General features: G+C 33.7%; 4 protein-coding genes across 8 annotated transcripts; 3 read left to right on the forward strand and 1 right to left on the reverse strand.

The window, feature by feature from the left end:
• Positions 1-14,540: 14,540 nt before the first annotated feature.
• Positions 14,541-18,823, forward strand: LOC115719091 (calreticulin-3). Of its 2 annotated transcripts, XM_030648002.2 has the most exons (14): positions 14,541-15,070; positions 15,506-15,613; positions 16,167-16,359; positions 16,481-16,739; positions 17,022-17,078; positions 17,180-17,227; positions 17,401-17,487; positions 17,600-17,657; positions 17,738-17,805; positions 17,891-17,983; positions 18,072-18,128; positions 18,220-18,318; positions 18,417-18,446; positions 18,533-18,823. In XM_030648002.2, exons 1-14 carry the CDS (start codon positions 14,962-14,964, stop codon positions 18,542-18,544), a joined length of 1,278 nt encoding a protein of 425 aa, XP_030503862.2. In that variant the 5' UTR covers positions 14,541-14,961; the 3' UTR covers positions 18,545-18,823. The 2 variants fall into 2 exon arrangements, with proteins under 2 accessions (XP_030503862.2, XP_060966502.1); XM_061110519.1 differs by having other exon boundaries at positions 14,858-15,070; positions 18,417-18,823.
• Positions 18,824-18,845: 22 nt separating this feature from the next.
• On the reverse strand, positions 18,846-21,690 carry LOC115719093 (uncharacterized). The gene is made up of 8 exons (XM_030648007.2): positions 21,277-21,690; positions 20,626-20,688; positions 20,446-20,541; positions 20,226-20,273; positions 19,838-19,909; positions 19,583-19,641; positions 19,297-19,387; positions 18,846-19,214 (listed from the first exon to the last, which is right to left on the reverse strand). Exons 1-8 carry the CDS (start codon positions 21,673-21,675, stop codon positions 19,068-19,070), a joined length of 975 nt encoding a protein of 324 aa, XP_030503867.2. The 5' UTR covers positions 21,676-21,690; the 3' UTR covers positions 18,846-19,067.
• A 1,996-nt stretch (positions 21,691-23,686) lies between these two features.
• Positions 23,687-38,027, forward strand: LOC133034301 (uncharacterized). Its single transcript, XM_061109358.1, has 6 exons — positions 23,687-23,868; positions 23,967-24,180; positions 24,250-24,954; positions 35,214-35,298; positions 35,355-35,843; positions 36,004-38,027. The coding sequence occupies exons 1-6, from the start codon at positions 23,687-23,689 to the stop codon at positions 38,025-38,027; spliced, it is 3,699 nt and encodes a 1,232-aa protein (XP_060965341.1).
• Positions 38,028-38,126: 99 nt separating this feature from the next.
• On the forward strand, positions 38,127-43,329 carry LOC115719092 (uncharacterized). Of its 4 annotated transcripts, none has more exons than XM_030648004.2 (13): positions 38,127-38,586; positions 38,742-38,794; positions 38,967-39,135; positions 39,221-39,284; positions 39,558-39,637; positions 39,741-39,894; positions 40,271-40,332; positions 40,492-40,554; positions 40,758-40,816; positions 41,136-41,217; positions 42,243-42,289; positions 42,426-42,665; positions 42,758-43,329. In XM_030648004.2, the coding sequence occupies exons 1-13, from the start codon at positions 38,440-38,442 to the stop codon at positions 42,777-42,779; spliced, it is 1,242 nt and encodes a 413-aa protein (XP_030503864.1). In that variant the 5' UTR covers positions 38,127-38,439; the 3' UTR covers positions 42,780-43,329. The 4 variants fall into 4 exon arrangements, with proteins under 4 accessions (XP_030503864.1, XP_030503863.1, XP_030503865.1 ...); XM_030648003.2 differs by having other exon boundaries at positions 38,149-38,586; positions 39,218-39,284; XM_030648005.2 differs by having other exon boundaries at positions 38,189-38,586; positions 39,218-39,284; positions 42,761-43,329.
• The last annotated feature ends 28,760 nt before the right edge of the window (positions 43,330-72,089 follow it).

The following is a 72,089-nucleotide window of genomic DNA, read 5'->3' on the forward strand; positions in this document are numbered from 1 at the left end:
GTTGATTTTTTAATCATGATACTTAAATATTTGAAATTTTTCTACCATTGCAGGGAGTCCTTCCTCCGGATGTTGCTGAGGCTAAAGCCATTTTGACTGCGGTGCAATGGTTACAGGCTACTAAACTGCCAGTCTCTCTCCTTTTATCGGACTTTAAAGTAGTGGTGGATAAAATTAATAATGGCTTTTGTAATAATTCTATTTTAAGTGATGTAATTAACTGTATCTCAGCCTCGCTAACTCAAAGTCCTGGCCTTGTTGTAAAGCATGTTTGTAGGGGTCATAATGTGTTGGCTCATGAGCATGCAAAAATTGGTCTCAGGCTTATTAGCGAGTGCGTCTGGAATGGTTGTTTGCCTTCCAGTTACACCTGTTGACTTTGCTCTTTCTTTGATCTATTGAAAGCATCAGGTTTATCAAAAACAAAAATATTTGAAATTTTTCTTAGATATTTAATTAAATAGGGAAATTATATTTTTTGTTGAAAATTAATTTTTATTAATTTTGGGCCAACATAAAATTAGAGTAATTTTCCGGGATTTATTTTTATTTTATTTTAAAGCATTTTCGAAAATGCAATATATATTTATAGAAAATTAAATTTGAGTTGTAAATTAATTTAAATTAATTTTGAAACAACTTAAATTGAATAATTTTCTAAATATGTATGGAAATTATTACTCAGATGGAAATAATTCATATTATTTTCATATCCATCTAAGTATAATTTATAAATATTACATTAAAATTTATATTTAGAATATTTTATTCTAAATTGGAAATTTTAATTAAATAAATATATATTTAAAATAAATAGATTAAAATAAATATTAGAAGAAAATACAACCTTTCATTAAATAATGAGCTTTTTTTATTATAAGGATATTCGATCTCCATTGTTGGTTTTACATAGCTATTGTTTTAGTGAGTAATCCTCCCTAATGGAGGAACGTTCATTAGCAAGTTAGCACCGTTTAATCTCGAAAGATAAGTAATCTTGTAAGTTTTCTATATAGTTTATGCTCACCCTAATGGTGGCGACTGTATAAGACTTGCAAGAATATGAAACAATGGTGGAAGCTCATAAGATAGAATAGCCTTGACTCTCGCCTAAACGGGACAACGCGGATTCACATCTTGATCGAATAAAAGGTTGCTAGAATGTTTGACATTTTAGATGAGCTGACAACTCTATTCAATGAATGGTAGCTTTGACTCTCGCCTAAACGGGACACTGATATCAGTTTGTTGAAAACCTTGGAAATTATTTAGGATTGTATGTTTTAGTATTTTCACTTGTCATTCCTACTTGCTATGTGCTTCATAATTTTTGAATTGTGTATGAATTTGTATTGAACCATGTTATTTTCTGTTATTAAATTGTAGTTTAATTTCGAATCTTCATTGTTGGTCTAACTTGATTTGTTTTTCTAATGAGATAAATCCCTAATGGATTTTCACCATTAGACTAACATAATAGTGTTAGATCTCGAAAGATAAATATTGTATATGCAACATCTAACTGTTCATCAATTGATGACACCTTAGACTAGTGTTTTACAATATGAAACAAGAAGATTGTATAAATAAGGTTACTTTGACTCTCGCTAATTGGAGCATCGTTGGATTCTTATTTAAAACGAAATTATCCTAATTCCTCTTAGCTTATTCATTTCGAATCAGCTTAAAGACATATCATTGGATGAATGGTCTATAAATCATATAAAGTCTTATTTTCTCTTAAGAAATTAGATGACGCATATGATTATATTCCCAAAATTCTATCCCAAAATGATATATATCCTCAATCTTAGATATCTCCTACTTGTATAGGAAAATCATAGAGTTAGATTAGTAATGGTGGTCCAAGAAAGAGTTACTAATTATACAGTTACACTTTCACAAGTGTTTCATGACCATTTTCTTTCAATGGATTTAAACTGTATGAGTTTAGTATTCTGTGACCAGAATCCACTTGCACTATTCTAAGAACTCTTTGATGTAACTTAAGTCATCAAAAGATACAACCACATATTTTATCTAAGGCATTTGTATCTTGATCATAGTGGTTTTGACAAGATCATTCTCTGCAAAGAGTTAATATGCCTATATCCACTGAAAGTAATTTCATCTCATTCGCAGATGGATGTACGTTCAGGGGTGGATATGAGTTTTTCGTTGTATTCTTAAAACAATCACTCTAGATTTTACCTTATGCAAAAGAAATTTGAAATGTTTGAAAATTTTTCATGAATTTCTAGCAATGGTAAGTGGTTAAAGATATTGCGAACTGATAGGGGTGGAGAAAAAGTTAGTTGATATGTAGTTCAAAGATCATTAATTTGACTTTGAATTATATCCAAACTTACCTCCCCAGAAATTCGAGTTGCATATTGATGATTAGTTACTAGTCGTTGCCTAAATCCTTATATGGTAATTTCAGAATGATGTAATGGTTGTATACTGAATGTAAATCAATACTAGATTCATGGATGACCTAATCGAAATCTTAAGAAAAACTAGAACTGCTAACCTTGGTTTGCATGTTTGTTAGCTATTCTAAGTGATTAGGGGTGGACCATCCCGTAGTCATTAGATAAGAAAGTGTTTGTTTAAACAAATACTACTTTTCTAAGAAAATGACTAAGTCTAAAAATAAGTAGCAAATAAAGGAGATAATTTTTTCTTGATTCCATAAGTGTTCTATCATCTTATTCGTTACAAGATGATCCCACTGCCTCTGTTGTCTTAACACAACCGAAGAGGTCAATACCATTTAGTTTTCTTAGACATAATTCACGGTACCTTGTTGTAGTGGGAGAGTTTCAAGGAACTCACTCTCCTTATGACTTGTAAGACACTAGTGATTGAAATCCATTGTGAGTTTAAACAAGTAATGGATTGTCAAGATAAGAAACTAAGAAGAAAGTCAAGAGAACTATGGTTTGATCCATTCACATGGAGTAACCTAAAGTTTTCTGTTACAAGGACATGAAAGGAAATTTTCATTCATAAGTCTATTCAATGGACTTAACAAAACTTCCTGTTCCTAGTATTGTAGGTTTGAGTTTATCTAAACCTATGGCTTGTGGTATACCTGGTAATTACTTACTCTAATGCAAGCAACTTACTTTTGTAAGATGCTGAACCATTTTCCTTTTAATGGCAATCTATAGAAGCTTCACAACTTCTTAGATATAGATTTTATTTATCTAAGGAAAAGTTTCAACTATTCCAGAAAAGATAAAGCCATGAAAGAATTTCTTGAATCAACAGTGAGAGGTCTCAAATATGCTTCAGTATGCCTTAGACCAGACACCTGCTGTTGAGTGGGAGTAATGAGTAAGTATCAGATTAATCCAGGAGAGGAACATTGGAAGAAAATCAAGTAAATTTTAAGATTAAGAAGAGGAACTATATGTTTGTCAATAAGGGTGGTTTTGAAACTCTTAGACTACACCACATCAGATTTTGAGACTTGCCTGTGTGCTAGAAAGTCAGCTGATGAGATGGTGATTACTTTGGTGGGTGGAGTAGTGATTTTGGAGAAGTGTAAAAACCTATCTGAAATCACTTGGTCTACCAGAGAGAGACTGAATGTTAAAAGTTGCAGGAAAGATACTTATTCAGTCTAAGGAAAGTTCTATACATTTGTGGCATTGTTCCAACTTGCCTTAACTACTAGGGTTACTTATTGAATAACCAAAGAGTAGTTGCCCAAAAGTATAGAATCCAGTATCCCAAGAGAGTATACATATAGAGAGGAATTTCACATTATCAAGGATTTCGTGATTAAGGAAGAGTAATAGTGGAGAAGAGGTTGTGTTTAATTCAACCTGTCAGATCCTATTACGAGGAGTTTACTACTATTACACTTGATTGGTATATCAAGGTGTTAATGATTATTTGAAATGCACTTTTTGTTTTATATTAGTGCAAGTAGGAGTTTGTTGGGTTTTATGCCCTAGATAAAACTCATTTCATATAATCAGATTTACTTATTAATAAAGATCAGAAATAACATTTTATGTTGCATGGTTCACATGATTTATTTCATGATTATATGTATATAATGTATGAATTCTTTTTAAGTCCAGAACATATGAGTTTGTTAAAGATTATAGTGTTGTCAACACAGTGGAATATAATCTTTATTATATGTTCAAAAGTTTATTCCCTGATTTGTCAGAACACTGGATTTAGACTAACATGGTATAATCAGCGATAGGTATTCTTACACCTTGGAAAAGTGTTATGTCCTTTCCAGGACATTGGCAAAGTTTACCAGTATCGGATGTATGGAGTATACATCGGAAGGGACCGATATTGAACTTTGATTAGATATGTTAAAATTTACCGTAATATCTATTCAATTCAATATCACCTGTTGATCCTAGATCAAATGATCTTAATCCTGATATGGTTAGGTTCAATCTCAAGAGTGTTATCCGTGTTCTTTGAGTTGTTAGTTAAGCCTAATTTTGTGTCAGGGTGATACGTACATTTTGGGAACACGGTAGTGCAATTGAGTGGGAGCGCTAACATAAATATGGAATCTATAGCTTCTATTTGGCAAATAGAAGTAAAGGATGATTTCCTTCGAGCTTAACCAAACGAAGATAAATGGTGGAGATCTCATTTCACTTAGCTGAAATATCATTTATACAGGGTTAAATGTTTTAAGGATAAAATACATTGAAGGTGTAGCGGTAACAGTAGTGCCTTTTCAATGTAGATCATCTATATAGAGGATCATTGATCACATTAGGGTTATAACAATGGATAACTAATGACGTGTCTATATCATGGAACATATAGAGCGTTCTATATGACTGAGAGTGCAATTCTAAGTTCTAAGTGTGGATTCAATGAGGAATTAATAAGTTAGGGAATTTACTTGGTAAATTCGGTTCGACTTATTGGAAGCTCGGTTATATAGACCCATGGTCCCCATACTAGTTGAGACCATACTGCTTGTAAGACTCAGTTAATTGATTTTAATTAATCAATTATAATTCTAAAAGTTAGACTATGTCTACTCTATGAATTCTCACAGTTTAAGGATGAAATCGTAAAGAAAAGGGTTTCTAGGTTTAATTATTAATTAAGATACTTTGTATGTCTAATTAATAATTATTTTAAATGACAATATTATTTAATAATCTACTTTAGTTATTAAATAATTAGTTTTGGCATTTAAATGATTAGAATTGGAAAAATGGCATTTTTGGAGAAATAGAAATAAAATTGAGGAAACTGCAAAATCCAAGTGAGGCCCATTTCCCTCTATGGCCGGCCACTCCCTTTGCTTGTTTCCTAATTATTATTTTCAATTTTAATTGCCATGTAATTGCTAATCAAAGCCTAGCAAAAATAGGAAAGTGGTGGATCACACTAAATAAGGCAGTTAATCAATTACACAGTAAAAGAGGAAACTGTTTTATTTGGAAAGTTGTGCTCTCCCTTCTCCCTATATAAAGCAACCCTTGTTCTCTTCTCTTGTATGCTATAAGCCACGAAATTAAGAGAGAAAAATAGAGAGAAAATTTCGAAATCCTTGTGAGATGAGTAGTGCCCACACACATCAAGTGGTATCTCAATCATAGTATGTAAGACTATGGAAATTATGCATCAAAGAAGGAGAAAAGAAGATCCAGGTTCAGATCTTGGTGATGCTCTGCTACAGAAAGGAATCAAGGGCTAGAGATCTGAACGGAAGGAGTCATATTATTCCGCTGCACCCACTGTAAGGTTTTCTAACTTTATATGTGTTTATTTTCATTGTTTTAGAATTCATATTAGGTTGTTAATCCAACATACTTGTTAGTAAATCTAGATCCTGGTAAAATAATTTCCAACAGTATCCTGCTAAAAGTCTTAGGAGGGAGGACAGAGGCATGAGAGACCCATCTGTCTCCCTTCGATCTGGCATCTAAAATCACGGGCTCAAAAGACTAAATTAAAACATGATCCAAGCCCAACATTGAAGGCCGATCGAGCCTATTCAAAGGTTCCTCATTGTCGTCATAGCTACCCAAAGAGTCGGTTAGAGAGGACATACAAGTTTTGTATCTCATTCTCCTGATCGGTGCAGCCTCCTCAACTTTAGACTCAGTATCAGGACTTTGAGCCCCTTGGTCAACCTCAGGCACTTCTGCCTAGTCAACCTCTAGATTTACATCAACATTGGGCTGAGTAGCCTCCTCTACAACTCTGACACAACCCCTTGTTGCCACGCTGACGATATGGAGATCACATGGCAGTGTTCTACGACATGTCTATTTCGTTCTGGCCATGATCACACGGGATAACAAGAGGACCTATGCGGCTGTCACCTCCTTAATCCAACACTCACAATCACCTGCATAGAAGAGACAAGAGGAGGTGAACAACCTGACAAAGCTACGAACACATTCTAGTCAACAGTACTCAAGGGTACCTTCCAGGTAAATCATAATGTGAAAGGCTAATTATTAGCCAAGTACCGTCTTAAGTATATTTACTTAGGCAATTAGTGAGTCCTCCTAAGCTGTGCACGCAACTATAATGGACTCACTACCAAGTCTCATACAGAGTTCCCAAGGGGAACCACGTATAAGACTACAGTTTTATATGCCTTCAAGGCCATCACAAGACCTTAGCCGAGGTCAATAGAGGATAAAAAACTAGCTGCCCGCTTGGAACCTTGGCCTTGGTAGGCTAGGGTTCCCAAGCCTTAGAGACTGATCAGGTCCCATGACCAAAACAAGGGCCGACCAAGAACCCTATCTCTAGGCATAGGCCGGTCAGCCTATAGGGTATACCCCTTGGCCGGCCATACCCCATGGTGGCCACCCTTGACCGACCAAGTCTTAAACAAGACCTCCTTAGCTGGCCAGGAGGTGTACGAATCGAAGAATGTGATTTTTCAAGAACTCAAACACGTTCTTCGTGTTCTTCACAACTCAAAGAGCCAAGAGTCACAACGAAAGTCAGATTCATATCTTTTTTGTCTAGAAATCACATATTACATATCCTAAGACTACCATGCAGATTAAAATACCAAAAAGATTACAATCTAATATGGGAATCAAAAGACATTCAAAGCAAAGAACAATGTTCATGCATTCATGGTAAAATCAACTAAATCAATTTAATGGCGGGAATAAGAAAGCTTACCCACAACTAGAAACCATTGATGAAGAATATGGGAAGCTTGGATCGTCAAAACGGTGCAAAAATCTTGGGAGAATGATGCTATGTGGGTTTGACCCTTTAGAGAGAAGGAGGAGCTTCTTCAAAAGTTACTTTCTAGTTAGAGAGTGAAAAGTGAAAAGTGAAGAGAGTTTTCCCCCAAAAGCACTTAAATAGTATCTGTAGGACCACTTTTTCACTTGCCACACATACTCAATAAAGAGACATGGAAAAGCAGTTAGTTTACTGCAACAAGTGAGATCAGACACTCTAGAGCAAAGCATTTCAAAAGGCTAAAAATGTAGCAACTTCTATTTGGCAAAGGCTACATCAGTTCTAACTTAAACTGGTAAGTCCATATCCATGCAAACGTTTGCACAAGGACTTAGGGGCAAATGCTATCCTAATTTTTGCTCACATGATGTGGCATGCTTATGTGGAAAAAATTAGTGCCATGTGGCAATATAACTCACCAACAAGAAGGTCAAGTCACTGCCTTAGCCAACGGGGAACCCGACACTTAAATGGGACGATAAGTGACAAACCACCCACCTCAAGAGGGCTAGTTGACCACCCTTGCCCAGCCCTATGGCCGACCAGCCTCTGGACAACACAAGGCTGGCCAGCTTGCTCCCTCCAAGTACCTGATCGGCTAGGACTAGACCTGGGAGGATCTTGTGCACAGTTTTACACATGGACTGCGAGTTGGGCTACGAATTGGTCCTTAACAGCCTAATAAAGTAGCTGAAAAATATCTATGTTTAAGATAATTTTAGTCTTTTGTATTTAAGCAATATAATATGTAAATATTTACTTATTTTATTGGTAAATTAGGGTTTAAGCTCTCCTATATAAAGAGCTTTAATACAACTCTAGAAAACCTAAGTTCTAAGTGATAAGTCTCATTCAAGCCGTCAAGCTCTAAGTCTGATAATACTCTCTCTCTACCATTCACATGCCCACTATAACATCTCTCAAAACTTGAAATTTGCTTTCTTTTGATTCCTACTTTGTAACCTTAAGAGAGTTATATCAAATCTCACATATAGTGATCTGAATAGTATTATCTCTTGGTATCAATACAACTAAAAGGGGAGTAGGTCATTACCTACCAACTAAGGGGGCTGAACCTCTATAAAAGTCTTTGTGTTCCTTACTTTCAAGTTCTAATTGTGTAACACATGGCAAACATATGATTCATACGATCCTGCTATCGGTTGGCCTTTTTTTGAGGTCAACACTCTTTAACACCACTTGTTTGGGGGCCAGAGGCGAGGGAATCGACCTCCTCCATAACATTATCTAATGTAGTTTTCTTGCTTGTATTCTTTTGGGTATTCACCATGGTCGAAGTGATGCAACAACTAGCAAACTTTTCTTAGCTCTCAATGAAAGCACCAAAATATTTACTGAGATTTTTGAAAATTAATTAATTAGAGCTTAAGAAAAATATAAAAAATAAATAATAGACAAATAATTTTTTACGTGGGTCGGGTGATGACAATCCCTAGTCCACGACTCTGTTGTATTGGCCTTACTAGCCAATGTTAAGTGTTACAAATGTTTATAGAATGAATATGAACTCTGTATTGCTCTCGTTCCTTTTGAAGAAGAAGAAGCTTATAGGAGTTTTGGTAGAGGTTCTGTAAGTAAGAATTATTCACCCTTTGTATATAAAAAATGAGGGTATTTATAGGCATACATGTGGGTAAGGGCATACCCTTTACCCACCTAGGGTTTCATACTCTACACCCTGCAAGGGTTGGTACTACAACAGGACGATCTGGCCATTAGTTGGTAAAAAGCTTCGCCATCGTGTGGCGTACAGTTGCAGTGAAGGATTTTATGCAAACCGGGACACGTGTCTCTCAAAGGTTTCTCCTTTGCAAAACTCTCTAAACAGGCCGTTGGGCAAAAGGCATGTCCAGAGGTGCGTACGGGCACTACCATGGCCTGACATGGGGGACAAGATCTGATCTTGTGTCAGAAAAAGGTGTAACCGTCTATAGGTCGATTTCCATATGAAGCTAACCTGGCCATTCGCCTTGAGGTAGCAGTTAAGATCTAGGATCAGTCCGTGGATGTCTTTGTTGGAAATATTTTACCAGGATCTAGATTTATTACCAAGTAAGTTTTATTAACATCCTAATATGAATTCTAAAACAATGAAAATAAACACATAAGAGTTTAAGAAAACCTTACATTGGGTGCAGCGGAATATAATGACTCATTCCATTCAGATCTCTAGCCCTTGATTCCTTTATGTAGCAGAGCATTATCAAGATCTGAATCTGGATCTCTTTCTCTCCTTCTTTGATGCTGATTTTCCATAGTCTTACATACTATGATTGAGGTACCACTTGATGTGTGTGGGCACTACTCTATCACTCAAGGGAATTTCGAAATTAGAAGAGAAGAAAAGAGAGAGAAGGGGCGGGTTCGCTTTTCTCTGAAGGAAACAATGTGCAAAGTTATGAGTTTCCTGAAGCCAACACTTTCTATATATAGAATGCCTTCTAGGTTTAGGTTAGAATTGTATGGCATTAAAATAATGAAAAAATAAATGGTAAAAACCTATGCATAGTGGGCGCCCAGAATAGGAAATTGGGCCTCACTTTGCAACTTTCCATTTTGTTATTTTTCATTCCCATTTTCTAAAAAATGCCAATTTTCCAATTTAACCTTTAAATGCCAATTCTAATTATTTAATAACTTAAAAATAATTATTAAATAATATTATCATTTAATATATTTATTAATTTAGACATATAAAGTATCTTAATTAATAAATAAACCTAGAATCTCTTTTCTTTACAATTTCGCCCTTGCTTAGTGAAAATTCATAAAGTAGACATAGTCTAACTTAAGAATTATAATTGATTAATTAAAATCAATTAACTGAGTCTTACAAGTAGTATGGTCTCAACTAGTATGGGGACCACGAGTCTATATAACCGAGCTTCCAATAAGTCGAACCGAATTTACCAAGTAAATTCCTGTTGGAAATTATTTTACCAGGATCTTAGATCTACTCACAAGTATGTTGATTAACACCCTAAATATGAACTTTCTAAAACGATGAAATAAACACATATAAAGTTTAGGAAACCTTACATTGGGTGCAGCGGAATATAATGACTCCTTCCGTTCAGATATCTAGCCCTTGATTCCTTTTTGTAGCAGAGCATTATCAATATCTGAACCTGGATCTCTTTCTCTGATTCTTTAGTGCTGAAACTCCTTCTTGCTGAAAGTCTTTCTTCACGATCTTCCTCACTATGATTGAGGTATCACTTGCTGTGTGTGGGCACTATTCTTACACTAAGAATTTTGAAATTTCAATGAAGAAGAAAGAGGAGAAGAGGTCGGCCAAAGATAGGGAGAGAGAGAGGCTCAGTTTTTTTTGAATCAGAAGTGTAATTTTCCTAAAGTCTTCACTATCTATTTATAGCATTCCACTAGGGTTAGGTTTGAATTATTTGGCATTAAAATAATGAAAATATCAGTTTAAATTCCCTACAAAAGTGGCCGGCCATACATAGTGGATTTGGGCCTCACTTTTTACAATTTTGCAGTTTTATCTTTTCTGCATCTGATTTTCTCAAAAATGCCAATTTTCTAATTCAACCATTTAAATGCCAATTCTAACTATTTAATAACTATAAATAAGTATTAAATAATATTGTCATTTATCATATTTATTAATTGAACCATACAAAGTATCATAATTAACAAATATGCCCCTAAAACTCTTTCTTTACAATTTCGCCCTTACTTAGTGAAAAATTCACAAATAGACATAGTCTAATTTGAGAATTATAATTGATTAATCAAAACCAATTATATGAGTCTTACAAGCAATATTATCTCAACTAGTGCCCGGACCATGGGTCTATATAACCGAGCTTCCAATAAGTAGATCAAGAATTTATTACTAAAATTCACTAACTTATTAATTCTTCGTTGAATCCACGCATAGAACTTAGAATTGCACTCTCAGTTATATAGAATGCTCTATATGTTCCACCATATAGACACATCATTAGTTATCCATTGTTATAATCCTAATTTGATAAATGATCCTCTATATGAATGATCTACACTGTAAAGGGATTAGATTACCGTTACACCCTACAATGTATTTAATCCTTAAAACACTTAACCCCATATAAATGATATTTCAGCTTCTGTGAAATGAGATCTCCGCCATTTATTTTCATTTGGTCAAGCTCGAAGGAGATCATCCTTTACTTACTATTCGCCAGATAAAAGCTATAGATTCCATGTTTATGTTAGCGCTCCCACTCAATTGCACTACCGTGTTCCCAAAATGTACGTATCACCCTGACCTAAAAGTAGACTTAACTAACAAATCAAAGAACACGAATAGCCTCTTGAGATCGAGCCTAATCATAACAAGATTAAGATCATTTGATCTAGGATCAACTAGGCGATATTGACTTGAATAGATATTACGGTAAGTTTAATAAATCTAAGTCAAAGTTCAATATCAGTCCCTTCCGATGCATACTCTATGCATCCAACCCGAGCTTTACTTTAACCAATGCTATGGAAAGAACATAGCATTTCTCCAAATGCAAGTAAACTCTGTTGTAGATTATCATATCAGTAAAACCCTATGTTTGATAAATCTAGGAAACTTTATTCACATAGTCATGTTTACTTTCCAATGTGTTGACGACACAATAAACAGGATCAAGTATGTGAAAAGGGTTTCAGATGAATTCATACATTATGTAGATATAATCATGAAATAAATCATGTGAACCATGCAACATTAAATGTTATTTCTGATCTATATTAATAAGTAAATCTGATTATATTGAAATGAGTTTTATTTAGGGCATAAAACCCAACAATTCCCTAACTTATTAATTCCTTATTGAATCCACTCTTAGAACTTGGAATCGCACTCTCAGTCATATAGAACGCTCTATATGTTCCACGATATCGATACGTCATTAATTATCCATTGTTATAATCCTAATTTGATCAATGATCCTCTATATAGATGATTTACACTGTAAAGGGATTAAATTACCGTAACACCCTACAATGTATTTCATCCTTAAAACACTTAACCCTGTATAAATGATATTTCAGCTAAGTGAAATGAGTACTCCACCATTTATTTTCGTTTGGTTAAGCTCCAAGGAAATCATCCTTTACTTTCTATTCGCCAGATAGAAGCTATAGATTCCATATTTATGTTAGCGCTTCCACTCAATTGCACTACCGTGTTTCCAAAATGTACGTATCACCCTGACCCAAAAGTAGGCTTAACTAACAAATCAAAGAACACGAATAACACTCTTGAGATTGAACCTAATCATATCAGGATTAAGATCATTTGATCTAGGATCAACAGGTGATATTGAATTGAATAGATATTACGATAAATTCTAATATATCTAATCAAAGTTCAATATCGGTCCCTTCCGATGTATACTCCATACATCCGATACTGGTAAACTTTGCCAATGTCCTGGAAAGGACATAACACTTTTCCAAGGTGTAAGAATACCTATCGCTGATTATACCATGTCAGTCTAAATCAAGTGTTCTGAGAAATTAGGGAATAAACTTTCGAACATATAATTAAGATTATATTCCACTGTGCTGACAACACTATAATCATTAACAAATTCATATGTTCTGGACTTAAATAGAATTCATACATTATATATAATCATGAAATAAATCATGTGAACCATGCATCATAAAATGTTATTTATGATCTTTATTAATAAGTAAATTTGATTATATTGAAATGAGTTTTATTTAGGGCACAAAACCCAACAGTCTTCACTCGTAAGCTACTTACTCTAATTGTGCTCCAGGACTTCTCGGAGCTGGGGATGATTGTGGCTCTATTGTGTTCTGGAGATGCTTCTTGTGTTGTGGATGCTCTCCCCATCGGGTATCCATTAAACTCCTCCCGGATTACGAAGATGCCTCTGCGAGGAACTTTGGGAGTTATCTCTACTAATCCAAAAAGTTAGTAAATCTTTTTCTCTAATCATGCCACCTGCATCAACCTTGAAAACATGGATAACAAGCACTTTACTACATATGTAAAGTTTAGAAGATAGCGAGACTTAGCTAACTAACTGTCATAGCCTATATATAGACCTCAACATACTAAGCTCAAAATTAAGACAGCACCTAGACAGGACCTAAACCCTAAACTAAGACAGTATCTAGATGAATCTAAGTCTAGACTAGTCTAAACTGTCTTTTGTATAATCAGTCCAAGTATTTAGAGTGAATTGAGAGTTGTAAGCAGAATACATGTGTATTTGATCATGTGATTCTTATTGTGAGGTTTGATTGTAATTGGTGTTTAACATCATAGTATTCAAGAGTGTGTTGTAATTTCAAATTGTATTAGTGTTGATTCAACTCAATAAGAGTTCATTCATTTTTATAAGTCTCGAGCTAAGGGTTTGTTTTTCTTTTTCAAGTCTCATAACAGTAGAGTATTAGAGTGAAGTAATTTCACTATACTATACCATCCTTTCCTTTCCTATATAGTATATATACTTTTTGAAATATACTAATTAGGATTTTTACCCCTAAACTTTAACATGTACTAAATCATGCCCCGTGAACTTTTCTAGTCGTTAAAATTCCCCTGAACTATTTATATTGTTAGATTTAAGGACTTTCGTTTAATTTCATTCAATTTTACTATTTCAGTGATTGTTTATGTACTAAACCATGCTCTCCAGACTTTGATATTTACCAAATCATGCTCCTCAAATTTTAACATATATTAAATCATGTCTCCTGAACTTTCATCCATGTTAGACTTTTTTTACTAAAATTAGACAAAAGTCCTTAAATTTAACAATATCAATAGTTCGGGGATATTTTTAACGACTTTAAAAGTTTAAAAAACATGATTTAATACATATTAAAGTTCGAGGGATAAAATTTCTAATTAGCCTTCAAAATATTAAAGTCCTTGTTATTAAAAAGAAAAGTACCTTAGACAATTTTTTGTTGTTGATGTTGTCATTTTCTATGATGAAGTGAAAATTTCCAAAAAGTCAAAACAAACAAGATTAATTCTATGCAGCTGTCTAGAATGCCAAAATAAACAAATGGAGCTCAATTTCAAACTCTACAATACACTCATTTTTTTGGGACATGAATAATTATGGCACAGCCATCTTCCTAGTTTTATGCTCTAATACTTTTCAAGCTTCTAAAGGGAGAGACTTTGAAAGTTTCCAAACATAGTTGGGTCAACTACCGGTAGAAGACCCAAGTCTTCTTGCAAAATACCCATTTTGCCCAACAAACTTACATGTCTACCACCTTTATTTTTGCGTATTGTAAAGGGCGAAGACTATGAAATACACAGTACACACACCATTTTAAAGACTAGTTTTTCTTTTATATGAAATGAAAATAGGGTCACTTTTGTGTTATTGTAAGAAGCAATATGATTGGCCAATGAAACGTTTCAGTGGTTCCTGATTGGTCCAAACATAGAGGGAGACAAAAATGTATTTCTTTCATTGGCTTAAACACTTTTAATGGCACTAAGGGAATGTAGTCTTCATCATTAGTCATTACAAATCCAAGTTGACTACTTGACTTGGATAATCAACAACACGTAGCTATATATTCCACGAAGGGCAATACTGCAATTAAGCCAAAGAAGTACGGGCTTTCTCTTGATCCTATTTCTATAATTAGGAACCTTTCTTTATAGTCTTCACTCTTTACTCTTTAGCACCATTCCATTGCTCTCTGCCAATGGCGGACCGCTTTTGTAATATGCAATATTTGGCATTAACTCTCTCACTGCTCTTCTCTCTCTTTCAGTCTTCACTTGCGGAAATCTTTTTTGAAGAGCGATTTGATGGTACCCGTCTTCTCTTTCTTCTTTCTTTCCTTTTCTTTTTTTACTTGGATTGGTTTACTCCTTTTTTTTTTTTTGTTCTCTTCTTTTATCTTGTTGGGATAGTCAGAAAAGAAAGAACTAAAAAAAACACTATTTTTAATTTTTAACTACCTCTTTTATGATCAATTAGTAAATTTTTTCCCCCTACTTTCCTTTTAGATAATAGGTTTTTTTTTTTTTTTTTTTTTTTCACTGTCGTCTGTTTTGGCTCTTTCTATATAAGTTATTTGGTTTGTTTGGCAGTTGGTTGAAGTTCTTTTGACTTGAAAGTACTTAGATTTAACTGGGCAAGTGTTGTGTTCCTTTGTTTATCACTAAAATGTACGAAACTGTATGAAAGAGCTGAGATTTTATCACTAAGATCTTATGATTTTACTTTGTTTTGGGTTACAAAAGATGACTGGCAATCTCGCTGGGTTGAATCTGACTGGAAAAGGACAGAGGGAAAAGCTGGTTCTTTTATACACACACAGGGAAAGTGGCATGGAGACCCAGATGATAAAGGTGTTGTTTTCTCTTACTTTCTATATGAAATACAAAATGTGGTTTAGTATTAAACTATGCATATCAATTCAAGCTCAGTAATCTTTGACCTTAAAAATAGAATGAAGGCAGAACATAGGAAGTGGTTATCATAGAAGCTTAGGATGAGGTCTTTATTGTCTTAGAACACCATAGAGTCATAAGAATGATGAGCTTGATATAACTTAGTGGACAAATAGGATTCTTCCTTAATCATCATTCTTGCATAATTGTGCTTCCCAATTATTTCACTTTGTAAAAATGCGGAAGTACAACTCTTTTGGAGGGCAATTTTGCAATGACAATACTTGAGGGAGCAAAAATCTTAACTGTTATTTCTCCAGCACACCTGGTCAACTCTTCCGAGTTTTTTCAACAGTAGATTATTTCTAGCAGTTTATTTAGTTTAAGGGGAATTTCTGTTATGCTAAATAATCCAGGGGTAAATTTTTATTTGATTTAACTTGCGAAAGCCTCAAATATGTAAATGCAGTTAAATTCATTGTTACTCAAGAAAAATATGGATTTCTGGCAGGTATTCAAACATCCAGTGATGCCAAACATTTTGCCATCTCTGCCAAGATACCAGAGTTCTCCAATAAAAACAAAACATTGGTCCTACAGTATTCTGTAAGGTTTGAGCAGGAGATTGAATGTGGTGGGGGCTATATAAAGCTTCTCTCCGGATTTGTCAATCAAAAGAAATTTGGAGGGGACACCCCTTATAGGTTTGTGTGATCTTATATGGTCATTTGGGTTTGTTGAAAAGAATGTTTCTTACTCTAGTCTAATCTGTTGTTACATGTGTCAATGATCATTCATGTTGACTGTCAAATTTTATTTGTGTAGCTTAATGTTCGGACCGGATCTATGTGGCACAGACACAAAGAAGCTTCATGTTATACTATCCTACCAGGGCCAAAATTATCCCATCAAGAAAGATTTGCAGTGTGAAACTGATAAGTTGACTCATTTCTACACATTCATTCTTAGGCCTGATGCAACCTACAGTGTCCTTGTGGACAACAGAGAAAGAGACTCAGGAAGCATGTACACAGATTGGGATATTCTTCCTCCAAGAAAGATTAAAGATTTGAAAGCAAAGAAGGTGAAACGAAGAGCTTAAATACTCAAAATTTGTTCAAATTAAACTAGTTTATGATTATATTTGGCTCATGTGTTGTGCAATGGTAATACCGCTGCTCATGGTTGAGCTAGATATACACTTCAGATAGAAAATGAGGTTACTTCCATGTATTATGACCTTTGTACTCTATGATTATCATCAATCAGCAATCGGTCAATTGTAAAAAGAAATAAACCAGTTTATGGTTAGTTATCCTAAGACTGTAGTTGAAACTTGGAAATGACTTTTTTCTGTTTCTTGCAGCCTGCAGACTGGGAGGATAAAGAGTACATTGATGATCCTAACGACTTCAAACCCGAGGTTTGTAATTTCAAAGTTTCTTAATTATTTCTTTCTTATTCCAACTCATTTTACGTGTTTATAAACTATGTTTCATAAATAATACATATATTGATTTGCAGGGTTATGATTCTATTCCAAGAGAAATTCCTGACCCAAAAGCTAAAGAGGTTAGTTTCCTTTTATGGAACACTTAGTTTCAATGTGCTAATCGAACCCGAACAAGGCTGATTTGATTACTAATACTTTGGTTCTTTGTTCTTTGTTCCTTTTCACTTTCTTAATTAATTTACTACAGTCATCATGATTTGATGTGTTACTTTTTTTTCCTTTATTTGATTAGCCTGAACACTGGGATGAAGATGAGGATGGTGTATGGAAACCACCAAAGGTACCAAATCCAGCTTACAAAGGACCGTGGAAGCGCAAGGTACATCAATACTGCATTTACATCTTACCTATCATGCTTAAAGCTTTGATCTTTTCCCTCTTTTTTTTCCCCCTGCATTTACTCATTTATTTAACTTGTTTTGATATGACAGAAAATCAAGAATCCCAACTACAAAGGAAAATGGAAGGTTCCATATATTGATAATCCAGGTATATAGCAGTAAAACTAATGTGACAGACAAGAAAAGAACTTGTGCAGAAATATTCAAGGTTTTATTTTTAATATGCAGAGTTTGAAGATGACCCTGATCTGTATGTGCTTAAGCCAATCAAATATGTGGGCATTGAAGTTTGGCAGGTATGTCATACTAAACCTCAGGGTATTGTTTATTGTTAGCTTTCTGATCACTATATATTTATCGGGTTTTGGCCTTTGGATGCAGGTTAAGGCTGGTTCAGTTTTTGACAACATTTTAATCTGTGATGATCCTGAGTATGCAAAACAAGTTGTTGAGGATGTATTTGCCCATAGAGAGGTAAGTATTTGAGAAGTAATACATATTCCATACTTAAAAATTAAGGCATATGCCGTTCATCACTTTGGCCTTTTTCTGAATCTTTTAGGCTGAAAAGGATTCCTTCGAGGAAGCAGAAAAAGTGAGAAAAGCACAGGAAGAAGAGGTTCATTTCTTTACTGCTGACTAAATTTTCCTGTAGTCCTTCATTTTGGATGAACTCGAATCAATGGTGGTTTGGACCTTTCTCTGTGCAGGAAGCTCGGCGAGCTAGAGAAGAAGGCGAAAGAAGGAGACGAGAGAGGGGTCATGACCACCGAGGGCGGCGAGACAAATACAGGGACAAATATAGAAAGGTTTGTCACACCATTGGATTGAATTTGTTTTCCTTGATACCCATTAGATCAGTTTTGATTGGTTTTCCAAATTATGATCCTCATGTTCTCTTGTGCAGCGTTATGATCGCCACTGGGATGATTATCATGTAAGTGTTCATAGAAATTCCAAATTTAATTTTGTGATAGTTTCATTGAGCATTGACTTAATATGATTTACTATTCTGATTTGCAGGACGAGCTTTGATTGGTTTTGCCGCGTCTGTTTTCCAAATCGTTTCATTGCCAAAAAAATGTCTTTCATCCATTGTAGTTCACGTTTTAGATCCAGTCAAGTTTATCCATCTTGGCCAGAGCAATGATGCTTAATGTGTTTTTCTTATGCATTGCTTGCTAGATTACCTTATGGTAGCAGTATATTTTTACATAAACCAATGCTGCGATTGACAGCTATTCTTCTGTAGTAACTGTATGGGGCAAAGGCTTTTAGCCTGCGGCTTTCAATAATAATGTATTTCAGCAAAAATCGACTATTAGAGTCTTAGAGATCCAAAAAAGCTTCAATTTGCAGCTCATTTAAATGTTATGAAAATTTTCCCAAAATAGGTGCATTTACTGTTGGCATAAAACTGCCCTATTGGTAATTTAACAACTTATAAAAATTTACATAATCTCATAATGGTTTCCCACAGAAATAATGATACAAGCAGAAGTCAAGTTAAAAACCTATGAAACCTACAACTTCCCTCAGATGGAGTTGAGCTGATACTCTATCTTCTCCGCACAGCAGAAGGTGGGCCACCACGCTGGATTGCAGTGGGCTGCTGAGCTTGGCCAGCAGCCTGTTCCTCGGGCAGATTCATTGCTTGAGTTATGGCATTCATGACAATGAGTCCGAGAGGAATGAGGTACATCCACTGATAGAATATATAGAGCTCATTAAGAATTTTAAATTAAACGAACTCAATAGATTAAAATGAGGAATGCTTGAAAACTCACATATTTAGCCCAGAAAGACCTTTCTTGGGGCAGTGCAGCTTCACCCTCTCCACCCTCACCACCAAGAATGTCCTCGGTAAAAATTGGGGCCCTGGAACAATACATAACACCATTGCTAATGTTATCAACGAGAAACTAGTAACAAACATTTTTGATTGCTTAATGGGTCCTATTGGCATCAAACAACAAATACAACCTCAAATTACCAAATCTTGAGGGTACTTAACTAATTATACATTAAAGGAAAATTTCTTGCAAAGAGTGGGTAATGCAAAAATTATTTCACCTTGGTGCTTGCTCGCTGTTCTTCAAAATTGTGTGCGAGTTAAAAGTCCACTTTGAAGGCTGAAATACAGAGTAAAAAAGGTTGCAAGTGAGCTCTATGCCGCAAAATAACTGCTTCTACATTTACCAAGATCTTATTATCTATCCATTTAGGTTAGGTAGAGATATAAGAAAAGACACCATCCTTTTTCTTCATAAAGGTCTTATATTTATCTATTGTCTTTTATCAATCAACTATACCAAAATGTGTACTTACAAGTTTCAACTGTCGAGGATATGGGCATGCCCCAGGGGACCCATAAGTAACACCCAAGATATTGACACCGTCCTGCAAAAGAAGGATAATGTAAAGATTACTCAATGATCACAAAACATATATCCTTAGAAGAAAAAAAAATGGAACTTATTGCAGTGCTAGTTGGATGTTATCTATCTTTTCTGATGCACGTGAATCACGTAGCAACATGTTTTAGGCAATGAAACATAGAATCTGTTTTAATTTAGAAATTCACTAATCTAAATAAAAAAATTTCAATTTCGCACAATGTCATATGTAATGAAGAAGTTGACATGAATCTAACTGTGCCTAAACAGGAGAGAAATAAAGAGAGAATTTAGAAGACATCGGTGAGATTGAAACTTACAGTGTTGATAACAATATGCTCATCCAAGCCATCTCGTGGAAGACATCTCTGAAATACATAAATATTGTCATTAATGATATGAAGTTATAACATAACAATCATTTTAGCATGGCCAGATGGCTTGGTTGAAAAACAATCTTGCCAACAAACTGCACTTAAGTATTATAGTATACGATCAACATGCAAAACAAAGACCATCTAATAATGCAAGAGCCCTCACCGCTTTCACTGATGAAATAACAAATTCCCTCCCAGGAGGACTCAAAACATTTGATGGCAATCTTATCGTATAAAAATCATCTTCTTGCAAGAGCTTCTGAAAAGATTAGTATGAGTATGGTTAAAACTTCTTAATTAAGAAAAACCCCAAGAAAGAAAGTTCATGAGAAATTTAAATCACCGAAAACTTTTCCTTCTCCTCTGCAGAAAATGCATTCCTCGAAAATCGCAGCTTTGTTAAAGTCTGTTACAATAAAGTCAAAAATTTAACCCGACAGTCAGCCAATAGGCATTCACCTCAACGTTTTTCACTTAGTAACAAGAGAAACTCAGAAACATGGAATGGAGAGTGGATTTGAAATAAATGCTGAAAAATAAATAGTATATCGTGCAAAACGCTTACAACCTTGTGGGAACAAACAACAATTTGATGCCCACAAAAGCTGGAGCACTATAGATACAAGTAATGTTAGAAAAGAACCATTCATTTTGAGTATGAATCCTTAACAAGGATTCTGCTATTGTTTCTACTGCAAATTGGCAAATGGATCAGATATAAACAGAAGCATCCACCATTATTCATCTACAAATTCTCCTGCCGAGCAAATTGTTTAACGTTTAACTCTCTTCTGAATATTACCAAATAAGCAAAACTAAAATTCAAATCAAAATCAAAATTTTGAACTCGTTCATTAGTTTAACAATATACCCATTTCAATCATACCGAAATTCAATCAGAAACATATAATTTAAACCAAATACCTCTTACTGGTAACTTATTTTGCGTGAATTTTCTCATCAAAACAACTTGGAATGAAAAGAGCAAACACACCTGACCACCATGATTCCAAGTCTTCAATCGAGCCGTGAAGGTACCAGCGGGAGAGAAATCAGAATCCCCAAATGCGTGTTCGAGCTGGAATTGGATCTTCGAATCGGATTCTGGATCCGCAAACCTCTTCCGGGTCGATGAGGGAGGTGTGGGTGGCGTACGAACGGGATCAGGAGTCTTTGAGTAAAGCCCTCCTTCGAGGCCAAACTCATCGTCGTCGACGAGAAGCTCATCGGATTGGAAAGCCGAAGATGAAAAAGCAAAGAGAGCAATAAGGAAGAAAACCAATGGCATGAGGAGAGAGAGACCCATATTGCTCTCTGTTACTACTTTTCCTGAGACACTGAGTTCGGAGAGAGCAAGAGAGTGAAAGTTTAGGACTTTGGAGGAGTTGACCATGGGCTGTTCAACATGGGCCCACGGCCCTAGACCCGGCCCAATTAACTGTTAGCCGAAAAAGGCTTATTAGGGAGAAGTTAAAAAATATCTAAACTTTTTTTACACCTTAACTAAATTTACATCTAAATAAAATTTAATTTAAATATACCTAATTTTATGAGTATTGTACTTAAATTATCCTCACACCTTTATATAACTAAGATTTTTGAGATGTATGTGTAAGAAGTTTGGGCAAAATTTTTAATAAAAATGAATAAAGACTATCGTAAACTTAGTAGAATAATTAAAAAAAAAGTAAATATAACAGATTTTGAAAAAGAAAGTAAAAAGGAAGAAAGTGAGCATGTGTGCCCTTAAAGAGCTCTGTGGCAGTTAGTTTAATTTCTTCTTTTTAATTGTTTTAACTACCTAATATTTCATCATTATCTCTAATTTTTCCTTCCCCCGTATACCATAACCTCTTATTTTGAATTTTGACCGTTCCCTCTTTTTTCTCTTTGAATTTCTGCACTTGCATTTCCTGTATTCATGTTATTCCCCTGCTCTTGGTTATGGATCATCTTCTACATGATATGAATCATACATTAATTCTCACTGAATCTGAGAAGGAAGTTTATACACTTCTTGATGGGTTGCACAATGGCAGTTTCTCTCAATCGAGCCATGTCCTTTATGCCCTAGTTGTATCTTCACGGGACATTAACAGGAAGACTTTTCGCATTAAAATGAGTAGTTTTTAGAAAGGCCAGTACCCTGCTACGATCACAGACCATCATTCCGGACTTTTCCTTGTTTCTTTTGGTTGCCTTGGAGATCTTAAGAAAGTATTGTTGTTGGAGTCGTGGCATTTCCAAAATCATCTTATAGTCCTTTCCTCACCTACTGCACTTCAGTCGCCTACACCAGAAACCTTGTTCCTTACCCCTTTTTGGATTCAATTGCATAGGCTGCCGTTCTTGAGTAAAACTAAAGCTATGGCTGAATGGGCAGGGAACCTCCTTGGTACCTATGTAGATGTTCATGAAGACTCATTGAATGAAGGTTGGGGTCCATTTCTGCGATTTCGTGCCATTTTAGACATTTCCAAACCATTACTTCGCGGAAAAATGGTGAAGCTTAAAGACTCGCTTGATGAATTCTGGTTAGAATTTCGTTATGAACACTTACCAGAGTTCTGTTTTGAATGTGGCATCATCGGTCATCCTTTTGAATCTTGCCATAAGTTTTTGGAAGAAATTTATAATGGACATGAACCTTCCCTTGCCTATGGTCCTTCCATGATTGGATCTCCTCTTCCTGAATCTGGGTATGATCGCTACAGAACAGATTTCTTTAAGGGAGGAGCATGGCCTTTAATGACCCGACTTGCCAAGAAATCTTTTGCCAATGCTATTCCTAATCTGTCCAAGAGAACACTTCCTTTGCCTCTCAATATGACTAACAGAGAATCTGCCTCATCCACTCACTCACCCTCTCATTCGCATGTCACAACTTCATCTTTTCCATCTATTCCTATACCTCCATCTCCTGCATCATGCATTAATTCATCTGATGATGTCTCTGTAATACCATTCCCTGCCTATCTCCCCATTACACCTATGATTGCAACTTATCCACCAAATACTCTCTCTGTTCAGTCAGCATCACGTTCACCATTTGCACCTGTTACATCTCCTATTTTGCCTCCAAATCATAGCACTATTGTATCCACCAATCCGCCTGCTACTTTGCTGTCATCCTCACACAATTTGAAAGGCAAAGCTGTACTTATTTCTGAAGATGGATGTGAGAATATCAATCCTAATAAGCAATTTAAAAGACAAATTGATTCGGAATCTCTTCGAAATGTTCTCAAGCGTTGTCAATCCAATGCTATTCAAATCCAGTCGGATTCTTCAGCACCGAGTGGTATTTACCCGACTCCAACAGTTTCCAACAACAGCTTTTTGGATTCAGAAGAGTCTCAGCCTGAAAGTTCAGCGGTTGTTGCTCCGCAACACCGCGCTCAGCCATGAATCTCATAAGTTGGAATGCCCGGGATTTGGGGAACCCGACTGCATTCAGACATTTGCGCTTGCTTGTTCAAGAGCAAGCTCCCTGTGTACTTTTCATTATGGAAACTAAATTACAAAATGGTAGTATAGATATGTTTCGTAGTAAATTACACTTCTCTAATGGCATTGAAGTTCCAAGGCAGGGGCAGGGGGTGGACTTATGCTTCTTTGGAAGTCCCATGTTACTCTTTCCATAAACAATTACTCACTTAACCATATTGATTGCTTTTTGGAAAGTCAAGATGGGCCATCTTTCCACTTTACTGGTTTTTATGGGCATCCATGTGCTTCTCAAAGACATCTAACATGGACTTTATTGCGTAGATGCTTTGATATTGCACCCTTATCACCTTGGCTAGTTTTAGGGGATTTCAATGAGGTCCTCTCTCATGAAGACAAAATTGGAGGACCAAGGAGGAGTGACAGCCAAATCAATGCCTTTCGTTCTGTGGTAGATGCATGTAAATTGTGTCAAATTCCTTTTGAGGGACAACGATCGACTTGAACAAATAAAAATCAGGGAAGTGGGAATGTCAAAGAAAGACTTGACTATGGGTTCACTAATAACTATTGGGATGCTACTTTCCTTGCACCATCTTTGAAGCACTTGGACTTTTATAAGTCAGATCATAGAGCCCTTAAAACAACTGTTACTGCACTAATGGATCGTGTGGATGTTCCTGAGTTCAGATCACGTTTTCGATTTGAAAAAATCTGGTTAAAGGAAGATGCTTGTGCTGATATAATAAGTGCCAACTGGATTCGGGATCATAGCAGCCCTTTAGTTCAACTCACAACCAATATCTCCAATTGTGCCACTAGCTTACAGAAATGGCACTATTCGAATTTCGGTAACCTGAGAAGGGACATTAAAGAATCTCATGAGCATGTTGCAGCACTTCAGAACTCCTCATCTACCGAACCTCAACATTTTGCTGCACTAAAAAATTCTGAGCAGATTCTTGATGATTTGTTGGCTAAGGAAGAGGATTATTGGCACCAACGAGCTCGAATCTCTTGGATGCAATCTGGTGATTCCAATACAAAGTTTTTCCATCAGCGTGCTAATGCTAGATCAACCAATAATCGCATTAAGAAGCTCACTGATGCAGCGGGCAATACACAAACCAGTGAGGCTGCTAAACTTGATATTATCTCGACCTATTTCCAGTCCATTTTTAGCAGCCAAGGAATAGATGATAATGCCATTGCCTCTATATTGGAAGTTGTGTTGGAAATTATTTTACCAGGATCTTAGATCTACTCACAAGTATGTTTATTAACATCCTAAATATGAACTTTCTAAAACGATAAATTAAACACATATAAAGTTTAAGAAACCTTACATTGGGTGCAGCGGAATATAATGACTCCTTCCGTTCAGATATCTAGCCCTTGATTCCTTTCTGTAGCAGAGCATTATCAATATCTGAACCTGGATCTCTTTCTCTGAATCTTTGATGCTGAAACTCCTTTGTTGATGATCTTTCTTCACGATCTTCCTCACTATGATTGAGGTATCACTTGATGTGTGTGGGCACTACTCTAATCACTAAGAATTTCGAAATTCAAAGGAAGAAGAAAGAGAGTGGTCAGCTAAAGATAGGGAGAGAGAAGGCTCAGTTTTTCTGAATAGAAAAAGTCAGAAGAAAAGTGTAATTATCCTGAAGCCTTCACTATCTATTTATAGCATTCCTCTAGGGCTTGATTTGAATTATATGGCATTAAAATAATGAAAAAATCAATTTAAAAAAGCTACAAAGGTGGCCGACCATACACTTAATGGATTGGGCCTTGGGCTTTGCAATTTTGCAATTTTAACACCTTTTGTATCTGATTTTCTCAAAAATGCCAATTTCCTAATTCAATCATTTAAATGCCAATTCTAACTATTTAATAACTATAAATAATTATTAAATAATATTGTCATTTATCATATTTATTAATTGAACCATACAAAGTATCATAATTAACAAATATGCCCCTATAAACTCTTTCTTTACAATTTCGCCCTTACTTAGTGAAAATTTCACAAATAGACATAGTCTAATTTGTGAATTATAATTGATTAATCAAAACCAATTACATGAGTCTTACAAGCAATATTATCTCAACTAGTGGGGGGACCATGGGTCTATATAACCGAGCTTCCAATAAGTAGATCGAAGAATTTATGCTTAAAATTCACTAACTTATTAATTCTTCGTTGAATCCACGCATAGAACTTAGAATTGCACTCTCGGTATATAGAATGCTACATATGTTCCACCATATAGACACATCATTAGTTATCCATTGTTATAATCCTAATGTGATCAATGATCCTCTATATGAATGATCTACTTTGTAAAGGGATTAAATTAAGATTACACTACAATGTATTTATTCCTTAAAACACTTGACCTAGTATAAATGATATTTCGGCTAATGTGAAATGAGTACTCCACCATTTATGTTCGTTTGGTCAAGCTCGAAGGAGATCATCCTTTGCTTACTATTCGCCGGATAGAAGCTATAGATTCCATGTTTATGCTAGCGCTCCCACTCAGTTGCACTACGAGTGTTCCCAAAATGTACGTATCACCACGACCTAAAAGTAGGCTTAACTAACAAATCAAAGAACACGAATAGCCTTTCAAGATTGAGCCTAATCATATCGGGATTAAGATCATTTGATCTAGGATCAACTAGGCGATATTGACTTGAATAGATATTACGGTAAGTTTAATAAATCTAAGTCGAAGTTCAATATCGGTCCACTTGATGCATACTCCATGCATCCAACTTTGAAACTTTACTTTAACTTGAATGCTTTCTGGAAAGAACATAGTATTTCTCCAAATACAAGTAAACTCTTGTTGTAGATTATCATATCGGTAAAACCCTATGTCGATAAATCTAGGAAACTTTATTCACATAGTCATGTTTACTTTCCAATGTGTTGACGACACGATAAACGGGATCAAGTATGTGAAAAGGGTTTCGAATGAATTTATACATTATGTACATATAATCATGAAATAAATCATGTGAACCATGCAACATTAAATGTTATTTACGATCTATATTAATAAGTAAATCGATTATATTGAAATGAGTTTTATTTAGGGCATAAAACCCAACAAACTCCCACTTGCACTAATATAAAACAAAAAGTGCGTTTCAAATAATCTCGACACCTTGATATGCAAATCAAGTGTAGTAGTAGTAAACTCCTCGTAATAGGATGCGAAAGGTTGAATTAACCACAACCTTTTCTCCACCATTACTCTTCCTTTAATCACGAAAATCATTGATAATGTGAAATTCCTCTCTATATGTCTACTCTCTTGGGATCTTTGGATTATACCTTTGGCAACTACTTTTGGTTAATCGGGAAATTAACACTAGTAGTTTAAGGCAATTTGGAATGGTGCCAAAGATGTATAGAACTTTCCTTAGGGCGGAATAAGTAACTTTCCTTTGACTTTAACATTCGGTCTCTGGTAGACTTAGAGAATTCGGATAGGTTTTTACACTTCTCCAAAATCACTATTCCACCCCAGGAAGTAACCACCATCTTATCGGAAAGATTTACTTAGCACATAGGCAAATTTCGAAATCGATATGGTGTAGTCTAAAGTTTTAAACACACCCTTATAGACTAACATATAGTTCCTCTTCTTAATCTTAAAATTTACTTGATTGTCTTCCAATGTTCTTCTCTGGATTAATCGATGCACTACTCATTACTCCCTCACGGCGGATGTCAGTGCAAGGCATACAAAAGCATATCTAAGACCTCTCACTTGTTGATATAAGAAATTCTTTCATGGCTTTATCTTTTACGGAATAGTTAAGACTTTTCCTTAGATAAATAAAATCTATACCTAAGAAGTTGTGAAAACTACATAGATTTGCCATTAGAAAGAAAATGCTTGACATTTTACTAAAGTAAGTTGCTTGCATTAGAGTAAGTAATTACCGGGTATACCACAAGCCATAGGTTTAGATAAACTCAAACTGTATCTTAGGAACGGGGAAGTTTTGTTAAGTCCATAGAATAGACTTATTAACTAAAATTTCCTTTTATGTCCTTGTAATAGAAAACTTTAGGTTATTCCATGTGAATGGATTAAACCATAGTTATTGGCTTTCTTCTTAGTTTCTTATCTTGACAATCCATTACTTGTTTAAACTCACAATGGATTTTAATCACTTGTGTCTCCCGAGTCATAAGAAGGTGAGTTCTAGAAACTCTCCCCTTTACGACAAGGTCTTGTGAATTATGTCGAAGAAAACTAAATGGTATTGATCTCTTCGGTTGTGACAAGACAACGAGAGGCGGTGGGATCATCATATGTTATATAAGATGATAGAACACTTTTGGAATCAAGAATAAATATCTCCTTTATTTGCTACTTGTTTTTCAGACTTAGTCATTTTCTTAGAAAAGTAGTATTTGTTTGAACAAACACTTTCTTATCTATTGACAATGGGATGGTCCACCCACAATCACTTAGAAAAGCTAACAAACCATGGTTAACGATTCTAGCCTTTCTTAAGATTTTGATTAGGTCATCCATGAATCTAGTAATGATTTACATTAAGTATACAACCATTACATCATTACGAAATTGTATTACCATAGAAGGACTTAGGCAACGACTAGTAACTAATCATCAATATGCAAATCGAAATTTACGGGAGGTAAGTTTGGATATAATTCAAAAATCAATGTAATGATCTTTGAAGCATGCATATCTACTAACTATTTCTCCACCTATCGGTTCGCAAGATCTTTAACCACATACCTTAATGGTGTTTAACCATTCTAGAAATTGATGAAATTTTTCAAACATTTCAAATTTCTTTGCATAAGGTATAATCTAGAGTTATCGTTTTAAGAATACAACGAAAAACTCATATCCACCCACGAATGTACATCCATCTGCGAATGAGATGAACTACTTTCGGTGGATATAGGCATATTAACTCTTTGCGAGAGATTGATCTTGTCAAAACCACTATGACAAGATACAAATGCCATAGATTAAAAAAAAATGTGGTAGTGTCTTTGGATGATATAGGTTTAGTTACATCAAAGAGTTCTTAGAATACTTCAAGTGGATCCTGGTCACAGAATACCTAACTCACATTCCATACAGTTTTAATCCATTAATAAAAGATGGATATTAAACACTTGAGAAAGTGTAAGCTGTATTGTATTACGGAATTAGAAATTTAAGAAAATTTCTATTTGGAATCTAAAATTAAAGTCAAAGACTTAAATTTATACCAAATATAATGAGTAATTCTATCTTGGACGGCAAACTACTAATACAAACTCTAAGTCGGAGTTTGCCCATTACAAGTAGGAGATTTCTAAGATTGAGGATTTATATCAATTGGGAATAGAATTTCGGGATTATAATCATATGCGTCATATAAAATGACATGAAATGATTTATAGACCATTCATCCAATGATATGTTTTGAAAGCTAATTCGAAATGAATAAGCTAAGAGGAATTAGGATAATTTCGTTTAAAATAAGAATCCAACGATGCTTCGATTAGCGAAAGTCAAAGTAATCTTATTTATATAATCTTCTTGTTTCATATCGTAAAAATACTAGTCTAAGGTGTCATCGGTTGATTGAACAGCTAGATGTCGCATGTAAAATATTTATCTTTCGAAATCTAACACTATTATGTATGTCTAATGGTGAAAATCCACTAGGGATTTATCTCATTAGATAAACAAGCCAAGTTAGACCAACAATGAAGATTCGAAATTAAACTACAACTTAATAACAGAAAATAACATGGTTCAATATAAATTCATACACAATTCAGAAATTATAAGCATATAGCAAGTAGGAATGACAAGTGAAAATACTAAAACTTACAATCCTAAATAATTTCCAAGGTTTTCAACAAGCGATACGGTGTCCGGTAGGCGAGAGTCAAAGCATCATTTATTGAATAGAGTTGTCGGCTCATCTAAAATAGAAACCATTCTAGCAACCTTTTATTCGATCAAAATAAGAATCCAACGTTGTCCGGTGGCGAGAGTCAAGGTTATTCTCATTTTATGAGCCCACCATTGTTTCATGTTTCATAAGTTTATCTGAAGTAGTCAAGTAGGGAGAGTCTAATAGAGACGAAAACTTACAAAACACTTATCAAATGAAATCTTACGGTGTTAAATGCGTTCAACGAATAACCATCCATAGGGGGACGAAGTACTAGCGTCTCGAGGTTATATTGAAAACATTTAACTTTTGTAAGACCAACAATGGAGATCGAATATCTTAATAATAATCAAGCTCATTATTTAAAGTGAGTTGTATTTTCTTTGATTCTCTTTATTTATTCTATTTATTTTAAATATATATTTATTTAATTAAAATTTCCAATTTAGAATGAAAAATTCTAAATATAAATTTTAATTTAATATTTATAAATTTTACTTAGATGGATATGAAATAATATGAATTATTTCCATCTTAGTAATAATTTCCAATAAATATTTAGAAAAATATTCAATTTAAGTTGTTACAAAATTAATTTAAATTAATTTACAACTCAAATTTAATTTTCTATAAATATATATTGCATTTCGAAAAATTAAAGTATATAAGAATACAATTTTCGAAAAATGCATATTAAAATAAAAAAAATAAATCCTGGAAAAATTATTCTAATTTAATGTTGGCCCAAAATTAATTAATAAAATTAATTTACAACAAAAAATATAATTTTCCTATTTAATTAAATATATAAGAAAAATTACAAATATTTAAGTATGATGATGAAAATCAACTTAAATATTAATTTTCTATTTAATTAAATACACTAGAAAAATACTTCAAACAAAAATATCGCTATCTAGATTTTCCTTTGACTAATTAATTCTATTTCTAATAATATACTTTAATTTAATTTATTTTAAATTAATCAATAAATGAAAAAATCATTGATTTAAGTTGATCGAAATTAATTAAAATAATTAATTTACAACTTAATCTATTTTTCAAGATAAAATTCGAAATTCTAGCATTTAAGAAATGCAATTTCGAAAATTGATTAATAAAATAAAGAAAAAATATATTTTGAAAATTATTTAAATTTAGTTGAAAAAATAAATTTCAACTAAAAATAATTTTCTATTTAATTAAATGTCATGAAAAAGAAATATTTAAGTATGATGATAAAAATTAACTTAGATATTTAATTTTCAAATTAATTAAATGTATTAAATTCAAGAAATAAATAATTAAGTGTAGAGAAGGCTTAATTATTAATCTACATTTTAATACTAGGAAAAAATATACTTAAAATAACTTGTACCAAAATTAATTATTTAAATAATTAATTTCACAATGTATAATATTTTCCTATTTAATATTAGAAATAATAAGTAGTACGAAATAACTATCTAGAAAATATCTTATTTGACTAAAGTATCTTTTCCACAAACTTTGAAAAAATATCTAATTTAAGTTGTATTAGAAAAAATCTAGAACTTAAATATTTTTCAAATTTAAATTTAATTAAATATCAAAAATTAAGTTGTAACACCACTTAATTTGAAAATATTCCATTTTAAGTTAATATTCGAAAAGATATTAACTTAAAAAATATCTAAAGAATCTTAATAACCAATGCCTAAAATTCCTCGACTTAATTTTGAAATTTTGAATTCAAAAGATATTGATTTAAGTTGGTTAGTTGAAGATAACTAAATATCAACTTAAATAGGAATATTTAATGAAAAATTTAAATTAAGTTCAGGAAAGAATCTAGATGGTTATAATTACATATTTAATTAAATACGAAAATACACATAGTTTAGCTTAGAATAAAAAAAATTCTTTAAACTATGTTTTTTCTTAAATTAATTTCAAAATAAATGAAATTAATTATGTTGCTAATCAATTTTATTAGGTTAAACTAGTGTAATTAACCTAGTACGGTCATTCAAAATCGAGGCAAATGGGCCTTCACAATTGGGGTGGTTTGTGTGAGGGAAGTCTTGGAGGTTCGGTATGTCGTACTTCTATGGCTCCCAACTCTCACAAGGCCCAGAGAGGAATTTAACCTTAATAAGAACAACATTATTAATTGAATAAGCGATAACTAAATGGGCCTAAATAAATTCTATCGAAGCTTATGATAATTTATTTTAGCAACAACGACCTATATGTATCTATAATCAAATTAAACACATAGGCTCACACGGGCACACTTTGGATAGGTCACATCATGTTGCTAGGTCATACACGAGATGAAAGAAGATTGTAAATATGCACATTTACAAATTATTATCTTGACGAGGAGCCATCGGATCATTAGATACGGCAAAAAGTAACCATGGCTATTGCGATCAAGTAATAATAGGTTTTAAAAAACTTACAAAGCAAGCTAAAACACATACTCTTGCAACGGGGTTGTTGGATAGTTGGATGTAGGATTTATTTAATTTTAAATAAATATTTAATTTCGAAATTAATTAATTAAATAAATAAAAAAAAATTAAAAATAATTTCGAAAATTTTTAAAAAATTTAAAAAAAAATTCGAAATTTTTAAAAAAAAAATTAAAATTAAACCTACAATTTTTGAAAAATTAGGTTTCAACCAACCTAAATATCATTTCAAAAATTTGCTAACTACTTTTAAATTTTAAATGTTATTTTATAAATAAAAATTAAATAAAAATTAGAAAAGATAAATAAATATCTTTTTCAAATTTTTAAATATAATTTAAATAAATAAAATAACAAAATTTAAAAAAATTAGCAAAATATCTTATATCTATTTAAAATTACATGATTATAAATATCTTATTTTAAATTTAAATATGGTCAAAATATCTAAAAAGATTTAATTAAAAAAATCTTAAAAGATATTATAAATATCTTTAAAAGATAAGATATTTTTAAATATCTTAAAAGATATTATAAATATCTTAAAAGATATTATAAATATCTTAAAATATCTGACCTTAAATTTAAAAAAATATAATCAAATTTAAAAATAAGATAGATTTTTAAGCAAAAAGATAAATACTAATTCTATTCAAATTCAAATTACACTAATATCTTGAATTAAATTAAAAAAAATTTAAATTAATTCAAAATGATAATTAGAATTGAATTAGGAATAGTAATAGTATATATACAAAACCATACAAAAAATTGGAAGTTAATTCCATGAAAAAGTATGAAAAATTGAAGAAAATTGAAAAAATTCGAAACTGTACGGACAGTTCTGCGATCGCGAAATTATCAAGACAATTTCCGATTTTGTCAAATCTTCAAAAAATCATAACTAATTCAAATAAAATCCAAATTGAGTTCTGTAAAAGGCTAACTTGCTTAATTTTTTCCATACTATCCAATAAAAATAATTCCAGAAACGAAATCACAATTATTTTTCACGAAAATTTCACAAACATCAATCAATCATCAAATAACACTCAATACAACATGATATCATCCAAAGAACATACAAACAATCGTTTTAAAGTCCAAATTTCTTGCAAGTAAATCAATTACCATGGCTCTGATACCAGTTGTTGGAAATTATTTTACCAGGATCTTAGATCTACTCACAAGTATGTTTATTAACATCCTAAATATGAACTTTCTAAAACGATAAATTAAACACATATAAAGTTTAAGAAACCTTACATTAGGTGCAGGCGGAATATAATGACTCCTTCCGTTCAGATATCTAGCCCTTGATTCCTTTCTGTAGCAGAGCATTATCAATATCTGAACCTGGATCTCTTTCTCTGAATCTTTGATGCTGAAACTCCTTTGTTGATGATCTTTCTTCACGATCTTCCTCACTATGATTGAGGTATCACTTGATGTGTGTGGGCACTACTCTAATCACTAAGAATTTCGAAATTCAAAGGAAGAAGAAAGAGAGTGGTCAGCTAAAGATAGGGAGAGAGAAGGCTCAGTTTTTCTGAATAGAAAAAGTCAGAAGAAAAGTGTAATTATCCTGAAGCCTTCACTATCTATTTATAGCATTCCTCTAGGGCTTGATTTGAATTATATGGCATTAAAATAATGAAAAAATCAATTTAAAAAAGCTACAAAGGTGGCCGACCATACACTTAATGGATTGGGCCTTGGGCTTTGCAATTTTGCAATTTTAACACCTTTTGTATCTGATTTTCTCAAAAATGCCAATTTCCTAATTCAATCATTTAAATGCCAATTCTAACTATTTAATAACTATAAATAATTATTAAATAATATTGTCATTTATCATATTTATTAATTGAACCATACAAAGTATCATAATTAACAAATATGCCCCTATAAACTCTTTCTTTACAATTTCGCCCTTACTTAGTGAAAATTTCACAAATAGACATAGTCTAATTTGTGAATTATAATTGATTAATCAAAACCAATTACATGAGTCTTACAAGCAATATTATCTCAACTAGTGGGGGGACCATGGGTCTATATAACCGAGCTTCCAATAAGTAGATCAAGAATTTAGCACTAAAATTCACTAACTTATTAATTCTTCGTTGAATCCACGCATAGAACTTAGAATTGCACTCTCAGTATATAGAATGCTCTATATGTTCCACCATATAGACACATCATTAGTTATCCATTGTTATAATCCTAATGTGATCAATGATCCTCTATATGAATGATCTGCTTGTAAAGGGATTAAATTACCGTTACACCTACAATGTATTTATTCCTTAAAACACTTGACCCCGTATAAATGATATTTCAGCTAATGTGAAATGAGTACTCCACCATTTATGTTCGTTTGGTCAAGCTCGAAGGAGATCATCCTTTGCTTACTATTCGCCAGATAGAAGCTATAGATTCCATGTTTATGCTAGCGCTCCCACTCAATTGCACTACCGTGTTCCCAAAATGTACGTATCACCCTGACCTAAAAGTAGGCTTAACTAACAAATCAAAGAACACGAATAGCCTTTCAAGATTGAGCCTAATCATATCAGGATTAAGATCATTTGATCTAGGATCAACTAGGCGATATTGACTTGAATAGATATTACGGTAAGTTTAATAAATCTAAGTCAAAGTTCAATATCGGTCCCTTCCGATGCATACTCCATGCATCCAACCTGAGCTTTACTTTAACCAATGCTCTGGAAAGAACATAGTATTTCTCCAAATACAAGTAAACTCTTGTTGTAGATTATCATATCAGTAAAACCCTATGTCTGATAAATCTAGGAAACTTTATTCACATAGTCATGTTTACTTTCCAATGTGTTGACGACACAATAAACAGGATCAAGTATGTGAAAAGGGTTTCAGATGAATTTATACATTATGTACATATAATCATGAAATAAATCATGTGAACCATGCAACATTAAATGTTATTTCTGATCTATATTAATAAGTAAATCTGATTATATTGAAATGAGTTTTATTTAGGGCATAAAACCCAACAAGTTGTCCCTACTGTACTTGATGTTAATTTCAGAGAAATCATATCAGCCCCTACTCAGCAGATGATGTTCTCAATGCCCTCAACTCAATGAGTGATGATAAGAGCCCTGGCTTGGATGGTATGTCAGTCATGTTCTTCACTAACTACTGCATATTGTGGGGCCACTTGTTACAGAATCGGTATTAGATGTTCTTAACAATGGTACAGATCCTGCTCTTCTGAATAGAACTATTATCACACTAATTCCCGAAGTTAAGAAGCCTCAATTCATCACTCAGCATCGGCCCATTAGCTTGTGCACCGTCCTTTATAAACTGGTTTCTAAGTCGATCGTGCTCAGGCTTCAACCTTTCTTGCCATTAGTGATCTCTGAGTACCAAAGTGCTTTCATGTCCCAACGGTTGATAACTGATAATATACTCATTGCTTTTGAGTTGCTGCACTCTCTAAAGACTCGAAAACGAGGCTCACAAGGATATGCTGCAATTAAATTAGACATGTCCAAAGCCTTTGATCGAGTGGAATGGTCTTATATTGCTCAAATTATGATGAAAATGGGTTTTGGAACAGTCATAGTTGATCTTATTCTTCGCTGCTTACGCTCGATCTCATATTCTTTTCTGCTGAATGGAAAAGTTCTTGGAGATGTGCTACCTACCCGAGGTATAAGGCAAGGTGATCCTCTCTCGCCATATCTTTTTCTTATTTGTGCTGAGGGTCTCTCAAGGTTCCTACAATCAAAAGAGAATGATGGGTCCTTACATGGGTTGAAGGTGTCACGAACTGCTCCATCAGTGTCACACTTGTTTTTTGCTGATGACAGTGTACTCTTCTGCCGAGCCAATCAACAATCAGCCAGGTCAATTCAACAAGCGTTGGACATCTACCATCGTGCTAGTGGTCAAGCAGTCAATCCGGATAAATGTGTCCGATTTTTTTCTCCCAATACAAGACACCATAATCAGGTCTACTTCCAACAACTTCTCAATATGCCTATTCTATCTTGGTCTTCCATCCTTTTCTGGCCGAGATAAGACAAAACTCTTTAGTGGCATTACTGATAAAATTTGGAAATTGTTAAGTAGTTGGAAAGAGCAACTATTTTCTGTTGGGGGAAAGGAAGTTCTTTTAAAAGCTGTGGTACAAGCAATCCCTACATATGCTATGAGCTGCTTCCGTTTGCCTGTTGCACTGTGTCATCAAATTGAGAGTATGATGGCAAATTTCTGGTGGGGATCAACATCATCTGGTAATGCCATTCATTGGAAAAATTGGAATTCTCTATGTAAGGCTAAAGTTCATGGTGGATTAGGATTCCGGAATTTTATAGATTTTAATCAAGCTCTTTTGGCGAAACAAGTCTGGCGTCTTTTAGAATCACCAAGCTCTCTACTCAGTCGTATATTGCATCACAGATATTTTTTGAATGGAAATGTTCTTACTGCTGGTGTGGGAACTTGTCCTTCTCTCACTTGGAGAAGCATTGTATGGGGCAAGGAACTTCTTGTCAAAGGTTTACGATGGAGAGTTGGCTCTGGTACTTGCATCACTTGCAAGACAGATCCCTGGTTACCTGGACACACTGATTTCACACCTTTCAGCTTTATAGGCACTGATAGCTCTCTTCAAGTTGCTGATCTCATAGACCAACATCGACAATGGGATTTGACAGCAGTTTCATGTAACTTTGGACATGCAGACATTGATCGAATTCTTTCAATTCCTCTCAGCATTTTTCCATCAGAGGATGCACTCATTTGGCATGGTACCACTTCGGGTAACTATATGGTTAAATTTGGTTATTACTTTGCTACTTCACTCGCTGAACATCAAGATGCAGGCAGTACCTATGTTTATGAGAACTGGTGGTCTAAATTCTGGAAACTAAAGTTGTCCTCTAAGCTTCGCATTTTTGTTTGGAAGGTTTTTCATAATGCAATCCCAGTAGCTGCAGAATTACACAGGAAACACATTGCAAATACTCCTTACTGCCCTTTGTGTAAACAGCAGCAGGAAACCATACCTCATGCACTCTTTCTGTGCACCAGGGCCAAGGAAGTATGGCGTCTTTCATCAATAAATCTGAATTTCAAGTTAGCTACTACTTCTTTAGCTGAGGAGTTCTTATTCTATGCCTCGGACAACACATCGACTTCAGATTTTGAACAGTTCTTAACCATTTGTTGGAGTATCTGGTATGAGAGGAATGCTGAATACCATGATAAATCCCCTAAACAACCTGCTGCAGTCCTGGCATTTGCAACAGACTATCTTGGAAAATATCAATCTGCTCAAGCTAAATCAGTGTCCAATAACTCTGCTGCTACTTCAATTAAACCTCCAGCATCTCGTTCACAAGCTGCAGCATCAACAGATCAGTGGATGGCTCCTCTTGCTGGTAAATTCAAATTAAATACTGATGCGGCCTGCAACAAAGCTGGTAAGATAATTGGTATAGGTGCAGTTTTGAGGGACTCATCTGGTTTAGTTAAGGCAGCTTTCTCAAAGGCTATTAAAGGATGTTATAAAGCTGAGGAGATGGAGGCTACTGCTCTTGTTCATGCTTTGCAATGGCTTCTTAATCTAGGACTAACAGCAGATATCATTGAAACCGATTCTTTGTTAGTAGTTCAAGGTTTAAAAGCTGCTTCTTCATGTAGTTCTGCTTTTCATGCTATTTTAAATGATGTCAACTATCTTGTATCCTCTTTCCCACGAGCACAGATCACCCATGTTAAGCGATCTGCTAATACTTATGCCGATGTTTTGGCTAAGTTTGCTCTTACGGTGGATACTGATTGTACTTGGTTAGAAGAATTTCTACCTCTACTTATGACTGTTATGTAATTTTTCACAATTAATATAATGGTCTTTTTCTCAAAAAAAAAAAAAAAAAAAAGAAAGTAAAAATTAAAAGCATCAATTTAAAAAAGATATGTTTTATAATTTGTTATACTTTTAGCACATCTTCGTTTTCCTTTTTTTTTTTTTTTCATAATAAACATACCCATGAAAAATGAAAACTTGAGGACTTATGTGACATGTTTTGGAAAGATAAGGGACTATAATAATAAACGTCTTAAGGGCGTTTCAAAACAAATATATATCAGAAACAGAAGGGGAAAAAATCGTGTGATTAGTGCTTTATCGATTCGAAGCTTCATATTTTATTGATTAATTCTCCGAAAAATTGCGAGCCAAGCCAAGCCCTAATCGGGAAAACTCTTCCAACTCAGGGAGAGAGTGAGAGAAAGAAGCCATGGACGCCCTGAGGAAGCAGCTCGACCAGTTGATGGGGGCAAACCGAAACGGCGACGTTCGAGAGGTCAGTCGCAAGTATTACGATCGCGATGTTTGCCGTCTCTACTTGGTCGGCCTTTGTCCTCACGAGCTTTTCCAATTAACGGTGAGTTTTATTATTAATTATTCATTTGTGAATGGCAGCTCTTGTGATTTTGAATGCTTAGATTAGGGTGAAGCTTTGACTGATTCTCAGAAATATTTGCTTTTCTTTCTTGTTTCTGCACTAAATATCCTTGTTTTTGGTCGCTTTTGTTTCAGAAAATGGACATGGGACCATGCCCTAAGGTGCACTCTTTGCAGCTTAGGAAGGAGTATCCTTCTCTGAGTTTTGTTGTTTCTTTCCATCATTTTTTTCCAAAATTAATTCGAACTAAATAAACTCCACTCTTTTAGTATTGTTGGTAATGGAAATAAGTTTTTTTTTTTTTTTTTTTTTTTAATTTTAAAAGTACTTTTATGTAAATTGGACTTAACTTTTCCAAGATATGAAGAAGCCAAAGCGAAAGGGACTGACAACTATGACAGAGATCTCGAGGATGTTATTGATAGGCTCATTGTTGAGTGTGATAGAAAGATTGCTAGAGCTCTTAAGCGTCTTGAGGATGATGATGCAAAGGCTGCTATTGCAATTTCTGTTTCTGATGTTACTCAGGTAATAGTTGTTTTACTCTATTCATATAATATTAATGGTCAAGGTTTCGATAAATCCTGATCTACTTTTTTGTGTTCAATAGCAGACACCAGAGATAATTGAGTTGTCGAAGCAGATCAAAGAGAAATTGAAGGAGGCTGATCAATATGGTAACTGCCATTTCATATAATAATTGGATACAGTTTTTGCTCCTGCCTTTATGGGCTGATATATATTGTCGCAAAATAAAGATGATAGAATGGAATTAAAAGGCTAGTAGCCTTGATAGTCTTTCATATGACTAAAATTATACATCCATACTACAATATGTCTTCATTTTTTTTTCTTCCCCATATTCTAGGGTGTTGAATTTATTTTCAATTGTCATTTGTTATTATGTTAAGTGCTATAGCTGCATCCATTAATTTGATTGTGTTTTACAGATCTTGAAGGCAAGACAGATCTTAAGATTCGAGCTCTAGAGGTGATAGAAGAACTCAGAACCCAACGAGCAGACAAACAGGTACTACTTTATTGCTTTTATTATTTTTTTAATATTGTTTTTTATCTTGTTGGCAGTCCAAAGTGGTTTATATGTTCTTGCTTTCATACTCAATTTCTTCCAGTCCATGCTTCTTTTGGATGCCTTCAACAAAGATAGGGCATCTTTACCTCAACCCTTGCCAAATCCTCCACCTTTGGCACCTTTGCCTGTAGCTGCGCTTGATCCTCGTACACAGGAAATGATTAATGAAAAACTAAAGAAGGCAGAAGATCTTGGTAATCCGTTGAGTTACTTTGTTTAAAAATATTATCAGTTTTCTATTTTTCTTTTAAATGATTATGAAAGTTATATTAGTTTATGAATATATATTTATATATATATATACATGTATAAAAAGTTATGTTATAAGTTATGCCATTCTTTTATTGACCTTTTGTAATGATAGCGTTCTAAAACTCGCATGTGATGTTTATGTTCAAAGTTAGGCTTATGAGATAAGAGTATGCAAATATGCAGCATAATACAGTTGATTTGAGTGAAGATTAAGCTTCAGTCAATTTATACCCTAAAATATGCTTCTGTATTTTTTTACTTGTTTATTTTTCCAAATACTTTTGGTATCCACTTATTACAAGTTTTGTACCTTCTTAGGTGAGCAAGGGATGGTTGATGAAGCACAAAAAGCATTGGAAGAGGCTGAAGCCCTTAAAAAGGTGTGCCAGGAAGTTTGTTGTCTTCCTTATTTTATGGACAGTTAATCTTTTATTGTGGTGGAGCAAATAATATCTCTTGTCAGATGTATGAATTTTGTAATATGGTTAATGCTACTTGTATTTTCATTTCTTGATATTGACAATTTTCTCCCTTTTCAGCTGCCTGCCAGGCAGGAGCCAGTTCTTGATTCCACTAAGTACACTGCGGCTGATGTTCGCATTGTGAGTCTACTTTCTTTTTCTTTTTCCTTCTACCCTCTTATGTAAAAAAAATTATTTAGTCTAATTGTTAGCATTCTCATTAAAATTCTAATTGAGTTGTAGTACATGCATGCATGGATTGGGTGTTTTATGTTGAGTTAATTTATGATAGCTGGGCAAATTTTCATTCTCTTATTTTTTTTCCCTCTTTGATGGCATTTCAGACTGATCAAAAGCTAAGGGTATGTGACATATGTGGAGCATTCTTAAGTGTTTATGACAGGTAAAATTTTATCATGTGCATCTCTAATTTGGATGCTTGTTATTTGTTTTTTCTGAGGGATGCATAGAAATAGCATTTGGGGTTCAAGTACTTCAGCTTTTGATCCAATAATTATACCTCCTTGTACCAGCAGGCTCTTGTGCCCAGTTTTACGAGGATAACTTTTGCAGCTAAAGAATGTGCGTCTTTTTTCCGTTTTATGCTAGTAGATCATGCAATTGTTGGCTAGAATTAAGGGGCATCTGTATTTGTACTCAGATACTGGAACCTTTTTATGTTTTAAATAAGTGGAGCATTCTAACACTGCTTTGTTTTTCAGTGACCGACGATTAGCTGACCATTTTGGGGGGAAGCTTCATTTAGGCTATATGCAAATCCGAGAGAAGTTAGCAGAGCTTCAGGTAAAGATCATTTTTCTTATACTTTGTTTTTGCTTATTTTGGATAGTGACTGATAGAGGCAAATGATGGAGAATTTACTGCTTTTTTAGATGAGAACTTAAAATTTGTGTCAACTCTTATTATTCAGAAGGGATTAGAAACCTATGCTTAGACCTAAATTATCAGTTATATTTTTTTAAAGAAAAATAAACACTTAAGAAAAAAAAATTCAATAATGATTTGTAAAATACATAATGCTTTACTTGTCACACCTTTGAAAGTTCTCTTGAGTTATTGTGAATATGTTGGTTCAGGTGCTGGTATAATGTTTCAAATCTTTAGAGATTCTCGTAGTATTCCATCTGTGAGTTTTCTAACCCCAGAGAAACCATGGATTTTTCTGACATATTTCAATATTATTTGGTTTCTGGACTTTCTGAATGTGACCATATCTCATGAAATCAATGTCAAAGTTGGTTCAAGTTTGATCCATGGTGCACTTGAACATTCATCTTATGTGGCATATGCTTCTAATTTCTATGCAATGAAATTTGGTACATCCATGGGTTAAAATCCCAGACCTCTGTGAGGCAGGGAGCAAAAATGGTCAAGGTGACTGGCGGGTGTGCAGTGGTGCTATGTTCTTTATTTATGGTGACCTTGTGTTTTAAGTGCCAGTCTCCTGCTCCCCTACTTCCTTGTTTTCATAAGTGTTAGTTTTGGAAAATTACACTGGGATGCTTTTTTTTTTATTTTTTAAAAAAAAAATAAAATAAAAATTAATCGGTTGGAGTCCTTACCTCTTTTAAGTGTTTTTCTAAAGATTATTATTTTAAAAGACAAATTATATTTCCTTGACTTGTATAAATTTAGGAATTTTCCAGGTTTTTAATTTCTTTGGCTATTTAATGATTGTGTAAGTGTTTCTAGCAATTTTACTTGTGAAACTTCATAACTCTTGTCAGTCATATTGCTATTGATATTGCAAAATCATGTAAATTTGTAATGGTTTTTCAATGGTACTTTCTTGGTAATTAATGTGTCAGGAAGAGAGAAACAAAGTTCGCAAGGTTGATCGATATGATGATAGGAGGTAAATCTAGATACTGTCTTTTACTTGCTTCAATCATTGTTTGTCTTTTTTTTTCATTCAAGCACGCACACACTCGATATTTCTAACTATTTTTCCTTTGTTTCTCATGCTGCTCTTTATAATCTATAATTCAAAGGTCAAAAGAGCGAAGTAGGGAGATTGAAAGGGAGTCTAGTAGGGATAGAGAAAGAGCAGGTAGCCGTGATCGAAGAGATTATGATCGCAAGAGCAGAGATCGTGATAGACATCATGATCGTGATCGTGGATATGATCGTGAACGTGAGAGAGATTCAGATCGCTCCCGCAGTTATGATTCCAGAAGTCGTCGTGACCGCTCTAGATCACGGGAGCGTTCAAGGGACTATGATCGCCACAGGTACTGGCTTCAAATTTTCCCTATCAAGTTCCCACTATTTCAAATGGTCTTATTTTTGGCTGGTCATCTGAAATTAAGTAATTCTATTTCAGCAGGCGTTATGATCGGTACTAGACAAATTCTTATGCAGAGAAGAAGGGCTACGAGGGGGGGTGGAAATTTGATCTTTTTCTAGGTCAGTGTTGAAACTAATGTAGGAAAAAATAACAGTTTGTGTTTCTTCCTAAATTTTTATCTATTTATCTGGAGTTGAGCTGTTTCTCCTGTGGAGGACGTAAGGAATGCTGCTTAGGTTTTCTCAACTTCGTTGTTAGAGACTAAGAGGTATGTTTGAGAGGTATGTTTTATTCTGTTTTAAGTCATTGCCATTAGCTTCTTTATTTATAATCTATGGCTGAAAGTTTAGTTTGTTTGCTTACAAACTCCTATCTGTGGGGTAATTTGGCTTCTAATTTATGAAGTTGCGTTGAAAAAATTGACATGGAATGTCTTGTGGGGTAGGTAAGGAGGATGGAACATCTACTGGTTTTAAAGTTTGTTTCTTTTTTACTTACAAATTGGCAAAGCATGGAATCCGGTAAAATTATTCAATATGCAATTGCCTTTGTATATACAATGACATTTGCTCATTTGAGAGATACTAGTGTTCAAAAACATTTGCTCATTTTTGTTTTTTGTTCTTCCATTGGGTTGGGGATTTAAGCCTTGAACTTCGACAATGAAGGTCGGGCGGGGTTGTGAATGATCACATTTGCGCAGTCATTTTATAATAGTCGGGAGTTAGAACCGAAAAATGCATTAAATAACGAAGTCTCTAATGACCTTGAAATAAGGTGAAATCGAACATTAACAAGCAAGAATGGCTACTCGTATATCCTAATTTTCTAAAGTACTCTCCATAAGCATTTTGGATATTTTAAATGCGCTTACTGCGATAATGAAGACCGAACAATCAGAAGATGAAAAAGCATTGTTTCTTGTTCTTACCAGAAATATTTGCTCAACGAATTTCACAAGTAGGTATTGGTTTCCTCTGTAACTAACAATCCAGTGGCGCCTTCCAACAATAAATCAACCGGCCTAGTAACTATTAGGCCACTTTTAGCAGCTTCTCTTCCCTATTTATTAAAATATATTATTAAAATTCTACTTTTTTTATTTTACACTAAATATATATAATATATTATATATTTCTTTACATCATTTAAATATTTTTTTTTTTTAAATACAATATTATTAATTAAAGTACAAAAGAAATGTAATAAAAAATAAAAAATAATAACAAAGTAGAGATAGGAAATTATAGTAAATGACCCCAAATCATAGAAGTATGTTAGTTTATGTCATTTTTTTAAAAAAATATAGCAAATGACCCTAAATCATAAAACTATGTTAGTAAATGTCTTTATTTTAATTATTATTATTATTTTTTTTTTTAGAATTAGAAGTAAATTATTTAAACATTATGGTATATTTATATTAGTTTTGTTAAATTTTTTTTTTTTTTGTATTTTAAAGTTATGTCAATTTTTTTAATTTTTTATGAGTTGTTTTGGGTTGTTGGTAGGTATATAGATTTTGTTGTACACTATTTTGTCGTATAGTATATTATTATTCTTAGATGATATTTATTTTTTATTATGATATGTATAATAGTGGCTGGTATATAATTTTATTAGCATAATAAAAATATTTTAATGTATGTATATAATTTTATTGCCATGCTACATATATTTAATTATTATTTTTATATTTTTTGATTGTATGATTATTTATTTAAAATAATATTTTATTAGTTTTTATTTTATTATATACAATGGTCATGGTATATATATTTTAATTGTGGTATATAATTTGGTTAGCATAGTATACATATATATATATATATGTATTAGTAATCTAGATTTTTATTATTATTATTTTTTGTATATATGTTTTGGTGTATGGTATATATATTTTTTGTTATACGGTATATAATTTTTTTAAATAATATTTAAGTTTTATTTTCTATCGTACTTTTGTTGACATGATATATAATTTTATTAGCATCCTATATATTTTTATTTTTATTTGTTGTTATTATTATATATATTTTTATTGTAAGGTATATATTTTATGTTATATGGTATATAAGTTTTATTGTATAGTATATCATTTTATTTTAGATGATGCATGCTTAGTTTTTATTTTAGTATACATAAAGGTGATATATAATTTTGTTAATATGATATATATAATTTTTTTTAATAATATTATATTATTTTGTTTTATTTTTTATTGTAGGTATATACGTTTTATTGTATGGTATATGATTTTTGTTGTCTATAATATATTATTTATATTTAATATGATATTTAGTTTCTATTTTATTGTATATAAATTTTTTGGTATGTATTCATATATATATATATATATAATTTTGTTAGCATTATATATATATATTTTTTGAGTATTAATTTAGTATTGTTATAATTTCTTTGTGGTATATAATTTTATTATTACGGTATATTAATTTTCTGTACTACGATATATCTAATACTGCTGTATATATTTAAATGATCTAATATATTTATTTATTTTTGTTACCATATAATAATATGCAATACTAAAAAAAATTATGTAACTTAATTTTGTTATTATATATATTTTTTTTAAAAAAATATGTGATAAATTTATTTTTATAATTTTTATTAGCTAATTTATTAGATTTGACAATTTTTTTTAATTTTTTTAAAAAGTGGACATTTACTAACTTAGTTACCAAATTTAAAGCCATTTTACATCTCAACCTTAGAGAGAAAGTATACACTTAAAATTTCCAACACCATTTTATATGAGATACCGTTAGCACAATTTGGTACGGGATTGCACATATTTTAAAAAAAATATTTTAATTTAAAGTAGAATGTGAGATTAGTTACTCAATATCTCAAGTTAAAAGAGTGAATTTAGTATTGCATTTTTTTCGTCTAAATTTTATACCATCCATCTGAGGATGGCCTTATAGTGATTTAACATAGTATTTCATTTTGTAGAGATTTTTTTAAGGGTAATTTGCAGTATAAATTTACAGTATAAATATTTAAGTTTAAATTTTAGTTACAAATAAATACATAAGTTTAATTATGGCGGCAATAATATTTAAGTCATATTTTTAAAATTTTGTAAGTACTTGGTTGTTAAATATTAAGTAAATTATCACGTAGTAATTTTTGATTAGTCTAGGTCATGAATTTTTGGTTTTTTTTTTTAAAAAGAAAATTTAGATATACTAATAAAAAAAATAACACGTAGATAATGATTTGAGTACTTATAGAATTCTAAAAATATAATTTAAGTATTATTACTGTCAAAAATTAAACTTATGTAATTATTTATAATTAAAAGTTAAAACTTAAATATTTATACCGCAAATTACTCTTTTTTGTATTATTTTTTAAAAAGATTTCATAGAACTACAAAAAAAAAAAAAATAATAATAATAATAATTTATTGATATAACACTATGTTGCATTTTGTAGAGTTTTGTAGTTTCTTTAACTTTTTTTTTTTTAAAAGATTTGTCAGAACTAAAAAGAAAATTTATTGATATCACACTGCCTACTAAGAGTCTCGAAAAATACATGCTCAATTTCATGTGGCAATTCTGCCAAGATTTTAGAATCGTCGAAAATTTAATATAGTTTCACAATGAAAGGACTTCCAATAGTAGTTTAAAAAAAATAGAATATATATTAAAAAAAAAAAGTAAATACCATTTTGAACTCTGTGTTTAGCAAAAGTTATAGATTGAATCTTCTGTTTTATTAAATGATAAAATAGATTAGATTTTGTATTTTTTAAAATAGTAAAAATAGGACCGTAAATTTAATTTTTGACAATTTTTTTAATATAACTTACTTGAAGATAATTTCTAACACGAATAGATACAAAAAATGTAAACAGTTTTATCATAACACATTAAGATCAGATTTTTATTAAATTTTATTTTGACAAAAAATTAATTTAGGGTCCTAGTACCATTTTAGAAAATATAGAGTTTATTTTGTCATTTAACAAAACAGAAGATTCAATTGGTAATTTTTGCAAAATATAGGGTCTAAAATAATATTTACTATATATATATATTTATATTTGTATTTAATACTAATAAATTCGATTTATATTTGTATCTAAAATAGTATTCAATTGGCACATCACCAAACTGTTTTAAAAAGAATTGTATACAATTAAAAAAAATAAAATAGTTTATAGGCATAAAATAAAAATAAATTGTTCAAAATTATTCTTAGAAAAATTAGAAAGCTTTTTTGGAAAGGAATAAAAGAAAAATAAATTTGCTCCATAAAAAAAAAACATTTAAAAAATTCACAAGTTATTATAAAATATTATTAATGGATGTCTAAATAACTAAATTAATTATTACTATAAATGCTTGATTATTTTTTTTTATTTCATTGATTAATTTTCCTATTATTCTAGTCGTATTTTTGTATAAATAGGAGTACATCTCATTAGAATAAACTACTGAAAAAAATCTCATTCACTCTCTCATTTTCTTCTTCTCTTTATCTTTTCTATTCTCCTATTTCTTTTTTTATTCTATACTATTTTATAACATGTTACTAGCACGAGTCTTTGCCCAAAAGTATATAAATTATATTCATATATCTCAAAAATTATGCATCCTCAATAAAATCTTGCATATATCTTAAAGATTATGTAAACATGATATTCATCATTATATAATTGATTAAAATATATTAAAAGAGATGAATACATATTCATATAAATATATATATATTCTCTATAAAATCTTTGCATACATCCCGAAAATTATGCAAACATAATATTAATTGAAACATACTAAATGATGAATATATTATTATATATATTTGATAATTGTTATACCCGAATTTTGAAAAATAAAAAAAAACCAATCTTGCGACTTTGACCAAGACTTATAAATGTCAAATAAGTTAAGACATCCTTCTTGAGGGTCCCATGGTACCTCTAGGGGACTCGAAGACATCAACCAACCATTTGGTGTCGTGATTCACACACCCCAAGTGTGCCTAAACTAGGGTTCATGGGCCCACGCGAGCATTTTCACCCTAAAGATCTCAATCTGCCAAGAAAACCTATAAGAACTTGACTCTTTTGGGCATGAAAAGGCTTAAACTTGTACATAAAGTCAGAATTGTATAAAAGTCCCATGCACTAAAGCCTATGCGCCCACTGTCATATGAAGATGGTAGTACTCTCCAGTTTTTACCACAAGGAGATGGCAGCGGTCGCCACCTATGAAGCACCAAAGGAGACTTGTCCAAATATGTTCCCTTGATACCAAAATGAAAGAAACTAAGTGAAAGAAACTACTTCTCACCAAAATGAAAGCTCAACCGACTACTGACATCTTTGTAGCACAAATTGTGGCAGTGGTTGGCCACAAGAAATAGGGATGAGATTTTTTGTTAAAAATACATTTTCATCAATAAGATGTCAAAACTAAGTGAGAAAAGTCACCAAGTGGTATAGAAACCACTTGGTCGACCACTGCCACGTTTTTGGCACAAGTGGTGGCAGTGGTCGGCCACCACATAGGAGTGGGAGTTTCTTTGGCCAAATTATATTTTTAACATCCATGTATCAAATAAAAGTGAGAAAAGTTACCCAAGGCTCTATAGCCCCCTTATGCGGCCACTGCCACTTTTTTGGAAAAAATTGTGGCAGTGCTCTCCTAAGCAATTGGCCAAGAGTCAATGTGACCAAAGTAATTTTCTACCATCCATATGACTGAAATAATCAAGAAACATCATCCATGGCTTTCCATAGGCCATGGTCGACCACTGCCACTTTTTCAGCCCCAACTGGTGGCAATGGTCTCCCGTTAGGATTTTAGACGTCAAAATGAGATTTTGGAGTCCAATGAACCCTAAAATATGACTCACCATCAAAAAATAAGTCAAAACACATTTGGAGAGGTCCGAGAACATGCATGGCCAAGAGTTTCCATTTGGCCATGTCAGTGTTTGCAATTGGAACAAAATAACACAAACTCCCCTTCAACAAAATTGGCATAACTCTCTCAATTTTTATTCAAATAACTTGGTTCAACTTGCATTAATAAGATATTTTCAAGAAGGATCTAAGTGTGTCTCATACTCATAGCTCAATTCTGAAGTTATCGGGTCTAAAATTAGCTTACAAGGCAGTTTGATACACTTTACTTAGGAATTGAGTAGTGTAATTATGTGTGGGATGTTGGAGAACAATGCCACATGGAAACAATGCCACACTCCATGTGGCATTATGTGCGAGCAGTGTCACCCCAAAAGTCTTTTTTCCAATACTTCTCACCAATGTCATGAATTCAAGCCTAGATGTGACATTCTTTGTCACTCCATTTCAAATTGGTGTTTCTTTAGTCGAAAATAATTATTTTTCCAATGTGGGATTTTGGCCTAGATATTAGGAGATTTTTATTTATTTGTAAGTTTTTATCCAATATTAAGGGTAATATACGAGATTTGTTAGTGAGATACCCCAACATGTGGGGGATCACTAACAAATCCTAAAGCCTATATAATGAGAGTAAGAAGCTGAAGTAAAAGGGGATCTTTTTTTTTGGGCTTACTTGACAGCTGCCAAGAACACCAAATCATTTCCTTTACCTTTTTCTTGAGTCTTCCATACTTAGTCGACACCAAATCTCCTTGATCTAAAAACTATTGATCTACACAGTTACCAAGAACAAAGACCATTCTCTTTCGTTACTTTTATTGGTTTATTATTCCCAAGAACCTTACAACCACCAACTTTGGTTAGATTTATGAATATTGAGTCTCCCATGAGTCTTGTGTTCATAGGTCTTGATTGAGATTTCACATATGAATCATTTTTTGTATCATAACTCTAGTGTGTTGGATCTAATTAATAAAAGCAAAAGTAGATGTAGCTCCATACCATCGCGATATGGGGGGTGAACTACTATAAATCCCTAGTGTCTATTTTATTTATTGTGCTTTTATTTAGTCAAATTTATTCATCGCAGTCCTCTTTATTTTTATGATCTTCTTAGATCAGTTGACGAAAAACCACACAACGGTTTAGTACTTTCATTGAGAGCGTTGCGGTGAAAATTTGACTATTTTTCCTTTGAAAAACTCATTATTTCAACAAAAATGGCGGATCCTTTAGAAAAAATTGACATAGAAGAAATTCAATATCCATGTGGCGAATTACACCTTGCAAGATTGTTTGACGAACAACCCCAACCTTCACTAGGGGCACCACAACCAACACCGGGGGCACCAATCATGGCTGTCGTGGAGGAAATTGAAAACCAGAGGCACCAAAGCTTGAGGAAATTGATCCTCGCATTGGTGATGATAGGGCTGACCTTGGTTCTATTGAAGAGATTGAAGAAATTGTACAAAATCTAGAAGAACCAACCAAAACTGTGAAGGTTGGCAAAAACTTCAATAAAGAAATCAAAAAGTCCCTTATCCAATTCCTATGTGACAACCAAGATGCCTTTGCGTGGGTCCATTCAGACATGGTAGGGATTGATCTTAATGTAATAACCCATGTCCTCAACTTGGATAAGAACATCCCAGCAAAAAGACAAAAAAAAAAGGCTTCTTGATGAGACAAGATATGTTGCCTTAAAAGAAGAAGTAGACAAAATCCATGCCAACAATTTTATTTTAGAGGCATTCTATCCTATTTGGGTGGCAAACCTAGTTTCGGTTCCAAAACTATATGGGAAGTGGCACACATGTATTGACTTTGCGAATTTGAACAAAGCATGTCCCAAGACCTACTTTCTACTTCCACGTATTGATTAATTAGTTGATGTCACTGCGAACTCATGTCATTCATGGATGCTTATTCCGGCTACAACCAGATTGCCATGAATGTTGCGACCAAGAACATACAAGTCTTACCACCAACATGGGATTATATTATTACAATTTAATGCCATTCAAACTAAAAAATGTTGGCACCACTTACCAGTGACTTGTTAATAGAATATTTGCTGATGAAATTGGGCAAAGTATGAAGGTCTACATGGATGACATGCTAGTGAAGACTATACTAGCAAAGAATCATGTGGAAGACTTGAAAGAGTGTTTTGCCATTTTGAGAAAGTATCACATGAAGCTCAATCCTTTGAAGTGCTCATTTGGTATTTCATCTGGAAAGCTTTTGAGTTTCATTATTAATTCCAGGGGCATTGAAGCAAACCCAGAAAAGATAAAAGCCCTCATGGACATGCCTTCACCTCAAAGAAATAAAGATGTACAAAGCCTTACTAGTTGCATTGTGGCTCTAAATCAGTTTGTATCAAAGTCAACCGACAAATGCCAACCCTTTTTCAACTTACTTTGGGGTGGCAACAAGGTGGAATGGATAAAAGAATGTGAACAAGCTTTCCAAGCAGTTAAAAAAAATTTAGCAGAGCCCCTATTTTGTCTAAACCAATTACTTGGTCATAACTGAAACAGCCATTAGCGTAGCCTTAACGCGAGAAGAGAAAAAGGCCCAAAAACCAGTGTATTATGTGAGTAAGCGCCTTTTGGGGGCAGAGGCAAGATATCCAATCATGGAAAAACTTGCTTTTTGTCTGGTCCATGCATCAAGAAAACTCCGCCCATATTTCCAAGTACACCTGATACATGTACTCACTAATCAACCCCTTCCGCAAGTGTTAACAAAACCAGTTTCTTCGGCCCAACTCCTTAAGTGGGTTGTTGAATTGGGACAATTCGAAATAACTTACCATCCAACTACCATAAAAGCTTAAGCTCTCGCCGATTTCATAGCTAAATGTATCGACTTTTAATATTTTAATGTTGGCTAAGTGAAAGTGGTGGATTTTAGTTTGGCTGGTAAGGAAAACTCAATGAAAATGTGGTTTTCACTTAACTTGCAATTGATTTTCCAATGCTACTGGCAGTTTGATACAAAATTTTGTATTTTAAAATTGTTTTTTTTTTATATGAATACTAATGTATATAAAAATATTTAAAATATGAAGTAATTTCCCAAATTAAAGAATGATATATGAAGTATTTTCCTTATTTTTTTATTAATATATTATTGTGGAGGTAAAAATTTGCCTAATATTTGTGATATTTTTGAGAAGTCCAATATGCAAGTCAAACGAGCCCATCAATAATGGATCCAACAATATTGGGCCCAATAAGACAGTCAGACGGACTCGCTAGAGCTTGAAATAGACTAACGAGTGAGCCTATGGGCCACAAGCCGGATCGTCCCGCAACCGGGTCCGAGACCGGCCAGTCAGCCAAACGGGTGAAATCAAGTAAATATGGAACCAGTCAGGAAGACGGTTACTACTCCCTAATAATTAGGGAAGTAACCAATTTGAACGAGTCCAACGGGTGACGTGGACAGAGGGCAACGACACTGAGAACACACGATAAAAGGAACCATACGATAGATGCTGGACAGAACACATTCGATACTCACACTACTCACTGACTCAAGCAAACAGTCGCCTTTTCTAAGCTTTTCTCTTAAGCCTCACCATCGGAGTTACTCTTTTAGTCCGTCTGTCCGATTGTCCACTCATCCGTCCGGCTACCATTTGTATTACATTTATTTTCCATTATTATTATTTTTTACTATAATCGTACTGACTTGAGCGTCGGAGTCTCTTTGGCTGACACCCCACCGGTGCTCCCAATTGAACTTTCGTCTCTCTCTTTGTTCTTGACAGGTTGCTGGTGCCCAAATTCCGTAATTGTAGATTTCACCCTCTACAATTTGGCGCCGTCTGTGGGAGCCTAGCAATCGTTCATTCGACAAAGACTCCAAAGGTTCACCTTGAGCACCATGGCCGACGTAACTTAGACTCCAGACCTAGCTTCCCAGATCGCTATCCTCACTGCCGAGGCAGCCAAGGAGCGAGAGCAAGCATCCAAAGATCGAGAGCAAGCGGCTAAAGACCGTGAGCAACTAGAAAAGCTGAAAGCTGAAAACGCAGACCTGTTGGTGAGGATGGAGATCTTTGTTAGTTTTTATGCCCTAAATAAAACTCCATTTCAATGTAATCTATTTTATTCAACATCAATAAAGAAGCAGAAGTATTTTTCATTCATTTGTGTATGTTTTGGTTCACTTTATCAATTGCTTGTCTATTTGATTTATAAATTCATCTTAAACCCTTTTCACATACTTGATCCTGTTTATTGTGTTGTCATCACATTGGAAAGTAAACATGACTATGTGAATAAAGTTTCCTAGATTTATCAGACACAGGGTTTTACTGATATGATAATCTACAATAAGAGTTTACTTGCATTTGGAGAAATGCTATGTTCTTTCCAGAATATTGGTTAAAGTAAAGCTCAGGTTGGATGCATAGAGTATGCATCGGAAGGGACCGATATTGAACTTTCACTTAGATTTAATTAAACTTACCGTAAAATCTATTCAAGTCAATATCGCCAAGTTGATCCTAGATCAAATGTTCTTAATCCTGTTATGATTAGGCTCAATCTTGAAAGGCTATTCGTGTTCTTTGATTTGTTAGTTAAGCCTACTTTTAGGTCAGGGTGATACGTACATTTTGGGAGCACGGTAGTGCAATTGAGTGGGAGCGCTAACATAAACATGGAATCTATAGCTTCTATCTGGCGAATAGTAAGCAAAGGATGATCTCCTTCGAGCTTGACCAAACGAACATAAATGGTGGAGTACTCATTTCACATAAGCTGAAATATCATTTATACGGGGTCAAGTGTTTTAAGGATAAAATACATAGTAGGGTGTTACGGTAATCTAATCCCTTTACAGTGTAGATCATTCATATAGAAGATCATTGATCACATTAGGATTATAACAATGGATAACTTATGATGCGTCTATATGGTAGAACATATAGAGCATTCTATATACTGAGAGTGCAATTCTAAATTCTATGCGTGGATTCAACGAAGAATTAATAAGTTAGTGAATTTTAGTGCTAAATTCTTGATCTACTTATTGGAAGCTCAATTATATAGACCCATGATCCCCGCACTAGTTGAGATAATATTGTTTGTAAGACTCATGTAATTGGTTTTGATTAGTTAATTATAATTCTCAAATTAGACTATGCCTATTTGTGAAATTTTCACTAAGTAAGGGCAAAATTGTAAAGAAAGAGTTATTAGGGGCATATTTGTTAATTATGATACTTTGTATGGTTCAATTAATAAATATGATAAATGAAAATATTATTTAATAATTATTTATAGTTATTAAATAGTTAGAATTGGCATTTAAATAGTTGAATTAGAAAATTGGCATTTTTGAGAAAATCAGATACAAAAGTGTTAAAATTACAAAATTACAAAAAGCAAGGCCCAAATCCATCAAGCCATGGCCGACCACTTTTGTAGGCATTTTAAACTGATATTTTCATTATTTTAATGCCAAATAATTCAAACCTAACCCTAGTGGAATGCTATAATTGAAAATTACACTTCTGAATCAGGAAACCTGAGCCTTTCTCTCTCTACCTTGGCCGCCACTCTCTCTCTCTCTCTTCTTCCTTCATATTTCGAAATTACCTTAGTGATTAGAGTAGTGCCCACACACAGCAAGCAGTACCTGAATCATAGTGAGGAAGATCGTGAAGAAAGATCATCAGCAAAGGAGTTTCAGCATCAAGGATTCAGAGAAAGAGATCCAGGTTCAGATCTTGATAATACTCTGCTACAGAAAGGATACAAGGGTTAGAGATCTGAACGGAAGGAGTCATTTAATTCCGCTGCACCCAATGTAAGGTTTCTTAAACTTTATACGTGTTTATTTTATCGTTTTAGAAAGTTCATATTTAGGGTGTTAATAAACATACTTGTGAGTAGATATAAGATCCTGGTAAAATATTTCCAACAACTGGCCTTAGAGCCATGGTAATTGATTTGCTTGCAAGAAATTTGGACTTTAAAACGATTTTTTGATGTTTTGGATGGTATCATGTTGTATTGAGTGTTATTTGATGATTGATTGATGTTTGTGAATTTTCGTGAAAAATAATTGAAATTTTGTTTCTGGAATTATTTTTATTGGATAGTATGGAAAAAATTAAGCAAGTTACTTTTTTACAGAACTCAATTTCGATTTAATTTGAATTAGTTATGATTTTTTGAAGAATCGAAAAAAGATAAGGTGACTGTGCACCTACACGCGCGCTCGGAACCAAGACAATCTCGGTCACACGCGTGTTCAGACAGGATTTTGTCTGAACAACGGGCGCGGATCCCAGTCTGGTCCCTCCTACGCGCACGCGAAGGCTGCAATCACCCCTGTCCGCCGCGGTTTCTCGGCCAGCACTCCTGGTTGCGTGCGCGGACGGTATGCAACGCATACCGTCCGTACAGCTCCCAAAATTTTTGTTTTTCTTCGTTTTTTCATGCTTTTTCATGGAATTAACTTCCAATTTTTTGTGTAGTTCTGTATTTATACTATTACTATTCCTAATTCAATTGTAATCATCATAATGAATTAATTTAATATTTTTTAAATTTAATTCAAGATATTAGTGTAATTTGAATTTAAAAATAGTTAGTATCTATCTTTTTTGCTTAATAATCTATCTTATTTTTTAAATTTGATTATATCTAATCTTATTTTTAAATTTAAGGTCAGATTTTAAATTTTTTAAATTAATTTTTTTTTTTAAATAATTTGACCTTATTTAAATTTAAAATAAGATAACTAAAATCATGTAATTTTTTAAATGAAGTAAGATATTTTGCTAACTTTTAAATTTTGTTATTTTATTTATTTAAATTACATTTAAAATCTGAAAAAGATATTCATTTATCTTTTTTAATTTTTTATTTATAAAATAACATTTAAATTTTAAAAGCAGTTAGCAAATTTTGAAATGATATTTAGGTTGGTTGAAACCTAATTTTTCAAAGGATAAATTTGAATTAATATGCTTACATTACCCAAATTTTTTTCCCCTAAATGCAAAGTTATTAAAATTGGTAATATATGACCATTTTACCAATTTTCCTAAACTACCCGTCTCATTTGAAATCAGCCTCTCTCATCCTCTCTCTTCGTCTCTGTCAGCCGAAACCAAACCCACACCAAACCCAAAAGTAAAATCCCACACAGTCGGCCGAACTCCCACCCCCAACGTTGAGCACACGTTCGGACCAACTCGCAACCCCAACGCTCGCAACCCCGACCCACTCCGACGAACTCCCAATCCCGACCCACTCCGAAAATGTCAAAGGTATGTGTTTTTTTTTTTTGCTTTTTTTAGAAAGAGTTTAGATTGTTTGTGAAATATTATTGTTTAGATTTAAGAATTTTGTTGTGAAAATGGGATTCGGATCCGTGATCGGACTGTGAAAATAGTGAAAATGGGACTGTGTGGCCATTCGGATCTCGGGAAGATGCTTGTCCGATGGTTCCAGCTGGTCCGATGGTCCGATGGTTCCTTTGGCTCGGGTCCGATGGTTAGATGATAGGGACCGATGGGGCTGGGTTTTGGGGGTGATGGGCCGATGTTTGTTATGGACCGATGGGTCCGATGGGCACCCTATCGGGCCAATTGGACCCATCGGTCCAAAGTTTTTTTTGGTTTTTCGTATTTTAAGGTGGGCCGATGCTTAGTGTATTGACCGATGGGTCCGATTGGGGTCCAATCGGACCCATCGGACCCACGTTGTTTTTTTTTCTTCGTTTTTTTAAATATTCAAAGGGCCGATGCTTAGTAATTGTTTTGTATGGGTCCGATGGCTACCAATCGGACCTCACAGTGGGATACTCAGGATTCTGAGGTGCAGGTGTTAGAGACAGCTCCAGAAGTCATGGAGAACCGGAGGAAGAGAAGGCGGCCTAGGTGGTTCGCTGAGTACATTGAAATGAAGAAGAAGGCTAGGGCTACTTCGACACTCGTGAATGCGGACCCACTTAGAGTGGTTGATCGGAAGCTGCTCAAGACTTTTCACAATTGGGTACTCGGCCAGATTGGGAGAAATTACCCGAGAGAGTGCTTCACCGGTCGATACCATTCGTCTTGGTTCCTCGAACTGCATACTCCGAAGTTTTGGCTTGGGAACGATGTAAGTTTTTAAGACTTTTTTACTGCTTTTGCTTTTAAAGACTTTATTTAACTCTTTTTTATTTAATCTCTGACATATTTAATTTTCATGTTTTAGCATTTGGATGCGGCATTCCATTTGATGAGGAGGCGGCAACACTTTTATCCCGAGGCCTACCCAAATAGATGTGTCATAATGCCGTGTATTTTCCCAGCAGGAGTTATTGCTCGGTGGGAAGCTGCGGGTGATGAACATGCTAACTATCAGTGGGACGAGAGCATATTAGATTTGATTCGAGGGGATGAAAGTAAATTCTTGGCCAGTTGGAAGAACAAGGAGAGAATATATATGGCCTTCCACTTCGATGGAGCAAAGCATTGGGTGGCACTAGAGGTAGATCTGGATCATTGGTTGTTGAACATATTTGACTCCAGCCTCGGATCGATTTCCCCGAATGAATTGAACCGTCACCTGGCAATGTGGGAAAAATTACTACCAAATTTGCTGCTGCAGGATGGCCTATTCGAGAGTCATGACATGATCCTCGTGCCTCAACTTACCGCCTCAGAGAGCCAGGTCAGAAATTTCACTTCAAAGTCATGGATCGGGCCGTTGTTCCACAGACAAAGACAAGGTAACTTAATTACAATTGATTTTTTTTTTATTTAACTTGAATTTAATTTGCATACTTTTATTCATTTACTTTTTATTGTCTCATACAGCGGTAACTGCGGGATGTACGTGATAGAGCACATCGAGCATAGTATGCTGGAGACTACGTTTGATAATGTGCACGATGAGAATATGAAGAAATTTAGAGAGCGGTGGTGTGTAGGTTTGTTTTACCAGAATTTAGCATGAACAAATGTGTTTTTTATTTGGTATTTATTAAGATAACAATGTAACTGGTTTTTTTTATTGGTATGTTTATGTTTTTTCAAGAGTTCATACAAATTTTACGCCTTTCTTTCGTGCAACAAATTATAATAATTATGTAAACATAAAATATCACAAATTCTAATGTTTAAAATAGTCCAACATTAAATCAATAACAATACATAATAGTCCAACACATCACGATACAAATAAACTAAAATAACATTTTTAACCTCGGTAGTTGCAAGTGTTTCTGTTGTGCCCCTTGGCACCGCACATGCTACAATTTCGCGATTTGATAATCCTTTCACCGTTACAAGCAGTTCGGTTATTCTTAATTCTTCCAATCTTTTGCTTCTTGGGTCGCCCTACTGGTTGCTTCTCAACAGGCACTCCAACTGTCATGTTCTTGATGTCATCAGGCAATTCCCAATCATCCTCGTCACCAACTGGCATAATTGTTCCTTCATATGTCCTCCTCCAATATTCAGTCGTGTAATATGGCGAGCATAGTGTGTACGCGCTAATACTTCGCTCCTGAGATGCAGCACATGCATGAGGACAAGGAAACTTCATGCACTGGAACAAGCCGCAAGTGCAAGTATGTTCCTGCAAGTCCACTACGCCACCGATCATAACTGTTCCTCCAGGGTGAACCTGCAACGTGTAAGGCCCGCATGAGTCAACGTTCAAATACCGACCTTTTTCAAAATGCAATGTCAAGTCCTCCTCCATTTCTGGTGCTAGGGGTTTTGTCCACTTGTCAGCTTTTTCTTTTCGTGAAGCAAACCACTTCTGGACTTTGGACCTCAGGAATGCTACAGCAGCAGTGATCGGGAAGCCTCTTGCATCCTTAGTTGTGTTGTTGAAGCTCTCAGCCCAGTTGCTCGTCATTACATTGTAACGTACCCCTGGAAAGTACGACCGGACCCATTTTTCAAATCCAATTTCCTTAAGATATTGTGCAACCGCTGGATTCAAAGCCCGAATGTTCTCAAATTCTCTGTGAAACTCTGATCTTGAATACGTGTACGCACACGTGTAAATGTGATTCGTGAAGACGTCAGTCTTGAACTTGTGGTTGATGTTCATAATAATGTGGTGGCAGCATGCACCGTGGTGTGCATCAGGGAACACGATATCCAAAGCACGAACAATGCTTTGATGCCTATCCGAAACAAAAGCTAAGTTCTCAACATCACCAATCGTTTCTTTCAATTTTCTCATAAAATAGGTCCAGGAATTGTGGTTTTCACTGTCAACTATAGCAAAAGCTATCGGAAAGATATGACTCCCTGCATCCAAAGCCACTGCACACAACATTTGCCCACCATACCTAGTCTTCAAGAAAGACCCATCAACGCATACAACAGGTCGACAAAACCTAAACCCCCGAATAGAAGGACCCAGAGAGAAGAAACAATACTTGAAGCGACCATCTTCTACCACAAAATCCGTGACGGTACCTGGATTCTGCAACTGTAGCATGTGCAAGTAACTAGGTAATTTTGAGTACGAATCTTCAGGTGTACCCCGAGCTAGGTGTAGTGCCTTCTCTCTGCACCTCCATGCCTTTTCGTAACTCATTTGAATCCCGTAATCCTTGTGAATACTTTTTCTTATATCAGAGGGCAACTGATCCGAGCCGTCAGTTGCGAACTTATCCTTAATTAGATGGGCAACTATTACATGTGATGCTTGACGGTTATCTTTTCCTCGAAGATCAAGGGAACATGTATGTACATTATGAAATGTACTCACCTCAAACAGGTTAGAAAGTACGTTCTTCTTCGCTCTTAATCTCCACCCACAATCTGTATCCTTACATGTGACGTACCAAATATCAGTACCGGACTTCCTAACGTAGTAGTCAAACCCTTTCTTCATTGCATACAGGCCAACAACCATCTTTAAATGCTCTTTGTCTCTAAAAAACTTTCCCACATGTAACTCCCCGCCTGGTGTGCCACCCGTAGATATATAATGACTATGATCCTCGATGTCTTCTCTTGTATACATTTTCTCCTTGAATTTACCGTAACTTGTCGAAGAAGAAAATGGATCGCTCCATCCAGTCACATTGGTACCTCGAGCATCGGTAGGACCACTAATATCATTGGTCTCTCTACCATTATTAGGACCTGTACTGTCAGTAGTTCCTCTAGCATGACTGGTTTCGCCTGGACGACTACTACTAGTACCAGGTGTTTGACAATTTTCTCTACGGGGCATTCTTTTCCGTGTTGGTGGCCTCGGTGGTATTTGGTACGATAGTGGAGTCAAGTTCAAAGGTACAGCAACATGGGCCTCTGTACCTTGGTCGTCTCTTACGCCATCATTGCCCTCAACATAACATTCAGGGTCTGGACCATTAAAAAAACCATCGATGAACGGCATTTGTGCTACAATATCAGCACTCGGCATCATATTGTTTAATTCAGGTAATACATCTGCAACCAACACCTCTGGATTTGTTTCTGGAACAAAACTCCCAACCTCGCTACGATTATCCTTAATAGAACTTGGTGTGGGACTAGGATCGACGCAAACATTCTTCTTTAACAAAGTCACAAACAAAGGAGTAAATTCATCTGGCTTCTTCGCAAGTGTAGATAAAAAGTACCTTGCACGCTTATCATTTCCAATAACTTCAGGGCGATACTCAAAGCTTTTCTTGTACTTGTAATGTACTTCCAATTTCAAGTCATACTCCACTTTGTCGACATCCAGTTCTTCGTACAAAACATCAACCAAACCTGAGTAGCTTAGGTTCGGATCAATGTCAAATGTCAAATTGTCGCCCCGTTTATAAACCCAATCTCTACCATCAAACTCCCAAACACCATTATACATAACACACGCATTAACAGTTGAACCTGTCACATATATTTAAAAAAACACAGTTATAATTTACAACAAAAATCTCACCGAAAAAAATCTTAATTAATCATTAATAACAAAACAATAATAATTAATTGATAATAAAATAATAATTCATAATTCATAATAAAACAATAATTAATAATTCATAATAAAAAAATATTTAATAATTAAAAAATAATTATTAATTGATAATAAAATATAATTAATAATTATTACTCAAACCATAAAAAATAAACAATAATTAATAATAATTCATAATTTATAGTTAATAAAATAACTAAAAAAAAATTAATTCTTAAAACATTAACTAAAATAATAATTAATAACTAATAATTATTAATAAAAAATAATTAATAACACAAATAATAAATCAATATAAAATAAATTAATAATAATAAATAAAAAATAATAACAGATTAAAAAAAAAATCCCGTAGGGTCCGATTGGTCCGATTGGTCCGACCATCGGATCCCACCGATCGGACCTTATATTAAAAAATTTTTAAAAAAAATAAAAAATTCAAAAAAAAAAATTGGGTCCGATGGGTCCGATGGTCCGACCATCGGACCCATATGGGGACCATCGGACCCGTGTTCCAAAAAATACAAAAAATTAAAAAAAATTAAAAAAAAACATCGGACCCAGTGATGGACCATCAGACCATCGGGTCTTCGCCCCTGTCAACAAAATTTTTTCCCACATCTGCCCACCCATCGGGCCAGCATCAGGCCCCATCGGGCCCGACGAAAAAAAATGCAGAAAACAGCAAAATTCCAGTTTTCACATGCAGCAAAAATTATAACAGAAAAAAATAGCAAAATAACAGCAACAATCCACAGATCAATCATCAAACACAACATTCTTAATTAAATATGACAACAACAAACAAGATTTAGAAAAAAAAAATTAATTACTTACCCATTGATGGAGCTTGTATGTGTTCTAGCTTCTAATGTGGTGGATTAGTGTGGTGGCTTGTAGTGTGGAAGGTTGTAGCTTTTAGTGATGAGTGAAGAGAAGAAAATTTTTTTTGGTGGTTGTGGAAGCTTTCGGGTGGGGAATTTTGTTTGTTGAATTGATGAGAAAAGGGTTGGAGTGGGTAGATGTAGGTGGGGAGGGTATTATGGGGAAAATACAAAAAGTGTTACATATAATTAATTATGCATAGTATTAGTTTAGGGGAATAATTTATGGGTTATTTAAGCATGGAAATTCAAATTTCCCTTTTTCAAAATTGTAGGTTTAATTTTAATTTTTTTTTTAAATTTCGAATTTTTCAAATTTTTTATTTAAATTTTCGAAAATATATTTTTTTATTTAATTAATTATTTCGAAATTAATTATTTAATTTAAAATTAAATAAATCCTACATCCAACTATCCAGCTAACCGTGTTGCAGGAGTATGTGTTTTAGCTTGTGTGTAAGCTTTCAAAACCTATTATTGCTTGATTGCAAATAGCCATGGTTAACTTGTTGATAGATCCAATGATGTGATTTTAACTCATGGCTCCCTAGGTCAAGTTAATAATTTGTAACAGGTATATTTACAATCTTCTTTCATCTGTGTATGACCTAGCAACATGATAGGACCCATCCAATGTGCCTGTGTGAGCCTATGTGTTTAATTTCATTATAGATGCATATAGGTTAATGTTGCTAAATAAAATATCATAGTTCTTGATAGATTTTATTTAGGCCCATTTAGTTCTGGGCTTATTCAATGAATAATAGTTATTCATTTTAAGATTAAATTCCTCTCTTTTGGGCCTTGTGTGAGAGTTGGGAGCCATAGTAGTGGGTACAGCATACTGAACCCAGCACCCCCTCACATGAACCACCCCAATTGTGAAGGCCCATTTGCCTGATTTGAATAACTGTACTAGGTTAATTACACTAGTTTAACCTAATAAAATTGATTAGCAACATAATTAATTTCATTTATTTTGAAACTAATTTAAGAAAACCATAGTTTAAAGAATTTTAAATTCTAAGCTAAACTATATGTATTTTCTTGTATTTAATTAAATATAGAATTATAACCATCTAGATTCTTTCTGAAGCTTAATTTAAAATTTTCATTAAATATTCCTATTTAAGTTGATATTTAGTTATCTACAACTAACCAACTTAAATCTGAATATCTTTTGGATTTAAAATTTCAAAATTAAGTTGAGGAATTTTAGGCATTGGTTATTAAGATTCTTTAGATATTTTTTTAAGTTAATATCTTTTCGAATATTAACTTAAAATGGAATATCTTCAAATTAAGTGGTTACAACTTAATTTTAATTTAATTAAATCTGATTTGAAAGATATTTAAGTTGATTTTTTAGATTCTTCTAAAACAACTTAAACAAGATATTTTCAAATTTGTTCCATTTATTATTCGAATTTATTTTTCGAATTTAATTAATAATTAAAAATTAATTAAAGTTGATTTTTTATTTAAACCAACTTTGATTTGTAATTTTTCATTATTATATTATGGAACTTGTTCGATATTTATTTGAATTTATTTTTCAAATTAAATAATAATTGAAAATTAATTAAAGTTGATTTTTTATTTAAACCAACTTTAATCTGTAATTTTTCATTATTATAATATCGAATAATATGATTATACAAAATATATATATTTTTTTTTTTAAAATAATGAGCTTTTAATCAAAAGATATTCGATCTCCATTGTTGGTCTTATAATAGTTAAATTTTTTCAATATAACCTCGAGACGCTAGACTTCGTTCCCCTATGGATGGTTATTCGTTGAACACTTTTAACACCGTAAGATTTCATTTGATAAGTGTTTTGTGAGTTTTCGTCTCTATTAGATTCTCCCCTACGGTGACTACTTAGAGATAAACTCATAAAACATGAAACAATGGTGGAAGCTCATAAAATGAGAATAACCTTGACTCTCGCCTACCGGGACAACGTTGGATTCTCATTTTGATCGAATAAAAGGTTGCTAAAATGGTTTTATTTTAGATGAGCTGACAACTCTATTCAACTAATGTTATCTTTGACTCTCGCCTACCGGGACACTGTATTTCATTATGTTGGAAACCTTGGAAAATAAACTATGTTAGATTTAGTATTTTTATAACATATATGATTATTTGTTATTTTCTGAACTTGTGTATGAATTTTGAACCAAAACCTTACTTCTGTTTTATTGATGTGTTGTAGTGTCTATAACCCTCTTCCCATTCCACTCCTAGTTAATATCTTAGCAATTGAACTTGAAGTTATAAACTCCTTGTCAGAGTAATACTTCACATATGCTCATGATGGACTTTAAATTCCAGAAAGCAGGTAAGCTGGGAATTGTTCACTCTGAAGAGCAAATAGTTCATAACTCTATAAATCCTACTACTTCAAGCTTAGTTGAGAAGATAAGAGAAAGTGATTCCACTTCTTCAAGTTATACTTCACAACAAAATGAACCAGCAAGAACAACAATTAACAAACGAATAAGCAGTATTGCTTTAGTTTTCGAATCATGTGTGTTAGAGAATGATAAATCCATTTGGATTCTTGATTCTGGGTCTACAAACCATGTAAGTTGTTCATTGCAATTGCTTGAGAATTGGAATTATTTGAAATCCAGAGAGTTGAAACTTAAAGTTGGTAATGGCGAAATAGTTTCAGTTAGAGCTAGAGGAAAAGCCAAACTCAAGTTTCAAAACAGAATTTTGGAATTAGACAATGTCTTATACATTCCAAATTTCAGTAGAAACTTGGTTTCTGTTTCATGCTTACAATTGCAACAATACAAATTAGATTTTTTGAGTTCTGGTTCTACCATTTCTCGAAATGACATTCAGATTTGTGTTGCATCCATGGAACAGGGGCTTTATGTTCTTAGACCAGAAACACCATTTGCCTTACATAGTGAACTTTTCAATGTAGCTAGACCTAGAAACCTCAAAAGAAAAGAGATTGATTTTGATGATCAAACATATCTATGGCATTTACGTTTAGGTCATATAGGCTTTGATAGACTCAATAGGCTAACCAAAGGCGGTCCATTGAAAAATGTTGTCTTAGGTGAACTGCTAGTATGCGAGTCCTGCCTAGAAGGAAAAATGACTAAACGTTCTTTCTCTGCAAAGGGAGAGCGTGCCAAAATCCCTCTAGGGTTAGTGCATTCCGATGTCTGTGGACCTTTGAATGTCAAAGCCCGAGGTGGTTACGAGTATTTTGTCACTTTCATTGACGATTTCTCTAGATATAGTTTTCTTTACCTAATGCAAAAGAAATCTGAAACGTTTGAAAAGTTTCAGGAGTTTCATGCTTTGGCCCAAAACCAATTAGGTAAATCATTAAAGATCTTGCGAACTTATAGGGGTGGAGAATATATGGATATGCAGTTCAAAGACCATTTAATTGAACTTGGAATTGAATCCCAATACACTGCCCCAAGCACTCCACAACAAAATGGAGTTGCAGAAAGAAGAAATCGCACTCTTTTGGAAATGGTTAGGTCTATGCTGAGTTATTCAACTCTGTCTACGTCCTTCTAGGGATATGCTATACAGATGGCAAATGACATTTTAAATGTTGTTCCATCTAAAGCAGTCCCTAAGACACCCGTTGAACTTTGGAATGGTCGTACACCTAGTTTACGCCATTACAAAATTTGGGGGTGCCCTGCTCATGTCTTAAGAAAGAAAGAAGGCAAACTTGAATCACGTACCGAAGTATGCATGTTTGTCAGAAATTCTAAAGAGACTAGGGGTGGACTATTTTATAGTCACAAGGATAACAAAGTGTTTGTTTCTACAAATGCTACTTTCCTTGAAGAGAACTATATTAAAGACTACAAACCGAAAAGTAAAGTTGTTCTAGAGGAATTGCTATCAGATATAAGTCCTTCCAATATTCCGTCCTCTTCTACTCGTGAAGAAGACAATCCCACTCCCTCAGTTGAACAAACTGAGAAATCTACTACTAAAGTTTCTGTTCAGAAGATCACCGCACCTCGTCGTAGTGGGAGGGTTTCAACAAAACCTGCTCGTTATGGCTTGGATGGTGAAATCAATATGGTCGTAGGTGACGCTATTGAAGACGATCCATTAACCTATAAACATGCAATGGCTAGTCTGCAACGGAAACGATGGTCGGCCGGCATGGATTCAGGAATGGATTCCATGAAAAAGAACAAAGTCTGGGAATATGTAGACGCACCTGAAGACTATCATCCGATAGGATGCAAGTGGGTTTACAAGAAGAAAAGAGGAGCTGGAGGCGAAGTCGAAACTTTTAAAGCTAGACTTGTAGCCAAGGGTTATACCCAAAGAGAAGGCGTGGACTATGAGGAAACTTTTAGTCCTGGTTCCATGCTCAAATCCATCCGAATTCTTCTCTCCATAGCTGCTGCTTTCGATTATGAAATCTGGCAAATGGATGTCAAGACTGCCTTCCTTAATGGGGTACTTGAAGAAACCATCTATATGGAGCAACCAGAAGATTATGTTCTTCCTGGGCAGGAAAAGAAAGTTTGCAAATTGAACAGGTCTATCTATGGACTTAAGCAAGCTTCTCGCTCTTGGAACAAAAGGTTTGATGAAATCATCAAGACCTACGGCTTTCTTCAGAATGAAGATGAACCTTGTGTTTACCAACTCAAGGAAGACCAAATAGTAGTTCCTGGTCCTTTATGTTGATGACATTTTGATTATTGGAAACAATGTCAAGAAAATGACTCACATCAAGGAATGGCTTAACACTCAATTCGATATGAAAGATTTGGGTGAAGCAGCCTATGTTCTTGGTATTCAGATTATTAGAAACCGGAAGAACAAATCTCAATCTCTCTCTCAAACAACCTACATAGACAAAGTCTTAGAGAGATTCTCCATGAATAACACCAATGGGGCGAACATGCCTTCTAGATATGGTATTCGTCTATCTAAGGAACAGTCTCTGACTGATCCTCAAGAGATAGAGGACATGGTGAAAATTCCCTATGCCTCTGCAGTTGGAAGTCTAGTGTATGCAATGCTATGCACTAGACCTGACATCTGCTATGCAGTTGGAATTATGAGCAGGTTTCAGTCTAATCCAGGACATGAACATTGGAATGCAGTTAAGTATATTCTGAAATACTTGAAGAGTACAAGGAATCTTGTGTTAGCCTACAAGGGTGGTGCTTTAAATCCCATAGGCTACACTGATTCAGATTTCCAGGCAAGTCTTGAAGACAGGAAATCTACATCTGGGATGGTGTTTACTCTTGGGGGTGGAGCAGTGGTTTGGAGAAGTGCTAAACAAACCGCGATATCGGATTCAACTATGGAAGCTGAATACATAGCTGCAGCCGAAGCTGCTAAAGAACTTGTCTGGCTAAGAAAGTTCTTCACCAGTATAGGTGTCGTTCCTGGAATGGAGAAGCCTCTCGTCTTACTTTGTGATAACAATGGAGCAATAGCAAACAATAAAGAACCTCGAAGCCACAAGAGAAGCAAACACATTGAAAGGAAGTATCACATTATCAGAGAATACGTGGCAAGAGGGGATGTACTAGTTGAGAAAGTTGACACAGAGGACAACCTAGCTGATCCATTTACCAAAGTCCTGGCCGTGACAGCCTTTGAAAAGCACCGTCAGAATTTAGGATTAATTGATATGTACTAATTAGTTTTATATTAGTGCAAGTGGGAGTTTGTTAGTTTTTATGCCCTAAATAAAACTCCATTTCAATGTAATCTATTTTATTCAACATCAATAAAGAAGCAGAAGTATTTTTCATTCATTTGTGTATGTTTTGGTTCACTTTATCAATTGCTTGTCTATTTGATTTATAAATTCATCTTAAACCCTTTTCACATACTTGATCCTGTTTATTGTGTTGTCATCACATTGGAAAGTAAACATGACTATGTGAATAAAGTTTCCTAGATTTATCAGACACAGGGTTTTACTGATATGATAATCTACAACAAGAGTTTACTTGCATTTGGAGAAATGCTATGTTCTTTCCAGAACATTGGTTAAAGTAAAGCTCAGGTTGGATGCATGGAGTATGCATCGGAAGGGACCGATATTGAACTTTGACTTAGATTTAATTAAACTTACCGTAAAATCTATTCAAGTCAATATCGCCAAGTTGATCCTAGATCAAATGTTCTTAATCCTGTTATGATTAGGCTCAATCTTGAAAGGCTATTCGTGTTCTTTGATTTGTTAGTTAAGCCTACTTTTAGGTCAGGGTGATACGTACATTTTGGGAACACGGTAGTGCAATTGAGTTGGAGCGCTAACATGTACATGGAATCTATAGCTTCTATCTGGCGAATAGTAAGCAAAGGATGATCTCATTCGAGCTTGACCAAACGAACATAAATGGTGGAGTACTCATTTCACATAAGCTGAAATATCATTTATACGGGGTCAAGTGTTTTAAGGAAAAAATACATAGTAGGGTGTTACGGTAATCTAATCCCTTTACAGTGTAGATCATTCATATAGAAGATCATTGATCACATTAGGATTATAACAATGGATAACTTATGATGCGTCTATATGGTAGAACATATAGAGCATTCTATATACTGAGAGTGCAATTCTAAGTTCTATGCGTGGATTCAACGAAGAATTAATAAGTTAGTGAATTTTAGTGCTAAATTCTTGATCTACTTATTGGAAGCTCTGTTATATAGACCCATGGTCCCCGCACTAGGTGAGATAATATTATTTGTAAGACTCATGAAATTGGTTTTGATTAATCAAACTCCCAAACACCATTATACATAACACACGCATTAACAGTTGAACCTGTCACATATATTTAAAAAAACACAGTTATAATTTACAACAAAAATCTCACCGAAAAAAATCTTAATTAATCATTAATAACAAAACAATAATAATTAATTGATAATAAAATAATAATTCATAATTCATAATAAAACAATAATTAATAATTCATAATAAAAAAATATTTAATAATTAAAAAATAATTATTAATTGATAATAAAATATAATTAATAATTATTACTCAAACCATAAAAAATAAACAATAATTAATAATAATTCATAATTTATAGTTAATAAAATAACTAAAAAAAAAAATTAATTCTTAAAACATTAACTAAAATAATAATTAATAACTAATAATTATTAATAAAAAATAATTAATAACACAAATAATAAATCAATATAAAATAAATTAATAATAATAAATAAAAAATAATAACATATTAAAAAAAAAATCCCGTAGGGTCCGATTGGTCCGATTGGTCCGACCATCGGATCCCACCGATCGGACCTTATATTAAAAAATTTTTAAAAAAAATAAAAAATTCAAAAAAAAAAATTGGGTCCGATGGGTCCGATGGTCCGACCATCGGACCCATATGGGGACCATCGGACCCGTGTTCCAAAAATTAAAAAAAATAAAAAACATAAGAAAAAAAACATCGGACCCAGTGATGGACCATCAGACCATCGGGTCTTCGCCCCTGTCAACAAAATTTTTTCCCACATCTGCCCACCCATCGGGCCAGCATCAGGCCCCATCGGGCCCGACGAAAAAAAATGCAGAAAACAGCAAAATTCCAGTTTTCACATGCAGCAAAAATTATAACAGAAAAAAATAGCAAAATAACAGCAACAATCCACAGATCAATCATCAAACACAACATTCTTATTTAAATATGACAACAACAAACAAGATTTAGAAAAAAAAAATTAATTACTTACCCATTGATGGAGCTTGTATGTGTTCTAGCTTCTAATGTGGTGGATTAGTGTGGTGGCTTGTAGTGTGGAAGGTTGTAGCTTTTAGTGATGAGTGAAGAGAAGAAATTTTTTTTTGGTGGTTGTGGAAGCTTTCGGGTGGGGAATTTTGTTTGTTGAATTGATGAGAAAAGGGTTGGAGTGGGTAGATGTAGGTGGGGAGGGTATTATGGGGAAAATACAAAAAGTGTTACATATAATTAATTATGCATAGTATTAGTTTAGGGGAATAATTTATGGGTTATTTAAGCATGGAAATTCAAATTTCCCTTTTTCAAAATTGTAGGTTTAATTTTAATTTTTTTTTTAAATTTCGAATTTTTCAAATTTTTTATTTAAATTTTCGAAAATATATTTTTTTATTTAATTAATTATTTCGAAATTAATTATTTAATTTAAAATTAAATAAATCCTACATCCAACTATCCAGCTAACCGTGTTGCAGGAGTATGTGTTTTAGCTTGTGTGTAAGCTTTCAAAACCTATTATTGCTTGATTGCAAATAGCCATGGTTAACTTGTTGATAGATCCAATGATGTGATTTTAACTCATGGCTCCCTAGGTCAAGTTAATAATTTGTAACGGTATATTTACAATCTTCTTTCATCTGTGTATGACCTAGCAACATGATAGGACCCATCCAATGTGCCTGTGTGAGCCTATGTGTTTAATTTCATTATAGATGCATATAGGTTAATGTTGCTAAATAAAATATCATAGTTCTTGATAGATTTTATTTAGGCCCATTTAGTTCTGGGCTTATTCAATGAATAATAGTTATTCATTTTAAGATTAAATTCCTCTCTTTTGGGCCTTGTGTGAGAGTTGGGAGCCATAGTAGTGGGTACAGCATACTGAACCCAGCACCCCCTCACATGAACCACCCCAATTGTGAAGGCCCATTTGCCTGATTTGAATAACTGTACTAGGTTAATTACACTAGTTTAACCTAATAAAATTGATTAGCAACATAATTAATTTCATTTATTTTGAAACTAATTTAAGAAAACCATAGTTTAAAGAATTTTAAATTCTAAGCTAAACTATATGTATTTTCTTGTATTTAATTAAATATAGAATTATAACCATCTAGATTCTTTCTGAAGCTTAATTTAAAATTTTCATTAAATATTCCTATTTAAGTTGATATTTAGTTATCTACAACTAACCAACTTAAATCTGAATATCTTTTGGATTTAAAATTTCAAAATTAAGTTGAGGAATTTTAGGCATTGGTTATTAAGATTCTTTAGATATTTTTTTAAGTTAATATCTTTTCGAATATTAACTTAAAATGGAATATCTTCAAATTAAGTGGTTACAACTTAATTTTAATTTAATTAAATCTGATTTGAAAGATATTTAAGTTGATTTTTTAGATTCTTCTAAAACAACTTAAACAAGATATTTTCAAATTTGTTCCATTTATTATTCGAATTTATTTTTCGAATTTAATTAATAATTAAAAATTAATTAAAGTTGATTTTTTATTTAAACCAACTTTGATTTGTAATTTTTCATTATTATATTATGGAACTTGTTCGATATTTATTTGAATTTATTTTTCAAATTAAATAATAATTGAAAATTAATTAAAGTTGATTTTTTATTTAAACCAACTTTAATCTGTAATTTTTCATTATTATAATATCGAATAATATGATTATACAAAATATATATATTTTTTTTTTTAAAATAATGAGCTTTTAATCAAAAGATATTCGATCTCCATTGTTGGTCTTATAATAGTTAAATTTTTTCAATATAACCTCGAGACGCTAGACTTCGTTCCCCTATGGATGGTTATTCGTTGAACACTTTTAACACCGTAAGATTTCATTTGATAAGTGTTTTGTGAGTTTTCGTCTCTATTAGATTCTCCCCTACGGTGACTACTTAGAGATAAACTCATAAAACATGAAACAATGGTGGAAGCTCATAAAATGAGAATAACCTTGACTCTCGCCTACCGGGACAACGTTGGATTCTCATTTTGATCGAATAAAAGGTTGCTAAAATGGTTTTATTTTAGATGAGCTGACAACTCTATTCAACTAATGTTATCTTTGACTCTCGCCTACCGGGACACTGTATTTCATTATGTTGGAAACCTTGGAAAATAAACTATGTTAGATTTAGTATTTTTATAACATATATGATTATTTGTTATTTTCTGAACTTGTGTATGAATTTTGAACCAAAACCTTACTTCTGTTTTATTGATGTGTTGTAGTGTCTATAACCCTCTTCCCATTCCACTCCTAGTTAATATCTTAGCAATTGAACTTGAAGTTATAAACTCCTTGTCAGAGTAATACTTCACATATGCTCATGATGGACTTTAAATTCCGAAGCGGTAAGCTGGGAATTGTTCACTCTGAAGAGCAAATAGTTCATAACTCTATAAATCCTACTACTTCAAGCTTAGTTGAGAAGATAAGAGAAAGTGATTCCACTTCTTCAAGTTATACTTCACAACAAAATGAACCAGCAAGAACAACAATTAACAAACGAATAAGCAGTATTGCTTTAGTTTTCGAATCATGTGTGTTAGAGAATGATAAATCCATTTGGATTCTTGATTCTGGGTCTACAAACCATGTAAGTTGTTCATTGCAATTGCTTGAGAATTGGAATTATTTGAAATCCGGAGAGTTGAAACTTAAAGTTGGTAATGGCGAAATAGTTTCAGTTAGAGCTAGAGGAAAAGCCAAACTCAAGTTTCAAAACAGAATTTTGGAATTAGACAATGTCTTATACATTCCAAATTTCAGTAGAAACTTGGTTTCTGTTTCATGCTTACAATTGCAACAATACAAATTAGATTTTTTGAGTTCTGGTTC

Source organism: Cannabis sativa, chromosome 2 (assembly GCF_029168945.1).
Source record: "Cannabis sativa cultivar Pink pepper isolate KNU-18-1 chromosome 2, ASM2916894v1, whole genome shotgun sequence".
Lineage (NCBI taxonomy): Eukaryota > Viridiplantae > Streptophyta > Magnoliopsida > Rosales > Cannabaceae > Cannabis > Cannabis sativa.

Excerpts from the sequence above, each read along its gene's own strand:
- LOC115719091 (XM_061110519.1), top strand. The coding sequence starts at position 14,962 with ATGGCGGACCGCTTTTGTAATATGCAATATTTGGCATTAACTCTCTCA. Across the intron at positions 15,071-15,505 it reads TTTTGAAGAGCGATTTGATG|ATGACTGGCAATCTCGCTGG; the intron begins GTACCCGTCTTC and ends GGGTTACAAAAG. Across the intron at positions 18,319-18,416 it reads ACAGGGACAAATATAGAAAG|CGTTATGATCGCCACTGGGA; the intron begins GTTTGTCACACC and ends TCTCTTGTGCAG.
- LOC115719093 (XM_030648007.2), bottom strand. The coding sequence starts at position 21,675 with ATGGTCAACTCCTCCAAAGTCCTAAACTTTCACTCTCTTGCTCTCTCC. Across the intron at positions 19,910-20,225 it reads AGCATATTGTTATCAACACT|GACGGTGTCAATATCTTGGG; the intron begins GTAAGTTTCAAT and ends CTTCTTTTGCAG. Across the intron at positions 19,215-19,296 it reads GGTCTTTCTGGGCTAAATAT|TGGATGTACCTCATTCCTCT; the intron begins GTGAGTTTTCAA and ends ATATTCTATCAG.
- LOC133034301 (XM_061109358.1), top strand. The coding sequence starts at position 23,687 with ATGAATCTCATAAGTTGGAATGCCCGGGATTTGGGGAACCCGACTGCA. Across the intron at positions 24,181-24,249 it reads TCAATGCCTTTCGTTCTGTG|GGAAGTGGGAATGTCAAAGA; the intron begins GTAGATGCATGT and ends AATAAAAATCAG. Across the intron at positions 24,955-35,213 it reads CCATTGCCTCTATATTGGAA|AGAAATCATATCAGCCCCTA; the intron begins GTTGTGTTGGAA and ends TGTTAATTTCAG.
- LOC115719092 (XM_030648003.2), top strand. The coding sequence starts at position 38,440 with ATGGACGCCCTGAGGAAGCAGCTCGACCAGTTGATGGGGGCAAACCGA. Across the intron at positions 41,218-42,242 it reads AGAAGTTAGCAGAGCTTCAG|GAAGAGAGAAACAAAGTTCG; the intron begins GTAAAGATCATT and ends TTAATGTGTCAG. Across the intron at positions 42,290-42,425 it reads GATCGATATGATGATAGGAG|GTCAAAAGAGCGAAGTAGGG; the intron begins GTAAATCTAGAT and ends TATAATTCAAAG.